This window comes from Entelurus aequoreus, linkage group LG05, assembly GCF_033978785.1.
Source record: "Entelurus aequoreus isolate RoL-2023_Sb linkage group LG05, RoL_Eaeq_v1.1, whole genome shotgun sequence".
Classification (NCBI taxonomy): Eukaryota; Metazoa; Chordata; class Actinopteri; order Syngnathiformes; family Syngnathidae; genus Entelurus; species Entelurus aequoreus.
In genome coordinates, this window is record NC_084735.1 from 66,635,200 (window position 1) to 66,695,818 (window position 60,619).

The following is a 60,619-nucleotide window of genomic DNA, read 5'->3' on the forward strand; positions in this document are numbered from 1 at the left end:
TGAATTGTAAAAAAAATAAAAATAATATTCTGGGGTTGAATTTAATATCCAAGTATTTTACTGGTGTTTTTGTAACTTAACACTTTGATGTAATACATGTATAATAGTAATAATAATAGTAGGGATGCAAATCTTATGCAAAACAGATTAAAGGTTACGACGTACACGCAGTGCAGCAAAGGTCTAAAAAAAACTTCTTTTTTTTAATAGAATTTTTTTATTACAAAAAAATAACAAAAATAAAATCGATTCTTAAAAATTATAAATACATTTAGAATCTTTAGAATTTAGATGTGAATCTGGGTTTTTTTAGCACCCCAAAATAATAGAATTTATTACTGTGGAATTTATAAACAAAACATAAGCATAAGTAGGATTTATGCTGTTAACAGTCGAATGTAATATTTGTTTTATTGATGTATCTTAAATTATTAAAAAGTACAGTAATACAAAGTAATAAGTACATGTTAATGCATTGACTCTATGGTACAAGTACCACCGGTGGTACGTCGGCTCTATGTAGTGGTATATTATTTCCGCTTCTTTTTTAACACCTTTGGACGCGTCGTCGTCCTGCACATAAAACATGTGGGATAAAAGAATGACTCAAATAATATCCGTCCAATTGCAATTTATTCTCCCTTATGCATGAGGTACAGTTGCAGTCAGACATAATAGCAAGATACCACATCATCCGGGCTGGATATTTACGATATGAAATGAAAATAATCTTTAAAGATGAAGTCTTGGACCGGCATGTGTCACATTTATGTCTTCACACTCCTAAATATTAGGAAAATATCTTTATATAACCGTGATTAGACACTGCATGGTGAACCCCACTTTCAGAGTGTAAAATGATTCATTTCAATGGTTAGTTTTAAATCTAATAAAGCACCTGATCAGTTTGGTTCTTGGTTCTTACCACCTTCAAAATAAAATAAAATATGACGTACAAACCTTTTTGGTCTCAGAGGAACTCCCATTCCAAAGATGATCAGCTAATAAAAATAAACAGAATAAATAAAGGCTGTGCATTAAAAGAAGGTCTCCCTGCACAGTGGACAAGTGGACTTGTTGCTGGATGTGAACCATTTGTACTGGAGAGAGGATAGAAAGAATAGAAGCAACAATATTATTAAAACAGGATACAAAGTGTGTGTCGTGTGTACTCAAACATCAATACATCTTCCGTTTAAACACAAATATATGTCATGTTTGAATACCTGCAACTAAATTGAGTTTTCCTCAACTCCAACACCCAACCACAGCACACACAGACAACTTACCAAGCATGCCGAGTGGAACTTCTTCTTGCAAGTGCGACAAGCCTTCTTGGGCAGCGAGTAGTTGGAGCCGTGGATTACCGAGAAGCAGATCATACAGTCCTCGATTCCCTCGAAACGCTTGTCCACGTTGTTCTTCCACAGCGCGAGGCCCTCCATTATGCTCCCGTTCTGAACACATTGAATGAATAAACATGCCTTCAAAGTGACTCTTGAGAAACCATGGATGTGTAGAATGTGTTACGAGAGTGTGTGTGTACCTGATGTGTGAGGTATGTGCTGAGCTGCAGCATCCAGTTCCTCCACTGCTGCACAGAGACGCCCACCCGTCTACCACTTTCCACCACGATGGAGCCCAGAGGGTAGCTCTGCGGCAGCTGAATCACCAGCTCGATGAAAATATCGTCCACAGAGTAGGTGGCAATCACCTCCCTGGCAGCAGAGCGGGCTTTTACCTGAAGCGAGGGGAGTATACAGATTGTTACCTGGGGTAAAAACCCACATAATCCACAATCAGTCTCCTATCGAGCACAACATTACACTGTTTCCCATGCGTTCCATTATTTAAAGCAGCCCGCCATGAATTGTTCATATGTCTCTGATGAGCACTTTGCTCAGTCTGAGGAGTAAAAGTTGGCACTTTTTTATGTGAACTGTTACCCAGCATCACTTATGTGTGTCACTAAAGTATCCACAGCCTGTAGAAATGTGGGTACGACAGCAATGAGCAAGCTTTGAGTTACTGCACATTTCCACGTCAACGTCAGTCTTGATACATCTCTACTTTGCCGTGAAAAGGGGCGTACGACAGGTTTTTGTGCGTACAAATCTTGTTACTGGCCCTGGTCTGCCAGAGGGATAAGTGATGCCAACTAGGTACTTTGTCGCCATAGTTTGCGAGTATTCAGACACCATAACTTTGCAGCCATTGATACATTTCCACGTCCGTTTGTGTTTGTTTTCTTTATCTCTCACTTTCAATCAGGGTGCAAGACGGTTCACTCTGTGTGCGCATCGCTCCCAGCACCTGAGTGTGTTTATTCAATAGTAGAATCAAAGGAACGGAGTGAATCCTCTTGGCAGGCATCCACAATATTTGTTTTGGTGGGATGCAAAATACAACAAAACAATTCAAACGACTTAGATTTCCAACTGAGAAAACCTGCGCTTGAAGTTCAATATTTATTGAATACAAAGATTGAGAGTCCATTTTATGTTTATGTTTGTTTACTTATTTAAGACAGTTAAAAGTTATTGACCTTCCAATTACAATGCTTAAAAAAACCAATCGAAAACTCAAAGTTTATTTCATTTGAAAGGAATATTTTCATTATTGTTATAATATGTTACAATTACATTAAAGGCCTACTGAAACCCACTACTACCGACCATGCACTCTGTTAGTTTATATATCAATGATGAAATCTTAACATTATAACACATGCCAATACGGCCGGGTTAACTTATAAAGTGACATTTTAAATTTGCCGCTAAACTTCCGGTTCGAAACGCCTCTGAGGATGACGTATGCGCGTGACGTAGACAGGCGAACACGGGTATGCCTTCCACATTGAAGCCAATACGAAAAAGCTCTGTTTTCATTTCATAATTCCACAGTATTCTGGACATCTGTGTTCGTGAATTGTTCGTGAATCTGTTTCAATCATGTTCATTGCATTATGGAGAAGGAAGCCGAGCAAGCAAAGAAGAAAGTTGTCGGTGCGAAATGGACGTATTTTTCGAACGTAGTCAGCCACAACAGTACACAGCCGGCGCTTCTTTGTTTACATTCCCGAAAGATGCAGTCAAGATGGAAGAACTCGGATAACAGAGACTCTAACCAGGAGGACTTTTGACTTGGATACACAGACGCCTGTAGAGAACTGGGACAACACAGACTCTTACCAGGATTACTTTGATTTGGATGACAAAGACGCAGACGTGCTACTGTGAGTATGCAGCTTTGGCTTTTTTTTGCGTATGTACGTAACTTTTTTAAAATATATAAGCTTTATGAACCTTGGGTTAGGTGAACGGTCTTTTGGGCTGAGTGATTGTGTGTGTTGATCATGTGTTTGAATTGTATTGGCGTGTTCTATGGAGCTAGGAGCTAGCAGAGGAGCTAGGAGCTAGCATAACACGTACCGTACCGTACGTGCGCGTCACGTACGTAACTTTTTAAAAATATATAAGCTTTATGAACCTTGGGTTAGGTGAACGGTCTTTTGGGCTGAGTGATTGTGTGTGTTGATCAGGTGTTTGAATTGTATTGGCGTGTTCTATGGAGCTAGGAGCTAGCAGAGGAGCTAGGAGCTAGCATAACAAACACGCAGGTGTTATTATGCAGGATTAATTTGTGGCATATTAAATATAAGCCTGGTTGTGTTGTGGCTAATAGAGTATATATATGTCTTGTGTTTATTTACTGTTGTAGTCATTCCCAGCTGAATATCAGGTACCGTGAGTATGCAGCCTTGGCTGCTAAACATTCGATAACTTGACCGTATGTGCGCGTCACGTACGTAACTTTTTAAAAATATATAAGCTTTATGAACCTTGGGTTAGGTAAACGGTCTTTTGGGCTGAGTGATTGTGTGTGTTGATCAGGTGTTTGAATTGTATTGGCGTGTTCTATGGAGCTAGGAGCTAGCAGAGGAGCTAGGAGCTAGCATAACAAACACGCATGTGTTTTTATGCAGGATTAATTTGTGGCATATAAGCCTGGTTGTGTTGTGGCTAATAGAGTATATATATGTCTTGTGTTTATTTACTGTTGTAGTCATTCCCAGCTGAATATCAGGTCACCCCCGGCTCTCACAGCATCTTCCCTATCTGAATAGCTTCAACTCCCCACTAGTCCTTCACTTGCACTTTACTCATCCACAAATATTTCATCCTCGCTCAAATTAATGGGGAAATTGTCGCTTTCTCGGTCCGAATCTCTCTCACTTCATGCGGCCATCATTGTAAACAATAGGGAACTTTGCGTATATGTTCAACTGACTACGTCACGCTACTTCCGGTAGGTGCAAGCCTTTTTTTTATCAGATACCAAAAGTTGCAATCTTTATCGTCGTTGTTCTATACTAAATCCTTTCAGCAAAAATATGGCAATATCGCGAAATGATCAAGTATGACACATAGAATAGATCTGCTATCCCCGTTTAAATAAAAAAAATTCATTTTAGTAGGCCTTTAATGTAATTTGGTATCAAAAGTTCTGGCAATTATAATGTTTATCAGCAATAATTTGTAGCAAAATATATCGCCCTGCAAAATGTATTTAGACTTGTTTAGATTCTCAAAAAAGCAACAAGCGACAATTCTAGCGACTTTTTCAGATCTTATTGGACACTTTTAGAGACTAACATTAAAGTGTGTATCGCTCTTCTCAATAAAAAAAAAAAAAAAAAAAGCAAAAGTTTTTCTCAAACATATTAATTTTGCTTTTTTAATGTTTTTTGCTCATTTTTTGTCTCCCGCAGCTTCCATAAAAAATACACGCCCATGTGACAACATGGTCATTTATTAAAGAATGACGTCAACTCAGCACCACAAATACATTGCAGTCCTGTGGGAAACACTGCATTAGGCACATCATCATAAGCGACAAAACTATTTAATCACACCTCAAATTAAAGAACTTGATGTGAGGTTGTTGGATATGTAATTACTTAGCCAATATTCCCATATACGTGATGACCAAAAGATGTGTTTTTGGCTTAAAAAGATAAACTAATCCTTTCGCTCTTTTAAAACTCACCAGATGTTTGCTTTTTTGCAATCACACTTTTTGATAGGATGAGATTTTTACTCATTAATAATTAATGTATTTTAATTTTGCAATAACGCTGCAGACTAAGAATGGCTCCTGAGCCGACTTTGAACACCCCTTAAAGAGACCAATGGTCAAAGTTCGCCTATAACAAAAAAACAAAACAACAACAAACTATATCGAGTCACACCTCAAACTTGATAAAACAGACTTGATAAAATCTTGTTGGATATGTAATTATTTTATCAATATTTCCATTGTTGATGATGTGACTCAAAACATGGCTTTTTGGTTGAAAATGTACAAAAATATGATAGCATCTTTTGACGAATCACAGATATCTTTCCACAACCTTAAAATCGAAACCACAACTCTTCTTAATCCTGCAGCAGTTTTTATCTGATTGTCTCAGTAATTATTCAACAGGTGAGATAAGCACAAACGTACCGTCATGCTGTCAAACATTTGTGTGCTGCCGTGGACAGACGAGATCTCCTCCGCTGAAAGAATTGGGCTCACGTACTTGGTGGTAAACTTCTCCACAGCTCCGCTCACACGCTTTTCCTGACTGTTCCACCACAGTCGCACCATGGCGGGCAAGTCCTGCACCGTGCTGTAGTACACACTGCACGCTAGGTGGGGGAGCTCCCACTCAATATTATCCCTTCCTGATGGGTTGAAATTATGGGTTATTGCTAACTATTTCTGATGCCTCGCAGAGGTATTTATTGTGCTTTTTTGTTATTACTGTCAACTGCCAGGGTGAGAGTCTCTGTAAAGAAGGTTTTGGAGTCTCGCGGTTCTGGTGCTTGGCCCAAGTAGATGGGGTTCTCAGGCATCAATTTGAAGAGGTGGAGGAGGAGCTTGTTGAGGGAGCAGGTTTTCTTGAGATACTGGGCGTAATGGGCACGCAGCTGGAGGTGAATCAGAAGAGTCAACAGTAAATAAAAGCTTATTTACCAGACAAAATCATCACTGACATCCAGGGCCGGCCCCTGGCATAAACACTCTACGCGGTTGCTTAGTGCCAAAACCACTATGAGGAATCATGATTGTGGCGACCGGTCACTTTAGTAACTGATCATCAATGTGGTTGTTGTGCCCTGCAGGTGTTTGCCTGTTGAACTTTGATGGACCGAATTACCTCATGCATAGAATTATACTTTGTTTCTGCTAAACTTCTATTCAGCAGTGAGTCAACATGTCCTTTGTACCGTATTTTTCTGACTATAAGTCGCAGTTTTTTTCATAGTTTGGCCGGGGGTGCGGCTTATACTCAGGAGCGACTTTTGTGTGAAATTATTAACACATTACCGTAAAATATCAAATAATATTATTTAGCTCATTCACGTAAGAGACTAGACGTATAAGATTTCATCGGATTTAGCGATTAGGAGTGACAGATTGTTTGGTAAACGTATAGCATGTTCTATATGTTATAGTTATTTGAATGACTCTTACCATTATATGTTACGTTAACATACCAGGCACGTTCTCAGTAGGTTATTTATGCGTCATATAACATACACTTATTCAGTCTGTTGTTCACTATTCTTTATTTATTTTAAATTGCCTTTCAAATGTCTATTCTTGGTGTTGGGTTTTATCAAATAAATTTCCCCAAAAAATGTGACTTATACTCCAGTGCGACTTACAGTATATACAGTATGTTTTTTCCCTTCTTTATTATGCATTTTCTGCCAGTGCGACTTATACTCCGGAGTGACTTATAAACCGAAAAATACGGTAATAGTTTTAGTTGGGTTTAGCAGTATCACATTTGTGTTTATTCAAAAGCCCATAGAGAAAGTTGCTAATTTAGCATTGCTTCAAAAGCTGTCATCGTGATAGATTTAATGCCGAACTTCTAAAACGACCGTCCTATTTAGGTTAATATTGTAGCCAAACCTTTTCCCCAAAGATATAATGTCTAAAGAACATTAGTTTTTTATATTTTTTGCCCAATTATTGTGTTGATTTTTTTTTTTTATTAATGTCAAGGCGGCATAGCAGTTTTAAAGTGGATTCACTGTGGTAAGAGATATCGAACACTTTTTTCCCTTGGACCTATCAACCTATATTTTACTTTTTCATATAAACTTAATATTTAATTATAAACATACTTGAACTGTATTCTTGTTGGTTGTGTCTTTTATGCATATAGTCCAAATCTACTTCTGGTCGCCTGGCCGTGGTAAAGTAGGAAGTAGGAATTATTAATCATAAATAGAATATTTTTATAGCTAAAGCATAAGAAAACTTTACAACTTTCTACATATGGTTACAAGCCATAAACTTCGAAGCGTGGGATGACTGTATTACAATACTCACATATGGAGTCAGTGCTGCAGTCAGCACTAGCCACTAGTGTGTTACATGAGGAATATTAAAGACTGAAATGGGGCCACAAACAAAATCCTAGGGACGGCCTTGCTGACATCACTCACGTGTGACGGCGAGGACTTAAAAAAGGTGAGAAGCAGCTTCCAAGCTAGCAGGTAGCCCAGGATGCAGGAGTACTCCACACTGTGAGGCGACACCACCGCAAACTCTCCTACTTGAAGTCCTGCCAGGATGCTGTCGCACAACTCTTCGCAAGTTGACAACATAGCCATCAGAGCGGCCGGAGGAGAGCTGAAGGACAAGAAGAAAACTAACATCTCAGCGTTTCTTCCTAGACGGCAAACTTGATGTGACAACTTTTGACTTACAGGCTTGTCTCATCTCCCTCATCTTCTGACTTGTTACTGTCTCCTTCGCCATCACATTCAGGAAGCTGAGGCATGACCCTATGTTGCGGAGATGGGAGAATCACAATATCTTTTAAAATCCATTTTCCGCAACAAGATGTTTATACACTGACTTACTTGGCCAATAAATGGTAGACAGTGACTTGCAGAGGCCTGGCCTTGAACAGCAGCAGAGGACAGAAGGTGTTGAGGAGCGTCTGAAGAGGCTGCGGGAGGTTCGTCTTCTGGTCTGCAACGAATTTAGCTGGCAGGTTGTTTTGGTTCAGCTGCTGCACGGGCACGTAGGTCAGCGCCACACCAAGCGACTGCAGCACAGCCAGAGGAAAGACAGCGTCGTCTGGTTCTTTGAAGGCCTCTGAACACAGACATAAGAAGGTATTGAATCAATTGTGTTAGATTTGCTCCACTATGTGGTGTTACGATATTCAATACGGTCATGATTTAAAACACTTTCTTGTGGTCTAAATAACATTTAATGGTGGTTCTTTGGTGAAACATTTGCAAAGTTTTGTTTTACAGACCTATTTACAAGCCATTTTTTTCTCCCTTTTAAAACGGTTCCTTTTGAGAGGCGGAGTTGTTCGACGTTAGTTGTTGGACGTGTACATGTGTATACAGTATTGACAATTAAAAGGATTTTAATTATTACTTTATGTAAATAACTCCGCTGCTTGGCTGCTTCAAGCTGTAAACAAATAGAGGCTTAATGCTACAAGGTATACTACGAGCACTTGTACACTACGAGTGATTTTGCAAACGTAATAACGGATTACATAACTTACTCGTCCACTGGCAGAGGAGTAGACACTGAGCCAAATAAAAGCAGGTGTCAGAAATATCCTTCTTTATTTTACCAGAGGACAGTGATGCTATTGTCTTCCAGAAGGCTAAGTGAGCCACACAACAAATCGAGCTAACATTGCTAACATATCATTCACACATTTCCAACCTACTGCTACTACTTACCGTTTCATTGTCTCCTCCGTTGCCATAAATAGTAGTCACCGAGCCCGCCATTTAAAGTAGTTTTTTTCGGAAAATCCATCTTTTTGTGAAGGTCTGTGGTTAAAGTACTGCTAATCTTTGCACACCTTCGAAGCGATTTCGTCACAGATTAAAGCACTTTTTACTTCAGATTAGGCTAAAAGTTTGTGAAGTGACCTGTGCTGGTTCAAACAAACAAACAGAGCATTTTCCTTCATTGGGTTTTATCGTCGACATGATTTTGTAACGCAGCCGGTTTTACATCAATTTAAATTGACTGACTAACAAAAGGAGGTTTGGGTAAATGTCTACCATACTGTATGGATAATCCCCTGACGTCACACTTGAACAAAATTGTTTAATAAATATCTCTGCAATGCCTTCACTGTGTGATTTCAAATTTTCGGGATTTATGCACATCCCAAATACACATAAGCAGGTATCATCTGGTAAAAAATTTTGATTTTGCATAACAGCGCCCCTATAATGTAAAGGGATAAGAAGTGGGAAACAACAATAAGTCAATTTAAGAGTGCCCAAACTTTTTTCTTGTTTTAAGATAAAAGCTGTCTCTTAACTAATAGTTAACGCTTTAACTTGCAAGCAAAATATTTAATTACAATTAAATTATTGAATACCCACCATTAGTTAGCATAACAAATGTCACATTCAACCCTGTAAAATCCAACCAAAACATCTGGTCTTACTAGCTAGCATTAGCTTATAGCTGTGGTCAATACTTTTGTTTTTCCAAGCATGGAAGGACAGTGCTGAGAAAGAGTGGGTGATATTCATTGAATTAAAGAAATAATTTATAAAAAACATGACTGAGTGTGTCTCCAATTTGGTGAAGCAATTCGAGCATGTCATTGCTTGTCTGCACCATACTGAAGCAGAATGTTAGAATAATATCTGAACATTGGACATTTATCCATGAAACTATGGAGAATTTGCTGATGATGTGTTTGACGGAGAAGAAGCTGGAAGGAGATACCGTAAAAGTCCACTCTCTGTGTCCAATTACATTACTTCATAAAACTACTGTAATTGTTAGTGGTACATTCTATTGTATTGTTTTTATACAATATGTCTTATTTAAAAGTTAGTTTTTCTTTTCAAAGGCATGTTACATGGTAAAATTGTGCTGTTTGAAGGATGCCAAGCACCAATTGACCATTGATTTCAATTAATTTCAATGGTAGACGTTGATTTGAGGTACAAGTGTTTTGAGTTAAGAGATGCGTTACAGAACCTGTTAGCCTGTAAATTGAGGTACTACTGTATAGTTAATTCATTTTACAATAACTGTTAAGTGTAAAATAAAGTATGTTCATGTCAATCATGTAAAATGTCATCAATCTTACTTTCAGCAGGTAAAGACAAATGATTTCACTACTTGCATCAACCAACAGTGGGAAGTCGCAAAGAGTTTGCTGCCTTAATGGGCCGCAGAAGCAGTCAAAAGAAATACAATTGCAATCCAAATTTTTTAACTCCTAATATGAATGTCATTTATTTGAAGGGATGGGTACCTTCCATGTATGAATCGATATCGGTACTAAATGATATCAATTTTTGGTACTACTGTATGTGTTCATGTGTTAATAAATGTTAATTTGTGTAAAAATGTTGATAAGTTAAAAAAAACACCAAAAAACTATATATTCATTTAATAAGGAGCTGATTATGATAACTGTGCTGTCCAGTTGTTATATCTTAATTTCTTATATTTCTGAGTCTCATTTGCAATAATTGTATAGTAGACTTTGCATGCAGTTGCAGTTGCAATTCCAAGACATTAGATAGCAGTAGTGCATAAACCACAGAGTTGCCTAGTCAGGGAGTAGATTTTGTCATTAAGTTGAATCCAGTCTTTCAGTTCGCTCTAAAAAGTGTTTGTACTGTAAGTATTGTACTTATTACACACTAGTGTTTGATTGTAACTTGCATCCTATTAGTAATTTTGATTACCAAATGTTGAGGTGTTGAAATGACAAAATTACCATACCAAATCATTTACCTTGAACCGGTTTGACTGAGTCCTCTTTGAGCGCTGCTTAAGTGATTGTTTGCTCGCCAAGTGTTTGAGCCAGCCGAAATGTCAGGCGCAACATAGGTATCAAAATATTACACCGTTTCATTTGACATTAATTGATATTGGGTAGTACTTTTATAGACACAGACTGAATTCTGTCGGTACTCCTCCAGATGCCAGGAAGAGTACCAACAGAATTCAGTCTGTGTCTATAAAAGTGCCAAATTCAGTACCCATCCCTCTTTCTAATACTAAAAGTGATCATTAATTGCTAATATGAATAGTGGCTTCTACATAACATTCTGGAATATTGTTTGTAGTCATTTGAAACAGATTTGTATATAAAATATTTGAAACAGATTTGTATATAAAATAAAAACATATAAATTAAATAAATACATATAATATGTATTCTCTGTCATCTCAAGTCAATTGAAATAAATTAAAATAACAAAAACAAATGATTGACATAATTTACAAATATCTTAATTCTAATGATTAAGCTAATTAAGTTTTTAATATTCACAATTATTAAATCAAATAAATGTGTTCAAAATGTCTAAGCTTAAAACGTACCTGTGATTCTGACAGGCATGGGTAGCATAAGGTTGTAAATTCCGTCCAGAAAGAAGTCTCTCCATTCCCCTTCCAGTTCCGATGGCAGCTTCTTAAGGACATCAGGCGGGGATGATGCGAAGAACTGACTCAAGTTCAGGATCAGGTAGATGCTCTCGCACGCAAACAGTTGCACCCACGGATTCCACAAGCCGCTTATATTCTCGCTGGCGGTCTTGATTCAATTTGGAAACAAGCACACAGATCAATGTGCAGTGGAGGAAACAGCAGAAGACCAACTCACCTCCAACCAGGCCAACATAGCGCAGAGTAAGAAATCCCACTGGCTACTGCAGAGTACTGTCAGACTGTGTTTCACCAGCCAGGACAGAAAACGAATCAGCTCCAACGTCAGGTTTAACTGTTGTGTAGTTGCTTTAGATAAGTCACTGAGACACAAAGAGAAAAAAAGCATCTGTGACAAACTGGACACTTTATTAAGTTGTCATGGACTTACCTGCCAAAGAGGAACCAGTCTTCCTTGCGGTTCCTCCACTCCATCATGGTGGCCAGAACAGCCTGCACTAGCTCCTCTTCCACTTGTGTGTCAGCTTCCAGACAACACAGAAGCACTGCCACACTCCCGTACACATCTGGGATGCAACATTATTTAATTGTACTGCCTTGTTGATTAATGAATACATCTGTGTTACATGCATTCTTACTGTCGTCCTCTTCCCAGTTGATGATTCCCGCGGTGGCAAGGGTGACCAGAGTCTCTCGGTCTTTCTGGCTCATAGTGGGACAAAGCACCTGGAGCGTGCTCAGTGTGCTCGGCGTCACTGGCAACAAACTGACCAAACACTCAATGTAAACCTCAAATCAAGCCACCATGTTTTTTAAAGGAAATAATGCACAAACCTATCAACAGTGCTGTACAGTTTCCTCAGGCTCACACTGTGAGTGGATGCCAGGTTGTTGGCATGGATGTAGTTTTTTAGTGTCAGAGACCACAGACCGCCCTCCTCGACACATCTATGGGGTTAAGCGCATGAGAAAATATTGTTACATGCAATTGGAGCTTGTTTAAATCAGCTGTAAGGAATAGTGTGGGAGACAGAGTTGGGGTGTTTGAGGAGCAATGTGTGTGTGGGTTTGTCTGCAGGATTGAGGGAGGTGCTGGTCACTTGGGCAAGGGGGTGGCTATATGATGATGTAATCACAAGGTATTTAAGCAGTGTGCATTCACCTGTTCAGTTTTATTTGACCGCTATGTTATATGCTACGCTACGCTAAATGCTACACTACAACAATCATTATTAGCCGCAATATCATTATTTTATGTGCACTTGCTGCATGATTGCTGTGACCAAGCATTTAAGTCTTGTTTACACCGAGGGCCCAAAACGGGCATGCCTTCCTTATGTGATGTGATTGTTCAGTTTGAAGGTTCGCAGGCTGAAATTTCACCATGCAAATTAATGCAACTTTATATCAATATACAGACTTGAAGTTGTTACTTTATTGCTGACTCATGACAATTTCAGGAGTGGATCCCTTTTGGATCCTGAGAATAATAGTACAAACTTCAGAGGTTTTTTTTTATCAATGAATCGCATCAGAAAATTTGGAAACCATTACCACCTCTCAGCGACCAGCAAGAAATGGGTTTGCAACAAATTGTTAGGTTACAGCATGTACACAAAAAAAAATTTTTAAGAAAAAACAAGGGGAAATTGGTTGTCTTATATTATGGGGCTAGAGATCCCATGCAAAACTTCTCCCTAAGCGAGTCTGAGCTTTTGTCCCAGTTACTCACAGATAGGGCTAAAAAAATTAATCCAATTAGAAAAAAGTTTTGATTAATCGCCATTTAATGAGTGTACCTAATAAGAAATGCGCACATGAGAGCCATGGTGTGTGGGTGCCATGATCTATACAGCACTCTTTTTAATTATGTTAATGCACACATGTTAAAAATGCATTTTTAATGTTGATGATGTGCATTAATTAGAAATAAAGAACGAAGGTTATGGCAAGCAGAAAAATTTTTAAAAATTAAATTATTTTCCCTAAAATACACATTGAGGGCTATAAAGTGTTTTTTATCCGATTACTCGATTAATCAAACAAACTAAGCGACAGATTACTCGATTACTAAAATAATCGATAGCTGCAGCAGACTCACTGGAAAAAAGTGTCTTAAAGGAGTGGAAGGTCTTATAACCACATCTCCCTCTACTGGTTTAAATGAGATTTACACGTAGTACCAACGTATGTAAGCAGTAGTCGATGTTAGCACTAACACAAGTGGTAAGCAGGCTGCTCCACAATGACTAAAGTAGCTAATCTAGTGTTGCCATAGTAGATAATGGAGGTATGATTTTCCTTACTACTAGACATCATTATAAAGCTACTTTAAAAAAGTTATTTTGACTTAAAACAAAAGTTATTTTGCTTTAAGTGTATTTAGTGCTTGTCACAAACTACTCTGACCTTGAGTAGAGTGTCTCCAGCAGCTCGTTGTTTGCCAAAAGGACCTGCAGACCCTCCAATAGCCCCCACTCAGTGAGAAGGCTGTGATAGGTGGAAACAATAGCCGGGGTGTACTCCACCTCCTTGCACCACTGCAGCGCATACAGCAACTCTGCAACTGACAAAAAGTATCACCCGCATTAAAACGTATAAATAACCAGGAAAAATGTGTGTGTTGCATGCGTACCTGTGTGCACTAGATTTGGCAAAAGCGGTTGGCAATCATCGCTCTTTGGGTTAGGAAGAGTCACCTTTCCGAGCAGCGCACTTACACACAAATGGGCTGGCAATGCATTTAGCGTTTTGAATTTCCACGTGTCGACAGAGGGGGTGTCGCAATCTCCCCTGTAACGGCTAGTCAGCAAGGGGGTCTTGATCCACTGCAAATAAGTACAATGTGTAAACATCCACACAAATAAAACGGCTTAACAATCAAACAGTCTAAATACCATTTAAAGCTTACGTGAGAAGGCAGGGCCTGTCTGAGTTTTGTCCATCCCGTAACGCTTGGCATCAAGTAGGTAAAGAATTGGGCCAGGATGGTGGATTCTTGATCGCAGACAGAGGTGATGGTCTCGACTACACTTTGTATCGCCACAACTAAATACTGCAAACTAAATAAGACAGAGGGACAACAACTTTGATAGAACCACAACAAAAACATTTTTTGCAGGATACTTCTTCCAGTCAACAGTTATTAACCTAAATTTTTTTTAACCACTTAAATATTTAGCTAACATATATTTCATTTAGTTTTGGCACTTCATTCTATTTGCTTATATTTATTAACCTTATTAAATTTACATTTTAGCTTTTGTAGTTTACATTTTAACAGCATGTATTACTATTATTTCAGTTATTCCATGGTTAAAATTTAGATTTAGTTTATTTTAAAAAAGAACAATACATATTAATGAACATTTGACATGTAAGTATGTGATATTACATACTATTCAGATCATCCTTTGAATAAATATAAGCATTTAGTTTGAAGGTGATCTAAGTTTAAAAATGGCAGAAAAATTGTGGTTTGGTGTTTAAAACAAGATCAGAGTGGGATGTGTGTTACCTTTTAATATCCAGAGTCGCAGTGAGTAGCCTGCTTTTCACCCAGTGGGCGGCACTGTGCAGGAAGCCACCTTCCGTCACCTCAGACTCTGAGTGTTGGACCAGCGACTGAACCCCAGTGACGCACAACTTTCTCATGTTATCCATGAGTGAGTCTATCACAGAAATATCAACACACGTTAGCTATGACGCAAAGATCCAACAACAAAGTAGGATGTGTTCAAACATACCTGATAGGTAAGTGTGTGTTTGGTCTACAGCAACAAGCTGGAAGACAGTGAGCAGGAGTTCCTCGGCAGATGGTAAAAGCAGGCAGTCTTGTACTGACGAGAAGAAGGTAGAGGCCACATCGCAGATGAAGGACACGAGCGGCTCCATGTTGCCTGCGTCTGATAGGCTCTTGGTTTCCGACAGCGTGGCGTGCAGCTTCTCCAATATCTTCTCCATGTATACCGCCCCGATCAGAGGTTCTAATGTGTCAAAAACAAATCCAGTGTAATCACAACCTTGAACTATAACCCTAGCGAAATAAATTGAGTTGTTACCTTTGTTGTGGTGCTGCGAGAGCACCAGGCTGATGAGGGTCCAGCTGGGCCGGCTGGAAGCAGGGTCAGAACGACCGGGTCCGACCTTGCAGAGCTCCTGAGTTAGGCAGAGTAGATGCTCGCCCAGAACTGAACCTTTGAGCCAGTCTCTACAACTGGCAAGGGTGTCGTCGTCGATGCACGCCTGGTAAGAGGATAGCAGTGATGCGCTCATGTGATGCGACAATGTACAATTAATGTTGATATGAGCAAAATGACACAAACCCGTTGGATGATTTGCAGAGTGATTCCACAATGTAGTCCCATCTGAAACACACAATGACAAACGATGAAACAAATCTATTGATTTTGAAGGCCTCAGTGTCCGATGTAACTAAAAACAACTTGCACCTATTACTGTGTGTACAAATCACGCACAGTAGTGCAAGACGAGAGAAGTGGGGTTAAAATTCCCACCTTATGCACCCTAACAGAAAGGCGACAACCTGCTTCTGATAATCCCACGAATACAGCTGAAAAAATAGCCAGTGGCTGCCAAAAGGGCGCTAACTTATGTACCGCAATCATTATTGCCCACCGTTTTCCGCTTACTGCATGTAAACTACGCCCACATAACAAACATACACGCATATAGGGATGTGTATTAAATTCGGCACAGACCAAAGTCCGACGGTACTACCGGATACTGATTCTCATAAGGTAATATTCAAATTTTCCATGCCAAGCAAGAAGTCAGTGATCAAAAGTACAGTAAGGCTTCCCTTTTCAAAATGGGTTAGCTCAATGCTAATGTACATTGGATTTGCTATAGCCATGCTACTGATTAGCATTAAGGATTTTACAGGGCAATTTCAACACCTCCAAATTTGATAATGAAAACTACTACAAAAATATGCACGGTATCATCAAACAGCTGGTGTTTAATAAGTATAAACACTTTTTAAGGCGCAACAAAGGACTACATTCAACTTTATGGCAGAAACTAAGTCCTGGCTATGGCAACACAATGTAGTCTATACATTACTGCGATCTAACGTCTTGTAATTGCAACTGCATGCAAGTGTACCATATAATACAGTACTGTACAGTCCTAGCAAATGAGACACAAAAGTGAAAGAAAACAAGATCACAGCTAGGACGCACATCTCAGGCTTATATATATATATATATATATATATATATATATATATATATATATATATATATATATATATATATATATATATATATTTGTAGATGTTTTTATACAATTAACATTTAATAACACATTTGAAAACAGACAAAAATACCAAAAATTGGTACTATTGAGTACTGGTATCGATTCCAGGGTACCAGGATTTGCTACCGTATCGATTCAAATGTGAAAGGTACACATCCCTACATGCTTACTAGTTGTGTTAGTTGTCATAATGATTTGGTAAAGTTTAAGGATAGCTACTATCATACATGTCAGTGTTTCCCATAAACTGCCAAGATACCTGTGGTGGTGGGGGCGTGGCTATGGGCGGGGCTATGGGCGTGGTCACCATGACATCATCGAGTAATTTGCATAATTTACTACAATGATATGATTTTCTCTAAAAAGGCTCAAAAAATGTATACTTACTAATTAATAATAACAGTTTTGTTTTAAACGTCCATCCATCCATCCATTTTACAATATAATTACAACACTTTATGTACATATTTATATACAGATTTGAACAATAAGTTATTCACTGAAATATATTTATTAATTGTGGTTCTTACAAAAAATATATCTTATAAAATATAAAAGCTAAAATGTCTCTTAAAGCTTTGCCCCTTTAACTAGTGCATACTAAATAATTTAACTTTAGCCTACTACTACAACCATATTATTTACCAGCAACATAAAGTGAAACAGAGGCAGAAGTGTCCTGCCACAGTCAGTAACAAATAAACAGAAAACAGTAGTGGTCAAATACAAATAAGGCAACAAGAGAAGTATCCAACACTTCTCTTTTGTAAAGTCAATCTCAACAGCCTATATGGGCATCTACATCAACTATATGATTTGCCTGAGAAGCTGGACAGGACAAAAAAATAAAAAATAAATAAATATTTTTTTTAATTATTTTTACATTTTTTTTAAATTTGTGGCGGACGTAGTTCTTTCGTTGCGGGCCGCCACAAATAAATGAATGTGTGGGAAACACTGCATGTGCACCAGACAGCTATGAGCCACAGCTATGACCGAAAGTCATCTTATTCTGCCTGAATGACAATTCAGGACTATTTTCATACAGATAATTTTTTTTTAACCCTTGTGTGGTGTTCATATTGTTGTTACTCAGCCAGTGTTTGTGGGTCTGATGGACCCGTTGCATTTTGTGGCTTTTAATGCCTCACAATCAAACATTATTATGTTAAAATACTGACTTATCCCAAAAAACATCTGTAAAGAAGTGCTTTGAGAGGCTGGTAAAGGAATACATTGTCTCCAGACTTCCCCCCACATTCGACCATACCAGTTTGCTTATCGCCCTAACCGCTCCACAGAGGACGCCATCTCCTCTGCACTCCACCTGAGCTTAGCACATCTGGAAGGAAAGGACACACACGTGCGGATGTTGTTTCTGGACTTCAACTCGGCATTCAACACCATCATCCCACAGCACTTGGTGAGCAAACTGGCCCCCCTTGGATTCAGTACCCCTCTATGCAACTGGCTGCTTGACTTCCTCACAGACAGACCCCAAGTCTGTGAGAGTGGGCAACAACACCTCCAGTGCCATCTCCCTGAGCACCTGCTCCCCCCAGGGCTGCGTCCTGAGTCCGCTGCTGTTCACGTTGAAGACCCATGACTGCTGCGCCAGGTCCACTACTAACCACATTGTGAAGTACACGACAGTAGTGGGCCTCATCCGTGACAACAACAACATGGACTACAGGGAAGAGGTGAAACATCTGGTTGACTGGTGCAGAACCAACAACCTGGTCCTGAACGTCGACAAGACCAAGGAGATCATTGTCGACTTCAGGAAGCACCAGTTTAGCCACGCTCCACTCTTCATCAACGGCACAGCGGTGGAGATGGTAAGCAGCACCAAGTTCCTGGGGGTGCAGATAACTGACAATATGACCTGGTCCCTACACACCGGAGCTCTTGTAAAAAGAGCTCAGCAGCGTATGCACTTTTTGCGTCGGATGAAAAGAGCACAGATCCCTCCCCCCATTCTCATCACATTATACAGAGGCACTATAGAGAGCCTGCTGACCAACAGCATCTCTGTCTGGACTGGAGCCTGCAGTGCCTCAGACTGGAAGTCTCTCCAGAGAGTGGTGAGGACGGCGGAAAAGATCATCAGGACTCCTCTTCCTCCTATCCAGGAGATCGCAAAAAGCCGCTGCCTGACCAGGGCTCAGAAAATCTGCAGAAACTCCTCCCAACCCCACCAAGGACTGTTTTCACTGCTGGACTCTAGAAAGATGTCCGCAGCCTCCAGGTTCTGTAACATCTTCTTCCCTCAGGCCGTAAGACTCTTGAACGCATCATAATAATCCCGTCAATTCTCCCCAAAAATGGATGAACTCGCTGGAATATAAAGACAATATAACATACATCCATAAACGTAGATGCATATGCAAAAGTGCAATATATTTATCTTTACAGTAATCTATTTATTTATACCTGCACCTTATTGCTTTTTTATCCTGCACTACCATGAGCTAATGCAACGAAATTTCGTTCTTATCTGTACTGTAAAGTTCAAATTTGAACGACAATAAAAAGTAAGTCTAAGTCTAAGACCCACAAACACTGGCTGAGTAACAACAGTATGAACGTTGCATGGAAATTTCTCTGCCAGTTTCTGCATCCCACAGGGATTCTTCTTTTGTGTTTCTGCACCTGCGCTTCCCACACAAGGTTGCAACATTGTTTGTCAACACTGTCTGTGCTCATTTTGTCGCACATTTGACCCTCTGATGTTCTGTGTACCCACACTCTGTCCTCCCCGTCTAGGCCTGCTGTGTGTGTGTGTGTGTGTGTGTGTGTGTGTGTGTGTGTGTGTGTGTGTGTGTGTGTGTGTGTGTGTGTGTGTGTGTGTGTGTGTGTGTGTGTGTGTGTGGTACACAGAACATCAATTTCCACACTTCTATTAGCCCCGGGTCCAGTGGACCCCGGACATCTTATATGTAATATAAATGTGTAGGGGGGGGTGTATGGTGTGTGTTCATTAAATATGTATTCTGATATATGTTCTTCACAGAAAATGAGCCAAAGCCAGTGAGTCTCAGTTTAAAAAATTAATTAATTGTATCATTTTTCTTTTAATAAACATCGAAAACGGGTCCCACAGACCCGAACACCACACAAGGGTTAAAGAATCTTTTCTTTTAACCCATTGTTGGTGACATATGGTGTTTTTTATATTTGAAATGTTTTTTTCTTATATTGAGCCAGTGACGTAATGCAGCTTTAATCATCCCCATTCTGTTTATACAGAACAGCCGCATAGAAAAATATGGTAAAAGAACGAAGGGTAGTGTGTGAGGGACAAATGTTATGTTACCATGGTGATGTGGTTGAGGATGCGGGTGGTCTCTTGTCGGCTACAGCATGACAGCGAGCTAAAGACCATCTCCACCAGGTGCTCCGTCTCCTTCCGCTCCTTGTCGGCCAGCCACGGCACTATTCGCTCTAGCAGGAAACGCGCGGCCGGATTGCTCGCGCTCCCTTCACCCTTGTCATCCAGTTCCACCAACATCTGAGATAAAGTTGAAGCAAAGTTACCTTGGCAAATGTATCGTCCAAAAAAACTGGTGACATGCAGTGATGAACGTACACTGAAGATCTTGGAGGTGTGAAAAGACTGCAACAGAAGCGAGAGGAACACGAGATGTCTCTCCGAGCATCTCTCGTTCACATGCACCAGGCACAGTTGCACCAGCTGGCACACTACTTCCTCAAAATGGCGGGTCTGCGGGGAGCCGCACGGACTAGCTGCCAAAAGCGCCGTCTGTTTCACCTCTGCGCCCTCGGCGTCTCCCGACTCAGATAAACAGATCTTGACAGACTTTTTCTTCTGTGCATGCCTTCTGTTTGCTCTCTCAGGGTAGCGCATCACCTGCAGAAATGAAAGCAGTCACTCAGCCCTTGGCTGAACTGGCAGGAATTGATCAAACTGACCTGCAGCAAGGCTGATATCCCCTCTAAGGCTTGTGGATCTGCTTCCTCGTTGTCTGCAAGGCGCGTGAACACAAGGCCAAGCTCCTCCCAGAAGTCTGCCACAAGTCCTTGAAAGACATCTTTGCAGTCTTTGAATTCGCTGCCCGCCCTCTTTTCCCATGAAACGAGCATTTCGGTTACCAGGAGGAATAGGGGACCATTCTGTAGGGTGGGGTTCTCCAGAGACCTTTCTAGAAGCGGCAGGAGCTAAAAGAGGAAAAGACAATTTTGTAGTGTTTGATTTAAGGAAAAACACTGTATTGAGAAAAAAAAGTCTAAACAAATGGTTTATCTAATGTTTTGTCTTAGAGATTTATGCTGTGTTCCATTCAACTCAGAAGTTGGAAGTCAGAGCTGGGTATGACCAGAGGTGGGTAGTAACGCGCTACATTTACTCCGTTTCATCTACTTGAGTAACTTTTGGGATAAATTGTACTTCTAAGAGTAGTTTTAATGCAACATACTTTTACTTGAGTATATTTATAGAGAAGAAACGCTACTTTTACTCCGCAACATTTATCTACATTCAGCTCGCTACTCACTACTGATTTTTATCGATCTGTTAATGCACGCTTTGTTTGTTTTGGTTTGTCATACAGACCTTCAAAGTAGGATCTATCACAAGCCTGTGTTTCACCAATCAAATACAGTCACTGGTGACGTTTGACTCCGTTTCACCAATCAAATGGAGTCACTGGTGACGTTTGACTCCATTTCACTAATCAAACATAGCCAGGCGGTCACATGATTAACAAGCTTAAGCTTACATGAACTTAACATCAAATTTGAGGAAGCACATCGCGGTAAGTAACCTTAGTAGATATTTTGGCTGTCACCGTAGGCTGATGTTAGCTTCCCTGCTATGAATCACGGTCAAATGTACATCGTGTGGGGACATTTATTAATGCACTCCAGCCTCATAGACACACACACATACACACACACACACGCACAGTCGCACTCACACACACACGCATGCATAGAAACACCAATCAGTGTGTTCCTAGGTGCAGCCCACACCTATCAGTTTATGGTTTGCGTAAAGGCTAACTTTTTATTTTCCTTTGTAATCTCTGCCTACTGAGCCTATGGTGCTGTTAAGTTATTGTGGCTCAATTTGACTTAATTTTTTTTATGTTAATGTATTATTATTTAATATATATTGTTGTTTTAGTTGCTTAAGAGATATTCCTGGTTCTGAATTTGCTCATTGCTATTTTTATGTTTTTGTGCATTATTTGTTGCCGTCATCATTAAACGAACAGGTTACTCATCAGTTACTCAGTACTTTAGTAGTTTTTTTCACAACATACTTTTTACTTTTACTCAAGTAAATATTTGGGTGACTACTCCTTACTTTTACTTGAGTAATACATCTCTAAAGTAACAGTACTCTTACTTGAGTACAATTTATGGCTACTCTACCCACTTCTGGGTATGACGTAACAGCCGACTTGTGAGCGTTTCAGTTACGAGATCGGAAATCAAGATGCCCAAATCCACGAAAAGCAATTTTTGTACGGGCTTTATCTGAATATAAACTTATGGGAAAATAAAGACTCTTTCTGCAACCCTCAAACACAGATGAAGAGAAAACACAGACGCTATTGCTAGCGAAGTTCAGCGTTTAAACCACATTAAATAAATGTAGTTTACACTACAGTAACATTACCACATAAAAATGTCCAACAATACATTGTATATGGCTGATTTACTGCAAAAAAAACAGATGAAAAGTGTTACTAACAGATATTATAGAAGCGGACATAATTGTTTGCTTCCAGAGAAACCATCTTTGAAACAAACTCGGGTGTGGTGAGAATGTTCCGACATTCAAAGTCAGAAATCTGACCTCGAGGGGCGTTCCAGTTGAAATTCCGATTAGGTACTCAGAAATTCCAACTTCCCAGTACAAATGGAATGCACCGTTATATATAAAACACAGCTTTTTTTCCCAGGCACTCTCACATACCACCTGACCATGCAGCCATGACATAAAGACGGTTAAGCAGCTAAGAGATATCCGACAAGATATTTTATGAACTGAGATTTAAAAACATATGAAAAAGGGGTTCTCTTATAGTCGGGGTGTTCCTAATATAATACATGCGACTATTTGATGTTAACCTGCTGTGAAATAAGCATGGTGCGTATTTTGCGCTGATGATCCTCCGCGTCCTCATCGTCAGCTGCATGGCAAAGGATGCAGAACCTCAGGCACTCTATGGTGGAAGTCACAATGACGGCGCTCTCTGAGGAGCTACTGGCGGCACGCTCACTGGAAAAACTAAACAACAAACACACAATTAATCAACTAATATTTTACATGCCCATTCCTCCATTGTAGTTTGAGCTTTGTCACTAGAAACTCCTCAGAGGAGCAACATGTGACTTTGTCCACTTTTATTTATATACAGTTAGGTCCATAAATATTTGGACATTGACACAATTTTCAGTATTCCAGCTCTGTATAACACCACAATGGATTTGAAATGAAACAATCAAGATGTGCTTTAAGTGCAGACTTTGAGCTTTAAATTTGAGGGTATTTACATCCAAATCAGGTGAACGGTGTAGGAATTATAACACATTTTATATGTACCTTCCACTTTTTAAGGGACCAAAAGTAATTGGACAATTGGCTACTCAGCTGTTCCATGGCCAGGTGTGTGTTATTCTCTTGTTTTTTTTTTCATTTATTTCATTTACAAAGAGCAGATAAAAGGCCTAGATGTCATTTCAAGTGTGGTATATTAGTTTGGAATCTGGGGAGGTCATCTCTCAATATGAAGTCCAAAGAGCTGTCACTATCAGTGAAGCAAGCCATTATTAGGCTGAAAAATCAAAACAAAGCCATCAGAGAGATAGCAAAAACATGACGTGTGGCCAAATCAACTGTTTGGTACAAAAAAAGAAAAATTATCTTTACAGAAGACATTTAAAGCACAGAACCAAAGAAACTGAACACAAATATAAAACGTATAAAAATAAGTTAACACAAATAATAAAGCACAGCAAAAGAACATATTACTGTAACCTATTAGAACAACATAAAAATAGCATCCAGGGTACGTGGAAAGTTTTCAATGGTATCATTAAAAAAAACATGACAAATAAGGAACATCCAAGCTATTTCATAGAAAATAATCAAACTCTAAATGACCCTAAGGAAATAACGGATGCTTTTAACACCTTCTTTGTGAATGTTGGACCTAATTTAGCAAATGAAATTGTACAACCCGAAAACAGTGTCAAATTTAATAAACATACCATTCAAAGCAACTTAGAATCGTTTTTTATTTCCCCCGTCCATGAAAGTGAAATCATAGAAATTGTAAATTCTCAAGAAAATAAGAAGTCAACAGACTGCTGTGACTTGGACTTTTCTCTGATCGGGGAAATTGTTGATTTTATAGCTGTTCCCTTCACTTATGTATGTAATATTTCTTTTATAAAAGGTGTCTTCCCAAAGAAAATGAAAACGGCAAAAGTTATTCCCATCTTCAAAAGTGGAGATAAGCATCAGTTCACCAACTATAGGCCTATTTCTATACTCTCACAATTTTCAAAAATCCTTGAAAAATTATTTGTGTCAAGATTAGACAGTTTTATTGACAAGCAACACTTGCTAAGTGAACACCAATACGGCTTTCGACCAAACAGGTCCTCTTCCATGGCAGTGATGGAACTAGTTGAGGAGGTAACCACTGCAATTGATAAGAGGGAGTTTGTTGTTGGCGTTTTTATTGACCTGAGCAAGGCCTTTGACACCATCGATCATACATTGCTTTTAAACAAAATGCAGAGGTATGGTTTTAGAGGTCTTGCTCATGATTGGTTGAAAAGTTATCTTGGTGGCAGAGAACAGTACGTGCATATGAATAATGTAGATTCAGATAAAAAGATTATAACACATGGAGTACCCCAAGGTTCTGTATTGGGACCAAAATTGTTTTTATTGTACATTAATGATATCTGTAAAATCTTTAAAAAACTCAACTGTATTCTCTTTGCTGATGATACAAGTCTGTACTGTTCTGGGCAAGACCTTGGCCATCTCTTAGGGACTGTAGAGAGTGAACTCCACATACTAAAGCAATGGTTTGATGCCAATAAACTATCAATCAACCTAAATAAAACAAAATATATAATTTTTGGAAATAGGAAAAATAACAAACAGTGTCATATAAGAATTGATGATATGGAGATAGAAAGGGTGTATTCAACAACATTTTTGGGAATCCATATAGATGATAAATTAAATTGGAAACTGCACATAAATATACTTAAGACAAAGATGGCAAGAAATATTGCTATGTTACATAAAATAAAAAACTCCGTAAATCAAAAGGCTCTTATCATGTTATATAATTCTTTTGTACTCCCTTATCTTAATTATTGTGTCGAAATCTGGGGTAACAATTACAAAACAAACATTAAATCTATATTCTTACTTCAAAAGAAAGCGATTAGAATTGTAAATTATGCAGATTATCATGACCATACCAATGCTCTGTTTATTAAATTAAAAACATTAAAACTGCACGATCTTGTTGACCTCAACACTGCTATTGTGACGTACAAAGCTCATAACCACATGCTGCCTGGGTGTCTACAGGAGAGGTTTAAACCCAGAGAGAATCCCTATGACCTCAGAGGTTCAGCTGTCTTCCAGAAAGCTAAGATAAGAACAAGCTTAAAAAGTAGATGTGTTTCTGTCAGGGGGGTTCAACTGTGGAACAGCTTGGATTATTCCTTAAAATGTTCCAGTTCTATTCACACATTTAAAAAACACTTTAAGACCAATGTCTTGAAAAAATATATCACTCTAGAATCAACACAGTAGTTAATACTATGATCAATGTTAATTCAAATACTAAATGTGGGTTATAAATAATAATGGAAGTACAATTGTTTGTATATAGTATATAAATTGGTACAAAGGTTTAACATGTCTACAAGGATATTTCACATGCCTTTACTGTGTATATAATTGAACTGTGTTTATGTTATGTATAATGTGTATTTATAATATGTTGTACAATGGACATTCAATAATTTTCGGAAGTTTATTTTGTACTTGACATTGTTTATAGGGTTAGGCGCAATAAGTGTTCAACTTCAGCCTAAACCCTTTCGGTCTGCAACATTTTCATTTTCATTTTCAATTTAAGAATGTACAACTGTTTGTTTATTTTGTTGACGATTGACCGAAGAATAATAAACTTGAAACTTGAATTCTTAAAAAGAGAGAACGCACTGCTAAGCTCAGCAACACCAAACGACCCGGAAGACCACGGAAAACAAATGTGGTGGATGACAGACAAATACCTTCCATTGTCAAGAAAAAGCCCTTCACAACAGTTGGCCAGATGAAGAAAACTCTCCAGGAGGTAGATGTATCTGTGTCCAAGTCAACAATTAAGAGAATACTTCACCAGAGGAAATACAGAGGCTTCATCACAAGGCGTAAACCATTGGTGAGCCTCAAAAACAGGAAGGCCAGATTAGAGTTAGCCAAGAAACATGTAAAAGAGCCTGTGCAGTTCTGGAACAACATCTTATGGACAGCTGAGACAAAGACCAACTTGTACCAAAATTATGGAAAGAAAAGAGTATGGAGAAGGCAAGGAACTGCTCAAGATCCAAAGCATAGCACCTCATCAGTGAAGCATGGTGGTGGTAGTGGCATGCATGGCTGCCAGTGGAACTGGATCTCTTATATTTATTGATGATGTGACAGCTGACAAAAGCAGCAGAATGAATTCTGAGGTGTTTCGGGCAATATCATCTGCTCATATTCAGCCAAATGCTTCAAAACTCATTGGACGGTGCTTCACAGTGCAGATGGACAATGACCCGAAGCATACTGCGAAAGCAACCAAAGAGTTTTTTAAGGCAAAGAAATGGAATGTTCTGCAATGGCCAAGTCAATCACCTGACCTGAATTTGATTGAGCATGAATTTCACTTGCTGAAGACAAAACTGAAGGGAAAATGCCCAAAGAACAAGCAGGAAGTGAAGACCGCTGCAACAGAGGCCTGGCAGAGCATCACCATGGGCCAAACCCAGCGTCTGGTGATGTCTATGTGTTCCACACTTCAGGCTGTCATTGACTGCAAAGGATTTGCAACAAAGTATTAAAAAGTGACAATTTGATTTATGATTATGTTAGTTTGTCCAATTACTTTTGGTCCCTTAAAAAGTGGAAGGCACATATAAAATGTGTTGTAATTCCTACACCGTTCACCTGATTTGGATGTAAATACCCTCAAATTAAAGCGCAGAGTGTACACTTAAAGCACATCTTGATTGTTTCATTTCAAATCCATTGCGGTGTTGTACAGAGCTGGAATACTGACAATTGTGTCAATGTCCAAATATTTATGGACCTAACTGTATATACAGTACAGGCCAAATGTTTGGACACAGCTTCTCATTCAATGCGTTTTCTTTATTTTCATGACTATTTACATTGTAGATTGTCACTGAAGGCATCAAAATTATGAATGAACATATGTGGAGTTATGTACTGGTACTTAAAAAAAGGTGAAATAACTGAAAACATGTTTTATATTCTAGTTTCTTCAAAATTGGCATATAGCAGCCGAGGCAGAGCAGCGCAGCTGGCGTGCCCGAGTGCCTCCAGTTGAAGTCGGGTGCAGAGGCTTCGTTGCTACGTCCACAACCAAGCTCCTCAACGGATTGGGATTGAGAGGTCAGGCCTTCCGGCGGGCTGTCAAATCGCTGTCGGATGCTGCTAAACAAAGTAGCATATGGATATGGTTCAAGAGAAAGGACCCAAACTGGGCTGCTAAATGACATCTAGGGGTAAAGGCAGAGGGGGGCACACCTGGGACGCCAGATATCGCCGTTGAGCCCTCCGGAGGTGTCGTGGGCCTATCAACGAAACACCAGTGAAGGAGGGTGCCCACCTGAAGACCCCAGCGAAGCTTTTGCCCCTAACCCCCCACCCCCCACTCAACACTAACTGCTGATTAATCTGAGGGATTGTACTATCTAGTCCTATGAGCTCAACTGCTTGATACTTTGCACACTCTTGGCATGCTCTCAATGAGCTTCAAGTGGTACTCACCTGAAATGGTTTTCACTTCACAGGTGTCATAGTTTTGATGCCTTCAGTGACAAGCTACAATATAAATAGTCATGAAAATTAAAAAAACGCACTGAAATGAGGTGTGTCCAAACTTTTGGCCTGTACTGTATATATACTTACAGTATGTGTTTTTAATAGGGATTGCTAATTGATCGGACCCTTATCAATATCGGCCGATTTTTGTGAAAAAGAATGTGATCACCATTGCTGATTAATGTCTTTTAATGCCGGTCATAATCGCTCCGCCCCTAAGGTTGACACTGCATTCATTTTTCTTCCCCTCAGCTGACAAACGGCCAGTAGCTAATTATGTGTCTCCATACACAGTTTGGAGCCGATCCCCTAAACTAACAATAATTACTTGAATTACAGCAAATAAACTGCATTTCTTTGTAGCCTAAGCATCATTATCAATAATTTCTACTATTTGAGTAAAAGGTTAAACATGTTACACAACAAGTGTAAGGAGCAGGCATGCTAAATAGCTTAGCTATCCTCTAAGATAGCTTTAAACAACACGAAGAAATAAGTGCTTAGTAAAAACTTTGAGAAGTGTAGCTGGAACAACGTTACAGCAGGAAGTAAGCAATTATTAACAGGACATTAACAAGTAGATTAATACTGTAAGAGTCTAGAGAGAGGATAATATAAGAACAAATGTTGTGTAAGCATTGTCGCAGCAAAACACAACATTAATAGGAGGGTGGCTTGATGCATAAGTTGGTGGTGTTGATACCAAGGGCAGTATCAGAATATGATCGATACTAGAGTGATAAGGTCAATTTGATTTTATAAAAAAACATATTTTGGTAGTTTTTGTTTATGTTTACAAACTAAGGGAATAATTCCAGGAGGACTTTGAGGACAAAAAAAACAAAGGATTTAAATGATTAGGGGATAGTAGCTTTAGTTTTTGTTTAGTTATTGTGTACCATTGCTTAAACAATTGTATGTAATAAAAGAGAATAAGGAACTAGTTAAAATATTTAAATGTGTTGATATTGTTAAACGGCCAGTAGCACTCAGCCTAAAAATATTTTAAGCATAATACTTGTGCTTGATATTAGTATTGGTGTCGGATGATCTCATTCAAGGAAGATCTTTATCGTAATCAGCAGTATAAAACCCTGATCGGAACATCCCTACTTTTTAGCATATTTTTTCACTGTATTGCATTCAGAATCAATTAAAACGTGCATTTAATCTTCTGTTAAATTGGTAATAAGTTTGATATGAAACAGATCCTGCAAGAATTACCCGTCTATGAGTGAGGTAAAGAAGGTGGTGTAGAAGTCCAAGGCTGGATCTGTGACCTCTTGTGGCAGTTTGCTGAGGAATGGCATTAAATTAGGATGGAGGGCTTTCGCCATGCCTTTGCCCCCTTCTTTTAACAGAGCCCACAGTTTCGGCAAGAAGCCCTTTTTGGCATTCACGTGTGTCCAACAGTCCTACAAAAGCAGAGACAGCCTTAAAAACATGTGTAAGCCCGCCAAAAGAGTTCCTCAGAGAAAAAATGTGCTTACAGGTATGGAGGACGTGACATGAAGAACGGCCTCCCACACGGCGGGCAGCACCAGAGGATCTGTGTCATCTATGCTGAGGAGGACAGCCGGGCATAGGCGTGCTGCTTCAGCCTGAGCGAGCTCTGGCGTTAGCTCGCACAAGGTGCACAGCATCTCGAAGAATGCCCCTCTGACCTGTAAAAAAACAAATGTCATCAGACTCATACCAAATGAGTTAAGCTTTTGCTTTTTTAAAGTTAAGATAAGCAACAATTGAAATGTTTTCCCCTCCACGGTTTCCCCTAGTTGTGAAGTGTATATTTCAGTCCCTCCAGAATTTCGTGGCCTGTGTTTGTTAAGGCTTTGTTAAGGCTTAAAATGCCTGAATTTTCAGCAAGCTTTTTCACAAAGTTGCGGCAAAAGTTGCAATGTTTTAAGGCTTATTTTTTTCAATAATAAGATATAGTTAAGATTATATAAATTTGTCACCAATTTTTTTAAGTGCAACTTGTAACCTTAACCTCTTACTTACTGCGTGCGGAATTCAAAAAGTCTGCTGGAACAAAAGCTATGGATGATGAAGAGGAAGACGAGGAATAATGAATGTCATTTCTTATTGTTCCGCAGAAGATTCACTTCCTCTCATGGAAATTTACAGTGCATTCTACAGGGGCCACTTTCGGTCTGTGCGGGATTATCTGGACACTCGAACCTCAAAACTCGAAATGAATTATAATCAGATTTAAACTGAGCCATCACGTGGACATAAATGATGACATGGAAAAATTGGTTCGTGAATCTGCACAAAATAACACAAGAAGAAACATGAATCGGACATCATTTGGACTAAGAAAAAAATAAAATAATCAATGAATCAAACAAAATATATCCATATTGGTGTATGTATACCGACTTGTCATTATCATATGTTATACTTGTTCTGAAATTGTCATGTATCCATCAAATCTGCTGTTGAAACTTGGACTATATAACCAACATATATATCCAACATATAAATTGATTGTAAATTAGGGGCAGGACATGGATAAGCATTCTTGCTTTTTTCCCGTATCCCTTTTCAGTGGGTGCCGTCAAATTACAAAGAGTGATGAAGTGTTGCTATATATGTCTGTCTGCCGGAATAAATAAATTCATTCATCCATCCAACCTTAAAATGCACAGGATTTTTTTTTTAACAAAAATTTTTAAAAAATTATGTATTGTTGTTTTGCTCGTTTCTATACCACAGACTTAAAAGTAGACACTAGGTGGCAGTAAAAGCACATACCCAGAGCTCATTGTCAAATGACTGTACTGTTTTAACAAATCATAACTAACTATTTGCATCCTTTTCGATTTACGAACGTTTACATAGGGCCAAATATGCCTCTGTGTGCGGACCATGTTTTGGTGTACGAATGCTTCATTCATTTATTCATTCATTTATTTTGTCTGCCGCTGGAAGCTCTATGGGGGCTGCCATTTTGATGACATCACTTCCTGTACACACAGGAACAGCCATTTTAAAGAGGTGGGCCCCCTACGTCACATCCTGTTTACATCTTATACACACAGGCGCAGCCATTTCGAAAAGCCCAGAGGCTAACGGCACTTCTGACGAGTTTATTTCCACAATTGCCTTAAATTCCGCGGGTCAGAGCTGTGTGAGCCTGTCTTAGAGGTCACTTTGTGTGATCAGAAACACTTGAAAGGTGTTCAAACGCTCACAGTCTTGCTGTAAAGCTTCGGGTTGCTAGACAACCACTGAGCTAGCATTTTAGCTAGTTAGCCTCCGGCTTGTGGCACCTTCAGGATTTTATCAGCGAAGGGGGGGATTTCTTCCAGAGCAATTCTTTAATTGTGATGAGACCGAAAAAGATGCCACAGCGGACCTTTATTACAGCGAAGGAGAAAGCACTACCAGGACACAAACCCATGAAGGATCACCTCACACTGGTAGTTTGTGCTAATGTTAGAGGTGACTATGTGAAGCCACTGCTTGTTTATCACTCCGAAACTCCCAGAGTGTTCAACATGGCACAAATATTTCCAGACTTAAAGTACAAATATTTTCCTTTTTTTGTTTTTTGGTGTGTGTGTGTTCAATGTTGACATTTAAGTAATATCTCAAGCTGTATTTAAAAGTCGATGGCTAAATGAGCCACTGAATACTATTCATAACCCAATTAGTTGACTAATCTTGAAATTAATTGGTAACTAGTCCATCCATCCATCCATTTTCTACCGCTTGTCCCTTTGACTGTCAAAAATAGTTGCAGCACTAGTAACTAGCAAAAAAACAGCAGACTAGACGAGCGCTGTTCCAACCATCTGTGCATCTGCTCAGCACAGATTCCATCACTTGTACAAAATGTTAGTTTAGCCGCTATCAAAACAACTAGCCGGTCACCACGGATTTCATTTCAACAAATACAAACGTCATCGTAAATAAACCCATGTTTCAAGTGCCCGATGCAGTACTCATTTGTGTCGATGGTGTTTTAACGTTTAGGTCACGTGCTGTACTGAAATTTTAAAAATACACTGCAGTGGCGGGTAGGAGAAATACTTGGAATAATACGTGCCAATGTGTTATGCTCACACGGCGTCTGCAAAAATGTTAAATGTTTCTTGTTATGCATTAATTATAACCAACGCCATATCATACTACCCATCAATCAAAAAGGAGTTTTACGCTAAGAAAATATTGTTTTTAATATTTATCGGGGACCCATTAAATTGCCAAGGGACCCACTCAAATCACTACCTGTGAGTCCCAGGACTCACTACATTGAAAAACTAACATCACTGATATTGTATTGCTTTGTTACACATATTCACACCAAACCTCGTCATGACAATCATCCTATTCAATACAACCAGTACCTGCGGTGCTTTGTGCCTGCTGTACTTCCAGAACTTTGCAGGGCTTACAAGGACAGCCAGTCCTTGCTCCATGGCTGCCATGTCGTTTTGGGGCAACAGGGAGAGCAGTCTCTTCACCCCCAGCAGAGAGCTGGTCAGCATGCGCATATATTTGGCTTCTCGTTCATCCTCTGTCAGACTTCTGGCAAATTAAAAAAATTGTATTTAACACCATGACACAGCAACATCATCACTGGGATCACTGTTGACTTACTGAGGATCGCTGAGAGTGTCTGCAGTATCTTTTAATAAAACATCTTGAAGTACCTGAAGTGTGGTAAAAAAAAACATAACATTATGTTTTGATGAAAAAAAAATGGACTTCACCTTCTTCCAACTCACATTAAGGATCTCATCTTTGCAAAAGCTGAGGGCTTCCGGCTGTTTGGCGGCCGAGAAGGCGGCCTGGAAGGCTCGGCGTGCGGCGGATGCTGCAGGAGTGTACATATCGCACTGGGACAGAATCCAGTGGCCCATTAGGCTCTTCAGAAAGGGAGCTAAACTGCGACGCACTTTAAGCACCAGCTGCTCAAAAGCTAGCTGAGTGCCCTCCCTGATGCGCCGATCGTGGTCCTAAAACATATCATGATGATTGAGTTGCATTATAAAAGATGCCTTCATAAAAAGGAAAATGATCAGTTTTGATTGCAACTATCACTAAATATAGGATAGTATTTTCCCTGAAAAAGTCTCAAAAAGACAATGTGTCCTATTTTATCTGTTTTATATAAGAGCAAATGCATCAGAAGCATTGTTTCTCTGCTCCTCTCTGGCTCTCCACTCTGTGTGCGAGAGTACTCCTGAAAAGCATATTTTAGACATTTTTAATGAAATCCGAGCAGGTAAAAATAGCAGAATATAAAATAACCACTGAACTCAACCCAGCAGACGGCATTTTCTTTAGGAATATTTGAGTTTTGTCAAAAAAGCTGCCATGTCTTTACTCTATGCCAGGGGTCTAAAACACACGGTCCATATTTTGTGGTCAATACTTACGGTAACTTCATAGTTTAGAGCAGTGGTTCTCAAAGTTTTTTTGTCATCCCCCACTTTGGACAAGGGGGAGTTTTCACATCCCACCTGCCCCCATCGCCCCAACAGAACGCTAATGCCAAGCTTAACATTTTCAAATTTATCGAACATCAAGTAACATCAAGTTTTATACATTCAAAGTAAATAACATAAAATAAAATCAAGTTCAATTATAAATAAAATAACTGTGCAGCTGTGGTATAACTTGCATCAAGTTCAATATCAAATAAAATAACTTGCATCAATTCAATAATAAATAAAACAAAAGTGTTATAACTTGCATCAAGTTCAATAATAAATCAAAAAAAGTGTTATAACTTGCATCAAGTTCAATAATAAATCAAAAAAAGTGTTATAACTTGCATCAAGTTCAATAATAAATCAAATAAAAGTGTTATAACTTGCATCAAGTTCAATAATAAATCAAATAACTTGCATCAAGTTCAATAATAAATAAAACTAAAGTGTTATAACTTGCATCAAGTTCAATAATAAATAAAACAAAAGTGTTATAACTTGCATCAAGTTCAATAATAAATCAAAAAAAGTGTTATAACTTGCATCAAGTTCAATAATAAATCAAATAAAAGTGTTATAACTTGCATCAAGTTCAATAATAAATAAAACAAAAGTGTTATAACTTGCATCAAGTTCAATAATAAATCAAAAAAAGTGTTATAACTTGCATCAAGTTCAATAATAAATCAAATAAAAGTGTTATAACTTGCATCAAGTTCAATAATAAATCAAATAACTTGCATCAAGTTCAATAATAAATGAAAATAAAAGTGCCACTTTGCAATCTTTGCCAAAAAAAGGAGGACAGGGCAAGTGAACATGAGTTTTACAGTACTCCAGCATTAGTGGCTGCAATGAGCCTGTTTTGCACTGCACAGCTTTTCAAATCGGGGTTGCAGGCTTGACACTGCCACTGTTAAAACCTCATTGAATTCGGGGCTGAGCTGCCTTGACGCGAGTGTTTCCCGGTGAATGACACATTGTGTCCAATGCGCATTTGGCGCAACCCTCTTTATTAGAGCCTGCAGCCCGTTTCTTGACTTTGCCATGCGCGCCATCAGAGCAAAAGCCCACACAGTTTTCCCATTTAAGGTCGTGTTCTTTGAGGAAACTGTCCATTATCTTGAACAGCTCATCAGCAGTGGCTCTATTTTTTATGTATTTGCAAAACAGCAAATCCTCGCACAGTGACTCGCCATTCACAAAGCTTCCGCTTAGCCCCGCCCCCATTAGTTACTGTTGCTGTCTGTCAAACTTTCGCTCCTACCTAGAAATGTAAAGCATACAGGAAAAATAAGTAATTTACATTTATCTATATAGCGGATTTCACAGACAGAATCACAAAGTGATTTCCAGTGTGTATAGAAAATGAAAGCATAGTAAAAAAAAAAATCAAAGAATATAATAATAAAAAAATTTAAAAAATCAAAGTGAAATTTCCTCCCGTTCCTCGCGCCCCACCTGTCATGTCTCTATTCCCCACCAGTGGGGCGCGCCCCACACTTTGAGAAACGCTGGTTTAGAGTAACTGCGGCCCGCACACTGTGGGCGGCTAATAGTTAAATATACTATAGCTGTTTGGACCCTCCCTTCTACAGGGAAGAGTCCTCCCAGACTCTTTTATTCAGTCTGAATAAAGCGAGGTGACTAGAAATTGAAGATTAACAATTTAATCTACAAAATGGAAAAAGTACAAACAGTAATAATAACAGCGCTGAAGAAAAGAAAGACCAAGCTGTCTAAAGTTTGGCATATTTTCTGAAGATGGTCACTTTACACACATGCCTTTGTACATCTTCCTGTCCCGCCTTGACGGCGATGTCAAACCGAAAGTAAACTTAGCATGTGTGCCAGACACACACACACACACACTCTTGTCCACGCTCTCTCTCCAACATCAATAAAACTAAAGAGAGAAATACGTGTGTGCGTACAGATAAGAAAGGGTGAGAGCATTTTGTTTAACATCTTCGGAAAAAACGAAGAGCAAAGTAACTTATAAGACATTACATTTTGCCCGAAAGTGGAAAAATATTTTCTTAACATGGCAATCTTGAATGCCATTAGAAACTGAAGAACATGAACTACAATAATGGTGCAAACACAAAAATTAACAAAACAAAGAGCAACTTCCTGTAAGCAAGCGCAAGTATCTGACTATCTTCTGGAGAACTGAACTGTGTCAAAATATAAAATTTTAACATTACATTTTACATGACTTAGGGTCTTCCATAGCTCAGGGTATCTACAGTATATCAGCTGGTAGAAGTAGTTAACAAATTTAGTCACATGGTTAAAACTCGATTCTGAAGTGAATACTTAGTGCAGCCCTGTCTCGCCAGTTAAATTGAGTTTGAGTCCTCTGCTCTATGCCATACTTATATTTTTTGTGTTTTCTATTGGGTGGATGAGAATGCAGCTTTAAAGGTTGGGAAGGTTATCATAACAACAGAGGAAGAGTTATGAATGATAGTAATTTTAGGATAGTGGTGATGAATGAAGTCAGGTTGTTAAAGAACTGTTGAGCTGCTAAGAAATATGATATATATTTTTTACTGCAATATATCAATTGTGTTTTCACTGATATTGAAACATTTAATGTTTGTCCCTAAAAATAGGCCTTGGAAAATCATATATAAAATGTATATTATATATTCGGGTCAATTGGGTCATTTCACCTATTACATCAAGGTAGACGTTTGCAGCTGTGTAGACCTAAAATGCAGAACGAGCAGCTCACCACTGAAATCTTGCAGTAAATCCGAGGCCAGTACGGAAGGACCCCTTTGACATCTTCAGCATCCCGCTCTTGACACATGGATCCAAAATCCTGCACAGCCTGATAAAGACACACTCTCCAAATCAATTGCATGTTTACATTAGTGGAAAACTTAGTAGGGATTGTTTTTAAATATGTAGTATATACCGGTATGTGCACAGATAGGACCTCTGGTGGTGTTCAAGCACCCGCCCTTTCTGCTGGAGCCCATTTTGTCCTCATTCATTTAAGATTCAAATGTACTCTGTCTTATCAATTCCACCCAAATATGTTTTGACATCTGGCGGGACATTTTATTGTACTTTTTGAGAGAATTTTCCCCAAACTGCTCGACAGCACTCACAGGCCCCTTCTAATATAGCGCTGACTACTTTAACTGACACGTTTGTGCAATCTTCTGACTAGACGTGGAGGAAATAATAGCTTTTTAGATGCATCGCAATTCGGACAAGGACGATTATAAAATTGATTAGTAAACGTCAATAATCGATAATCGATTTATTTATTGTAAATAAAGTAATTCAGACAGTTCTAAAATGTATAATAATAATATACATAATCAATAATCTAAAATTTGGCTGACTGCAGCGAGCCACCTTAAAGAGAGATCCGAACAGGGGCGGCGTGGCGAAGTTGGTAGAGTGGCTGTGGCAGCAATCGGAGGGTTGCTGGTTACTGGGGTTCAATCCCCACCTTCTACCATCCTAGTCACGTCCGTTGTGTCCTTGGGCAAGACACTTCACCCTTGCTCCTGATGGCTGCTGGTTAGCGCCTTGCATGGCAGCTCCCGCCATCAGTGTGTCAATGTGTGTGTGAATGGGTGAATGTGGAAATAGTGTCAAAGCGCTTTGAGTACCTTGAAGGTAGAAAAGCGCTATACAAGTATAACCCATTTACCATTTATTTCAAGGAATAGTTTTGCACATATTTATATTAATTTAATTAATACAATGGGAATTAATTTAACTGTTTCTTATTACAAAAGCACTGTTTTAAAACTTGCAAGTGATAAATGCTTATTTAGTGAAACAGAAAGAAATGTAAAACTGCAATAATATACATACATTAAAGATGCATCAATAATCGAGTTTCAATCGAATAGTAGCTCCTGAATTGTAATCGTAATCGAATTGTGAGGTGCCCAATGATTTCAACCTCTACTCCTGACGTTGTTTGGTGTAATATTAACAACCACATTAGTGCCACTGAAAAAATTATGTCGCTATAATTTAACAACAGTTTTACTGTTTTACAATTTAGACAAGTACAATGGTTTAGCTTCATTTAAAATTATTGCTGTCAAATGATAGATTTTTAAAATCAGATTATTCGCACTTGAATTTGGATTAATGATGATTAATGATAGGTTATTACTCATTTACATAACTTTAATCTAAACAGCAAAGCTCCTTAGGGAGGTTGGAGTCAGGGGGCAGGCTCACAGACAGGCCATTAAAGAGCTGGCCAACACAGCAGAGAGGACGAGCCATTGGTTGTGGTTGAGGAGGAGTGACACCAGCTGGGCTGCTAAGGCTAACACCTAATGGGACACACACACCCAGGGATTTGATCACCCTGGGGTGGGCCCTTCCTCAGCAGAGGGTGTCTTGTGGTAAGCCGGGCCGAAACACCCCGTGACGCTGGGGCACACAACTGAAGATGTGTCCCAATGGTGGAAAAGCCTCCCAGCAGTGTCACCTAGCCTCACTTAGGTATGCGGTCAGGTGCAAGCCTGGCTCAGGGAGGAGGACGCCCCTGCCATGCAGAGTCCCCAGGGATTGTACCAACTAGTCCTTTCAAGAAATTAAGAAAAAAAAAGAAATTAATGAACTGAACTTAAAGTCTGCGGGCTTTTGAGCGTTTTCTATTCGGGCTCCAGTACTCTTTAGTTAGTTAGAGATGCTACGTCAAAAGAAGCATTTGAATCCCATCTTAAAACTCATTTGTATACTCTAGCCTTTAAATAGACCCCTTTTTAGACCAGTTGATCTGCTGTCTGTCTTTTCTGCTCTGCCCCCCTCTCAGGTGACCACGGATCAGCCTCCACGGATGATGCGCTAACTGTTCCAAGTAGGGATCCAGGATGGACCACTCCTCTTTGCATCAGTTGGGGACGTCTCTTGATACCCTGCTGGCCTCCCAGACCATGGTGTGAATAATTTACATACATACATATAAATTACATAAATGGAACTAATCTGTCACTGTGACTGTACTAACTCATATTCACGTCCTAATCATTTTTGCTTTGCTCTATCAACCATTGCACTGTTATTCATTAGCTTTGCACATAGTTATTTAAGAACTTGTTTGTATTGTTAATTAATTGTTAATATTTATTCTTTACGTTAAACAAGAGAGAACAGTCTACCGAGTCAAATTCTTTGTGTGTTTAACATACTTGGCCAACACAGGGTATTTTTGGACAGCCCTATTTAAAATCCTAATTATTGAGATGAGCTGTGACAGAGTGCTAAAGTACATTGTGGTATATTATTAGTGTGATGCTGCTTACGCTTCAACTCTGTGAGAGACACATTTCTTTTTTTTCTTATTAAAATTAATCATTGGAGTTTATATTGTATTGTTTACTATCATGTAGTGATTTGATTATAATAATTTTATGATTAATTTTTGTGATGGGTGCCCTTTTTTGGGGCAGCACGGTGGAACAGGTGTTAATGCATGTGCCTCACAATACAAAGGTCCTGAGTAGTCCTGAGTTCAATCCCGGGCTCGGGATCTTTCTGTGTGGAGTTTGGGGGTACTCCGGCTTCCTCCCACCTCCAAAGACATGCACCTGGGGATAGGTTGATTGGCAACACTAAATGGTCCCTAGTGTGTGAATGTGAGTGTGAATGTTGTCTGTCTATCTGTGTTGGCCCTGTGATGAGGTGGCGACTTGTCCAGGGTGTACCCCGCCTTCCGCCCGATTGTAGCTGAGATAGGCTCCAGCAACGCCCGCGACCCCAAAAGGGACAAGCGGTAGAAAATGGATGGATGGATGGTGCCCTTTTTCCCGGCTTGAGCACCTGTCCCCCAAATGTCTCTGCACATGCCTGAATCCATCCATCCATCCATTTTCTACCGCTTGTCCCTTTACCAAATGGTGCAGATCCTTCACCGGACAGTCAGATAATATGCATGCATGAATATGCTTACTTTAAGCCTGGTGACAACATCTCTCTTGGAAAGTTTCCTGAGCACTAATCTGAAGTCTGCATCGACCAGGTTGTCAATCTCCTCTGCGCCATGCAAAGCAGGAACGTAGCTCAGCTCCGACGTGAGCGTCGTGTCGAAACCAACAAAGCCGGGGATTGCCCCACCTTCCCGGGTCAGTACCTCAGCAGCCCGGCCGCTACTTGACGGCTATAGTTTGGACAAGAAAATTGACAGCATCAGTAAAGCGTCGGCCATGATGGATCTAAACTCAGGCACACGTAAACAACAGAAAGTGGCCACAAGTGGACACACCACTAGGCTACATTCAGCTAGCATTAGCTGCCATGGTGAAGTTTGGCTGATGGAAAACGCTGCGGTTAGTAATTGTTACTCACCCGAACGTTGCCTTTAGTTCTCTGTTTATTTTTGCCTCCCATTAGAACTGATAAGTGTTAATGTTTGTGACGGTGACGTAAAGTTAAGAGAGCCATACGATGCACAACATACACGTGAGCAGGAAAAGGAAATTACATTAGCTTTTGAAATATTTTCACAATAAAATAAAAGCCCTTCAGACTATTAGAATTCAGGCTGTCCCTGATGTTTTACGTATTATTTGAAGAATACTATATTATACTAAAGTTATTAATCACCAATTCGTGCTACAGGGGTCTTTACAAATTAGGTTTTGCGTACGTATCGCTTTTAGTTTGAAACACACGTTCTTCTTCAGAGTAACCACTTACTTCCTTTTTATGCAACGCAACATACTAGGGGTGTGGGGGGAAATCGATTCGAATTCGAATCGCGATTCTCACGTTGTGCGATTCAGAATCGATTCTCATTTTTTAAAAATCGATATTTTTTTTTTAAATTTGTTTCATTTTTATTTTTTTAAATTAATCAATCCAACAAAACAATACACAGCAATACCATAACAATGCAATCCAATTCCAAAACCAAACCCGACCCAGCAACACTCAGAACTGCAATAAACAGAGCAATTGAGGAGACACAAACACGACACAGAACAAACCAAAAGTAGTGAAACAAAAATGAATATTATCAACAACAGTAATATAAATAAATGACAAATGGGTTATACTTGTATAGCGCTTTTCTACCTTCAAGGTACTCAAAGCGCTTTGACAGTATTTCCACATTCACCCATTCACACACACATTCACACACTGATGGCGGGAGCTGCCATGCAAGGCAGTATCAATATTAGTTACAATTTCAACATAGCAGTGATTAAAAATCCCTCATTGACATTATCGTTAGACATTTATAAAAAATTAAAAAAATTAACAATAGTGTCACAGTGGCTTACACTTGCATCGCATCTCATAAGCTTGACAACACACTGTGTCCAATATTTTTACAAAGATAAAATAAGTCATATTTTTGGTTCATTTAATAGTTAAAATAAATTTACATTATTGCAATCAGTTGATAAAACATTGTCATTTACAATTATAAAAGCTTTTTACAAAAATCTACTACTCTGCTTGCATGTCAGCAGACTGGGGTAGATCCTGCTGAAATCCTATGTATTGAATGAATAGAGAATCGTTTTGAATCGGGAAAAAAATCGTTTTTGAATCGAGAATCGTGTTGAATTGAAAAAAAAAAATCGATTTTGAATAGAATCGTGACCCCAAGAATCGATATTGAATCGAATCGTGGGACACCCAAAGATTCACAGCCCTACAACATACCATTTATGTCCTTCATTGCCAAGTCAACAAATGATTACAGAGTAAACCTGAAAAAAAAATAAGTAACTTGAGATGATGTATATATGGATGGACGTCCAAGGAAAATTCCACCAGGCTCCGCCGTTAAATCCAAAAACATTTTATTTCAACATAAAAACGTTTTCAGGCAATCGCATCGGTGTAATATGCAACATAAATTGTATTAACTTTCTGTACTGTATACATATATGTTTTATAACATCTGTGTAAAGTGAATTCTCTAACAGAGGTCATGTGTGTATTTGAGTACTGAATGCAAAATGCTCTGAAATCAAATCTGAACCTTTTACTGCCTATTGATACACAAATAATTATGGTCCACTGAAGAGCAAATACAACTGTTGTGTTAGGAAACTCACGCAAAATAGATGATTTTTGTTTTGGCAAAAGCTGTTAACTGAGAAAAAAACAAAACAGGAAAATATGCTAAACATTTGAGACAACATATTGCACTTTGTGCTTGATCTTAATGTTAACAGAAAAAATATAAACAAAAACATTTTGTTTTAGTCTTGTGAATCAGAATCACTCTTATTACTGTTTAATGTATATTGTGGGGACAAGCGGTAGAAAATGGATGGATGTTGCTCACTGTTCAGCTGTTAAGACAATTTACAAATACAAGTTCTGTGACTCTGCAGTTAAATCATTTCCATGTTATCAAATGCAATTTAAACTTAACAATGAAACTAATTAGCTGGTTAAAACAGAAAACCTGCACATTTGTGTCACACGCAGTTAAACACATGCTGTCTGCATAGTAGATTATCTAAAACATAGTATTGTAACTTTACCACAAATATTAGTCTCACAGTCAAAACAGGCATCCAAAACAACCAAACATACTTCTGTTGGGAACCTGAGAAAAAAAATGTGATGGAATGCTACAACCTAGATAAAGTCATTTGGTGATATAATTAGAACATTGCGAAAACAAACAAAAGGCTAAAACTGACAAATGCGTGAAGTTCACTGCAGATGCTCTGTTGCTCACAGAGTAGCAGAAGGCCGTCATAGGCATTACATCTATTTTGCCACAACCCGGACAGCTGCTTAAGATAACCTCCAAATAAAATATCGCTTAGCTGAAGAGCATCATTTCATCCCACATCATAGAAGTGGGACGTCACCGCTTGGTGGAAGTGTCATTTGGCTGGGTGCTGTGACGTAGCGCGGGTCTAGTTTGGGCACAAAACCGTGAAAGTCCCTGGAGGCCTGAGTGCCAAAAACATCCAGCAACTGTCGGTTCATCACAGCAAACCTGCGGGGCAAAAACTCCTGGTTACATTTGAAAGGATATAACTTTACAGCAATGATCAATCTGACGATGAATGAACAAATCAGTACTACCTGCCCTGAGTGAGACGCAAAAGGAACTTCCAGTATGTAGGCCGAAGGTTCTGAACCTCCATCACAGCCTACAATGAGCGCGATATATTCTCACAACTGCTAGATACACTTATGTCTGTTTTTGTGTTTCTGACTCACAGCTTGAAAACAGATGGCGGTGGAGATGGCGTAGAGGACTGTGTCCGCATGTGGATAGTACGGGAAGTGGCCTGCCTCGATGCCCTTGAAGTACAAGGTCTGAGGAGAGAGGAGAGGTTATCGCGTGTGTTGTTAATGATAAACTCCGTGCAACAGATAAGCCCACACACACTGAGTGCAGTGGCATGTTCACATGAATGTCGCTGGAACATGCGTGACACTTTTTATTACTGCACACTGTAAAGAGACATCTGGATGTAACTGTGATACCTCTGATGTACCATCTGATCACCAAAACCTAGTTAAAGGATTAACTAAGTACAAGTAAATATATGGGCCATTTGCTTGTTGTAACTCTCTCAAATTTCACTAAATTTCTGCCTTTTTCCAACTCCAAGTCAGATAATAATACACATATTGAATTACTAAAAATGTGTATTGGCTCATCTCAGGCATTTTTGACAATGTTCTTAAGCCATTTATTTGAGTAACATAAATGAAAGTAATGAGCAGTGCCACCCACACTGGCATGGGGGATACATTTTGAAATGAGCAACTGTGCTGTAATCTTGCTCATTTACAGCAGATTGTTCATTAATGTGAGCTGTCCTGAAGAAATACATTTAAAAAACTAAGCACAATAAAGTGATTCAAATAATGTAGGTGACAGGACTGTGCTGAGATTTAAATCCCTTCCAGTCATAGTTAAAAATAATCAAATATACAAAAAAATAAATGAGTGAACTTCGTTTTGGCCTTCTCATGGCCTGCAGAGGATTTGAAATTATTGGTTTGATTAGCTTATTTTAATAAAGTTTTCTGTACCTTTTGTGATTTTTATTCTTTTTTTTCCACTTTTGTTTTTAATTTGTACAGCACTTTGGCTGTTTTAAAATTGTGCTATATAAATAAATAAACATTGACCCGAAATATGTAAATAAAAAAACATTTTCAAGGATTGTATTTCATGGTAAAGTCAAATTTTAGGAAGTGGGGACAGACAACAAGTGCCATTTTTTAAGGGTTCAAAGTGGTTTGAATTATTGTTTTAAAGTGCATTCATTAAATATATATCGGTAACCAGATTAATGTGCAGAACAGTTTACTTGATAGAAAAAAATGTACAGTTAACTTTATCGTGCATTGAAAATGGCACCAATTCCCTTATATTCAAAGACATCCTTTACCTCCACCAGCTTAGAGAAGAGATACATGGATATCGACGTGCTCTTGTAGAAAAACATTGATAAGCCAGCGAGGAAGCCTTGCACGACAAGAGGAGAAACATGAGTCATAGTAAAATGAGGACACAATTTTTGTAATGCGATTGTGTGTCCGGTGTCGACTTACCAGCAACCAGAGCATGCAGTTCACTGTCAATATCCCGCAACCAACGAAGCAAGCAGCTTACTCCCTGTGTGGGAAAATAAATTGAAACATCTAAATAAGTTCTGTCCCACAACAAAGATCAATTAATAAAAAATACCTTGTAGATGCTGACAAAAGAGCCCAAAAAGGCCCCAAGCTGGAAGTTGTCTTTGTTGTAGAAGAGGGAGGGAAGTCGCGACGGTTTGGAGAAGACTTGCCGGAACGCTGATGGCACTCTAAGGCAACACTGAATCAAGTAGCCAACGCTGAACATTCTCACGAAACCCTGAGCGGAAATCATTGTCATTTACAGCAGATGTTCTTAACCTTTTAGACTTCGGGCACAACTTTTAAACGACAGAGGGGCCGGGAGCCCACTCAAATGTTAACACTAAATTAGTCATCTTACTTTTGATTTTCACTGTATTCAATGATTATATCTAATGTACTTACAGTTCCCAACCTTGTCAAATGATATACAACTTGTGTGTTAATCACAAATTATTATTTTTCAACACATAAACCTTAGGGTTAGGTCAGGCTGATTAGAAAAATAAGTACTAACCAAATATATCGCATAAAAAGGCACTCATAAAAAACTGACAAAAAATACATTCACCTGGTACATACAATTATGTAGTGCTAAAATAAACCAAAATTAATAAGGAATAGGTTTATTAACTAAACTGTCAATCAAATTTAAGTGCAAATGAAAATACAGCTTCACCACATAAGTCATAATTTTTGTGCTTAAGAAACTTCTCTATGACTTCAGCTCCATACTTTTTCTGTTTGCTTGAGATTGTCATCACTGCCACAAGTTGTGGAAAACTGTATTACAACTGAGTACCACTGCGGCCCATAGGAACTGTCACTACTCGATCGGTACCGGAAGACACGATCGGTCCATGCATGCACGAAGACTACATCACTTCCTGGACTTACAATATTTCACGGCGGAGCTTCTGCTACGTCATGTTCTGTGATATTTAAATGTTTTATTAATGTGTTGTATAAAAATAGCTTACCTATGAGTAAAATGGAACTAGAATGTAAAAATTAACAAAGAGTAGATTTTAAAAAATTATCACCACATTTTCAACCACTTTTACTCTTCTGTCAATGCAATGAACTCCCATTGCGTAATTAATTTTTTTAAATGTTGATTTTTTGTTAAAAAAGGTACTTACTGTAACTTAAATCCATATATGTGGTCTGACAAAAACTAGACTTTTAAACTGATCACTATTGTGAATTCCATCCATCCATCCATTTTCTACCACTTGTCCCTTTCGGGGAATTGATGTATTTAATGTAAATAAAGTAGTGAAAAAAAGATTGATTTCTTTGCCATTCAAGGCTGCTGAGATCATCATTCAGGTTTCTGTACAGTTTCAAAATAAATACTGTATTCTTAAGTAATGTTTGTTTTATTTTGTATGTAATCTTTTATATGATATTGTTACTCAAATAAAGATTACAAAAGAGAAAACCATGGTAACTGGAATGGTGGGCATAATCATAACTGCCGTAAAACAATTTGACGGAAGTGACGTAGGCTGTGCACATGCGTGGACCGATTTGATTTGATTTTTGATTTTTATTAAGGATCCTCATTAGCTGGTTGCCTCAACAACCCACTAGTCTTCCTGGGGTCCACAATTCAATACAATTACAAGTAAAAGCATATAATTATAACTACACAATACAGAAAAAAATAAAAGCATCAATAAAAAACAAGCAAACAATTTACAGTCACAGAATAATAATTACCATATAAATATAACTACACAATATAAAACCAAACAAATCATCAATGAGCAAACTAATTTAAAAACTCAGATAAAATATTACTCTCTTTTTAAAAACCTGTTTACTTTCAATGCTGGTGAGAATTCGAGGCAGGTTATTCCAGAGCGATAAAGATCTATAAATAAAAGATTTCCGCGAAGCATTCTTCCTGGGACGAGGGAGTACAAAATGCCCCTCACTGGATGCCCTGGTATTGTGATTATGTATAGTGCTACTGTGAACTATTTGGGCCATGAGAAAAGCAGGAGTTTTACTACCGGTTACTGATTTGAACAATATAAGAGTATTAGCCAACAACCTGTTCTGCACTGTTAGCCAGGAAAGAGAAGCATGCATTTGGTTCACATTGGTTCTTAGTGAACAACCAATTATAATATTCATGTCTTCCGGTACCGATCGAGTACTGACACAGACCACAGCTGAGAAACATATTTTTTGGCGGCTCTCTAGGGGGCGCTTGCGGCCCTACAATGGTCCCTAAGATTAAGAAACACTGATATACAGAGTTGTTAATGGAATATGCAAAGTGTAGTCATGTGAAAAATTACTTACTTTAATGCAGTAGGAAATGCAGTTGTCCTGGTGATGTTTGCAACATCTGTGTCTTGGACCTCGTTTACATCTGTGTTGTAGAAAAAGATAAATAAATGCATAAATTAGATAGAAATGCATGGCCGTCTATAACTGTAATGTATGAGCCAGTGTTTCCCACACAATATTGTACTGGTGGCAACCCGTAACAACTAAATTTGGACCGCCACAAATTGGCGCTACCTGATCGCCCTCCCTCACAAACATTATTTACAACACACTACCGTAAGATTGTATTCTGCTTTTTTTCTTGGTGTGCAAAATATATGCTCAGAGTGCAATATGATTGTAACGATAGTGTTTTTATTATTTGTACACAGTGCAATCATTTAGTGTGCAATAGTGTGCAAAGGTGGTACTGGTGGTATTATTTCTCGCCACATCGCGCTTCAAATATTTCGGCATCACCACATTGCAGATTTTTTAAGCATATTCTACAATGTTTTAGTCCTAAATTAAGCACTTTTAAGAATAACAATGGCTAAATAACCAAAAAAATCAATACTACAATTGTATTGGTCATGAGAGAAAACAAAACAAATCAGATCACGCTGTTCAGTATTGTGGCCACTGATTGGCTCAGCCTAAAACAGCATTACTATATTGGATTAAAAGAGTGTAAAGGAGACTTAAGACTGTCACTTTCGTCTGGAGGGCTCCAATGATGTTGAAAAACGTATTTAAAATGTCGTAGACAGGTTTTTTTTTACTATACCTAAGAAAATAATTGATAATATAATATAATAATATATACGTACCGGTATATAATAATCAATTATAATTGCCAAGAATAATTACATTCCTACATCACGGAAATGTATTAATTGCGGTCATGTCCGCAATCAATTAACAGCGATAAACGAGGGGCGGCTTTATTACTATTACTCGTTTTATTTTTTATCACATTTTACTTTTATTACTGGGTATAAAATCTACACTGCAACCACAATTTTCCCCGTTGTTGTATGAATTAAGTCTATCCCATACTATTCCAATTGGACTGTAAGAAACTATACTTCTAAATATATTAGTTTTAATGTTTTTTACTCACTTTTTGTCTCTAGAAGCATTTATAAAAATCCCATGCGCATGCGTCATGACCAATTATGCTAATTAGACCCTACCACACCACAAATAGATTGCAGTCCTGTGGGAAACGCTGGTATGCCATTGAACATTGTCTCATGTATTTAAATAGTCGATTAAATTAAAAAAAGAACAATAGGAATAGTTATTTATTCTGGAAAACTATAGAAGAATGTTGTTTGGTTAATTATTCACCCAGCTATGGCATTTACGGTATGTTATGTAAGCATTAGGGATGGGCATGAAAAGTCAGTATTTTCTCAGAAATGTGCCAATCCTACAAACACAAAGCAGAGACAGAGAGAATAGTCTGTTTGCACATGCCAGTGAGAGTAATCATATTCCCTCACATTGACTCCAGCAGTTGCTTGGTGTAGGACAACATAGATTTGCTCCTCCCGGAATCACGCTGCATCATCGCTGAAACATGTGAAGCATCAGACTGTACAGCGGCTTGCTCCTCTCGAAGCCTTTTGCTATCAGGCTCAGCCGTAACAGAGTGAGATGGAATCTCTTCCTTGCCAATGATGAACCTACAGAAAAAGACATAAACTGTTTGACTGTCGTGAGTAGTCCGTATATCAAGCGCGAAGCTGAGTAACTTACTTCAATGCAGAGAATGCAAAGCCTTTAAGACCATCTTTACTCCTGTAGGATGAGACAACGTTTCACCTAAATAATCATATTGATCTGTATGAAGATGTTTCATACAATCACTGAGATGAGCTGACCTGAAGAGGAACATGTAGAGGGAGGCTGTAATGCAGAACAGAAGCACCTAACGGGAACAAAAAGGGGAAAGCAGATGGTCAGAATAAAATAATGTAAAAAACAAAACAAATTATCTTACCTCGCCATGTTTGATAGGTTGGATTATTCCTCGTGTCACTGCCATGCGGAACAAAGTCTCAGTGGCCTGCCAACAAACTGCAGCATTAGTTTTGTATAACAAAATCATATGGAGTTAAATTATGAAATATAATCACACACAAAAAGAAACTGTGGGGCAGTTACACAATCACAGGCAATTGTACAAATAGTCCTCCTCTCAATTAAAAGCCTGGTACTCTCAGCAGTTGAGTCACTGAGCATTGTTTTACTAAACAGCAGCAACACTTACAATGTTTGTCATGTATATTGTGAGGAGTCCTCTCCTGTACAGGGAGGATATGTCAACACACACAATTAGGACACAGCCAAGAGATCCACAGCACAAATTAAGTATTATTGGGAAGATATTGTGGTAAATGTAGGAAAAAAAAAATCATAAATTTCACCTGCTCTTACGCTCCAGGAGGATTGCGATATAGGAGGCGGGCAGTGCTGAGCCAAACCCAATGGACCATGAATAAAACCCTCCCAGTAGTTTCCTACAATGGAAATACATATAGTATAATTAACTGCACTTTATTGCATTGCTGTTTGTCAGTGGTCCCTGTGTTATGCTTCGTGATTACTCCCATCAAATATTAATACCCCACAAAAAGAATTAGAACTCGTTAAGAGCGTGTGGCGAAAAAATACAGACACAGAGTTAGGCCTCTGCCGATAACAGTTTTTGCTGGATGATATATTGTTCCACAAATTAATGGTATTATTATTAGCACTAAAGTCATCAAAATATATAATGATAATATTGCAAGTAACCCTTTCAAAGACAATACACTTATTTCTCATTAGTATGTTTACCATTGCAATTAGAAAGTCAAGAACTTTTGATTGTACTATGTAAGTAGACAAACATAAAAATAAATTGGATTTTTTGATTGATTGATTGAGACTTTTACTAGTAGGTTGCACAGTGAAGTACATATTCCGTACAATTGACCACTAAATGGTAACACCCGAATAAGTTTTTCAACTTGTTTAAGTCGGGGTCCACTTAAATTGATTCATGATACAGATATATACTATCAGATATATACTATCATCATAAGGAGAGGGCGAGAGAGAGAGAGAAAAAAGAGAGAGAGAGAGAGAGAGAGAGAGAGAGAGAGAGAGAGAGAGAGAGAGAGAGAGAGAGAGAGAGAGAGAGAGAGAGAGAGAGAGATATCAGAGGGCATAAGAAAAAGTATCTGCATTTGATTGTTTACATTTGATTATTAACAATCTGGGGAGGGTGTTAGTTTAGGGTTGTAGCTGCCTGGAGGTGAACTTTTATTGCGGTTTTGAAGGAGGATAGAGATGCCCTTTCTTTTATACCTGTTGGGAGCGCATTCCACATTGATGTGGCATAGAAAGAGAATGAGTTAAGACCTTTGTTAATTCGGGATCACTTTCAAATTTATGCTGGCAAACATTGCACTTAAAAAAATATTGAACATTTTGAAGTTCCCCTGAGCCGAGTACGTCGTTGTGGCTTGTGCAACCCTTTGAGAGACTCGTGATTTAGGGCTACATAAATAAACTTTAATTCATTGATTGATTGATATACTATTCATGTTTAGCTTCATTTTACTGCAGATAAATATCGGCTAAAAATGATGGTTATCCATCTCCCTGACTATTAGTAATCGGTTTCGGGCTTGGAAAAAACATGGCTTTAATGTTCTAAGCATTTTAGTTGCTGTTTAGTACAGCTGCAGTGAGGTTTCACTTTCTGTCAATAGAGAGAAATATGGGCTAAACTTCCAGCACTTGTGAAATAGATTTGGATATAGTCTCATTGTACTGGTTTATTTACTTTGCAGATTTTGCTTTTGAATAAGGAAACTTGAATCAGTGTGTTGACAGAGGAAACATGCAATTATCAGGTGATAAGAGAAAAAAAATCTATCAAGCAGGAAATAACTCACCTGAGAATGCAGAAGAAGAATATGTAGAGGGCTGCATTGGCAGTGAGGAAAGAGGTAGACTGTAATATCTCAGGTAGAAGCCTTTTTAGGTAGTAATCCTTATTCCTTCTCCTGAGAATGGCTGCTATCTGTGTGTTAGAGGGTAAAGTCAGTACAAAGTCAGTGGTTCGACAAGAGTAGAGAAAGCTTTATTAAATGTTTATCTACGCACACAACCCATGACTGTGATCGTGGTCTGTAAATAACTAATTCTACAGTACAGTTACAAATTGACATCGACCAGCTTGAACTGGATTTGCCAGGCAACTTGCAACTTCGAATTTACTATGTAACTCAGCACACTCCTTGTAACACAATATCATTTTAATCACTTTTAAGGAGCATCTCCGCGTCTCGAAGAGTTCAGAACAATTCCCACAAGTAGTTTAGCCGGGCTAGCATTAGCTTCGAGGTCAACACGTATCAAACAGGCGGAACCCACCACGTAAAGAGGGGCGTAAATTTTGAAGGAGACCTCCAGCGCCCCCCTGGTTATGTCCGCCGCGGACTGCATACACGACGGGCTCCATGTGTGGCCGACTTCATAGCAGTTGCGCGTTAGCTTGCTGAGGGCAGCCATGGCTGTCTGCTAGTCAACTGAGTGACAGCCGAGTCCAGTGGGGCGCGCACGCGGGGACGCGCGCGCTCACACGGCGTTTGGATGACGTCATGGCAGGACGAGTAAACAGTACAAGTCCAAAAAAACATGAAAAAAGATGTGAAAACTATGATGCTGTGCTCCAAATTTGGATTATTTACGGAACTTGTGTGAGCCTATAGCTTTACACATTGCTACACATATTCATTTTGCATTCTACTTTAGTTGCTTTATTGAGTTTACAACCCCATGGCGCTGTTTTGTTCTGTTGTTTTGTTTATTATTATTTATTTGCTTGTATGTAAATGTTGCATATTATAAATAAAGGTTTATAAAAAAAAAATTTAAAAGTCAAAAAACATGAAAAAAAGCTGTGAAAACTATGATGCTGTGCTCCAAATTTGGATTATTTACAGAACTTGTGTGAGCCTATATGGCTTTACATTTTGTTACATATATTTATTTTGCATTCTACTTTAGTTGCTTTATTGAGTTTACAACCCCCTGGCGCTGTTTTGTACTGTTTTTGCACTGTTTCCGTACTTGTTTTGGTTGTTATTATTTCTTTGCTTGTATATGTAAATGTTGCATATTAGAAATAAAGGTTTATTAAATAAAAAAAAGTAAAATAACATGAAAAAAGCTGTGAAAACCATGATGCTGTGCTCCAAATTTGGATTATTTACAGAACTTGTGAGCCTATGGCTTTACATTTTGTTACATATATTTATTTTGCATTCTACTTTAGTTGCTTTATTGAGTTTACAACCCCCTGTCGCTGTTTTGTACTGTTTTTGCAGTATTTCTGTACGTGTTTTGTTTATTATTATTTCTTTGCTTGTATGTAAATGTTGCATATTATAAATAAATGTTTATTTAAGAAAAAAAAAGTCAAATAACATGAAAAAAGCTGTGAAAACTATAATGCTGTGCTTCAAATTTGGACTATTTACGGAATTTGTGTGAGCCTATGGCTTTACATGTTGTTACATATTTTGCAGTGACGTGCAGTCAGGGAGGTGAGGCGGGGCCTCGCGTGCCATCATGGAAAGAAAACATTTTTAAAAAGAAAAAAAATGTATTAAATTGTTATATGTATCCAGTGATTATACTATAGCGTTATTTTCCATTTAACTTCACCAGTTTTAGATTATTTTTATTCAAAATCGCTGAATTTTAACATTTGCCGTTCAAATACTGAGAAGAGACTTAATTGCTGTGATCAGCAGCCAGTTGAGCAATGACTCGGCTAACTGCTAGCCTGCTGTGCAGTGAGACCGTATTGCTATATGAATTATATTATAGATTTCCATAGTTTAGTTAGCTGAGGTATATAATGTACAGTGTATTTTGTCAACAACTGTATGTGTAACGTATTTCTTGTGCTGAGCAATCATAAAACGGCTGCGAAGACGCACTGGCTGAGGCTCGCAGTAATCCCGGATTGCTAATAATCAAATGTAAACAATCAAATGCAGATACTTTTTCTTATGCCTTCTGATCTCTCTCTCTCTCTCTCTCTCTCTCTCTCTCTCTCTCTCTCTCTCTCTCTCTCTCTCTCTCTCTCTCTATGTCCACTACTTGCTGTCCATATCCTACCCCCCCCCGCCCCTCCACACCCCTGATTGTAAATAATGTAAATAATTCAATGTGATTATCTTGTGTGATGACTGTATTATGATGATAGTATATATGATAGTATATATCTGTATCACGAATCAATTTAAGTGGACCCCGACTTAAACAAGTTGAAAAACTTATTCGGGTGTTACCATTTAGTGGTCAATTGTACGGAATATGTACTTCACTGTGCAACCTACGAATAAAAGTCTCAATCAATCAATCAATCAATCCCGCGTCCTTTGCTGGATAATGCACTCCCGCCGTAGAATGCACCCCCTGTTATATCAACTGAAGCCCACACTTAAACTTTCCACGTGCAAGATTGAATCTATTTAAAAAAGTTATTTAATAAGAAGCCAAAAAGTGCAAAAACAATTATGTTCGTGTTGGAGGAGTTGTGAATGACTGCTGGGCCACAACATTAGGTACAGCCAGTGCCGGCCCAAGCCTCCATGGGGCTTTAAGCAAAATTTGATTTTGGGGCCCTCTATTTCTGCCAATAATATTGATTGTTGATCATTCACACACCTACTATAAACTCGTTGCGGCTCTGGCAGTGTTGTTTACATTATCCTATTGTCAGCCTGGCATGTCTTTACAAATGACATGTTATTTATAAAGATATGGCGGTGGCCCAGTTAAGAACATAAATAATACCAATGAATGAACGAATGATGTCCAGAGTGCCACATATGGTTCCTAATCTTAAAATGTGGAAAACATTCAGCTACAAGAGTTGCCTGGGGTTGAACAGTCCAAGTGATAAAGCTTTGTATTTACAGTAAAAGTGTCATCTTGTCTCATCAGTCCTGTACATATTAGTCTTTAATTACTAGTTTATATTTTTAGTTAATTGTTCATATTTAATGTTTACTTTGTACAAAGATAGCGCAGTCTACTGAAGTTAAATTCCATGTGTGTTAAACATAACTGGACAATAAAGCTGATTCTGATTCACTTTTTTATTTTTGGTAACAAAAACCTGAAACAGCAATGTGCAAAAATAATTCGTAGTGCAAGAAAAACAATAAAGTGCAACAATAAAATCACTTAAATACATATAAAAAGGAACAAATTCAATTGTACAAAAAACAACATAATTAAATTAAATATCAAGCAAATACTTAAATAATATTAATGAACATAGTTACTAGAAACAAGGTAACATAACGGTTTATAAACAAATATAAAGTTACTAGTACATATTAAAACTATGTAAATGTACATAACTGTGGTAACTTGTGCTCTTTTTCAAGGACCACTGGAAAAGGTTCTTAGCCGAAATACACTTTATTAAAGTACTGCAGAGTTACTATTAATACAGACACGGAGCCGACGTAACATTGCTGTCTATCGGAGGATCACGTACACAACCCAGAAGTCCTAGGGACATCACATAGTAAACAGCACATGCGAAAATCATCCATTCCTTATCCTACAGCGACACCAAGTGGGCACTTGGCTATATTGCCGTTGTTCTAATGAGTGCAACTTAATAATGCTTTCATGAATGTTCACATTATAACACTTCTCCCCCTTTAGATTCCAACATTCCCAAAAATATAAATGGACTTTGAGAAAACCCAAAACGGTGGTTATCATTAGCTGGCGTACGCATAAACTTAAAGTACTGTCTCAGCAACTGTTTAGCAATATAAACCTGAAAACATGAAAACATGGCAGATTTAAACTTTCAGTCACACATTCAGTCTGTCTGGAGGTTTGCGAGTGCGATGCGACCTTCGCACTACCTCTGGTGACCCAGCAGACACCGCTGGTGTGGGTGACTTCGGTGGATCTGGTGTAGGGAGACTGGGAGAGGTCTGGATGTCAGTGTGAGAGTGTCCATCCTCTCCAGAGGAAACAGAAGCCTCTGTCCTTGTCTCAGACTCTGGCGAACCCACCCCTACTGCTGTTGGTCCAGCCCCTGGAAACTCAGTGGAACTGTCTGTGTCTGAGCCTGTATCCTGCCGCAGGCGCACATGGTCCTGATGTCTGCGGAAGATACGTCCATCAGTCAGCTTAACAACGTAGGAAACTGGCCCACTCCTCTTGAGAATAATCCCAGGTAGCCACTGCTGGTTGTTGTTGCTGCTGAAGTTTCTCACATAGACACAGTCATCTGGTTTCAACTGTCTCTCACGTACATGTTGATCATGTCTTTCTTTCTGTTTTTCCTGCTTTCCCTGCACTTTTGCCTTCATGTCCGGACGCAGCAGGTCCAGTCTTGACTTGGGCCGACGCCCCATCAGCATCTCTGCTGGCGTGCGCCCCGTTGTAGTCTGTGGCGTGAGGCGGTATTTAAACAGGAATCGTGAAAGCTGAGTGCTGAGTGAGTCACCTGTCATTCGCTTCAGGCCCTCCTTCACTGTCTGAACAGCCCGCTCCGCCAGTCCATTTGAGGCTGGGTGGAAAGGAGCTGTTCTTATGTGATGAATGCCGTTCTGTTGCATGAACTCACTGAACAACTCGCTGGTGAAAGTCGGACCATTATCAGTGACTAGTGTGTCAGGCAAGCCGTGTACTGCAAACACTTGCCTGAGTTTGTCGATGGTTGTGGGGGCTGTGATGTTGCTCATGATGTGGGCCTCAATCCATTTAGAATGCGCATCCACCATTAGGAGAAACATCTGCCCCTTAAAAGGGCCCGCAAAGTCCATATGTAGCCTAGACCAGGGACGGTCTGGCCACTCCCATGGGTGCAAAGGAGCAGGTGGAGGCATGTTCTGATTAATCTGACACTGCGTGCATCCTTTCACTTTGTCCTCCAGATCCTTATCCAGTCCTGGCCACCAGACATAGGATCTTGCGAGGCTTTTCATCCGCGATGCACCTGGATGAGTCTCATGTATTTCCTCCACAATCTGTGAACGGCCTGGGGGAGGTACAATGACCCTCGCACCCCAAAAGATGCAGCCATCTTGCAGACTCAGTTCAGTTTTACGTTTAGTATAAGGCCTCAACTCCTCTCCTTCTATCACACTGGGCCAGCCTTGTAAAAGGAAAGTTTTTACTTGGGACATGACTGGGTCCCTCTCTGTCCACTGTTTGATCCGGGATGCTTTCACAGGTGTCTCTTCCAGCTTTTCCAGTGAGAAAACAGTCTCTGGAGGCACATAAGTAACAGCAGGCGTGTCAGGTAAAGGCAGCCGACTCAGTGCATCGGCATTTGCGTTATCCTTACCTGCTCTGTACTCTATGGCGTACTGGTAGGCTGACAGTGTGAGCGCCCAACGTTGTATCCTGGCTGAGGCCAGCGGTGGGATACATTTGGTCTCACTGAACAGGCTCATCAGTGGCTTATGGTCTGTGTAGATCTTGAATGCGCGACCATAGAGATACTGATGAAAGCGCTTGACAGCGAACACGATGGCCAGACCTTCTTTGTCTAGCTGTGAGTATCCCTGCTCCGCTTTTGTCAGGGTACGTGAAGCAAAGCCAACCGGCTTCTCTGATCCGTCCTCCATTACATGCGAAAGAACTGCCCCGACTCCATAGGGCGAGGCGTCGCATGAAAGTGTTATCTGTTTATCCGGGTCATAGTGAACCAGGAGCGTTGCTGAATGGAGGAGCTCTTTCACTTCCTTGAAAGCTGCCTCCTGCTCCTCACACCACTGCCATTTCGTGTCATTGTGAAGCAACTTGTACAGTGGGGCCAAAACTTTTGAGAGGTCGGGCAGAAACTTGCCATAATAGTTCACCATGCCTAAGAACGATCTGAGTTCAGTGATGCATTTGGGGTTTGGAGCTTCCTTAATAGCTCTCACTTTGTCTTCCACTGGGCAGAGTCCCTGTGCTGTGATCCTGTGTCCCAGATAGGTCACACTTGGTGCTAGAAACACACATTTGCTGCGCTTTAATCGCAGCCCTGCTTCTGAGAGTCTCTTCAGCACCTCTTCCAAGTTAGCCAGATGCTCCACCTCCGTGGCCCCTGTGACCAAAATATCATCTAAGTACACTGCTACATGCGGAATCCCCTGCAGCAGAGTGTCCATTGTTCTTTGGAAAATGGCAGGACTGGATGCCACTCCAAACACCAGGCGATTGTATTTGAATAAACCTTTGTGTGTGTTGATCGTGACGTACTCTTTTGAATCCTCGTCGAGCAGTAGCTGTTGGTAGGCCTGGCTCATGTCCAGCTTTGTGAACAGCTTACCCCCTGCCAGGGTCGCAAACAGGTCGTCTATGCGTGGCAATGGATACTCCTCCAGCTTAGAGACCTGATTCACTGTGACTTTGTAGTCCCCGCATATCCGTGCAGTTTTGTCCTCCTTTAACACTGGAACAATGGGTGCTGCCCACCTTGAAAACTGGACGGGCTTGATGATGCCCAGCTTCTGTAATCGTTCCAGTTCCTCTTCAACTTTGCCTTTCATGGCATAGGGCACTGCTCTGGGCTTGAAAAACCTAGGTGTGGCTTCAGGGTCAACATGGAGCTTTACTGTCATGCCCTTAAGTGTTCCCAGCTCATCCTTGAACACATCACTGTATCGCTGCAGAGTGACCTCTGTTGTGCTTGCATATTTTATTTCATGCCAGTTGAGTCGGATTTTTCTAAGCACATCGCGGCCCAAAAGACTGGGCCCTCTGCCTTTAGCGATCACCAGCCTGCCTTTAGCTTTTTGACCCTCTGCTAAAATGTCCACATAAACCACTCCCAAATGAGGAATGGGCTGCCCTGTATAGGTCCTAAGTTTGAGCTTTGATGGGCGGATGGGAGGCTGGTTAAACCCCCACGTCCTCCTGTAAGTGTCTTCACTGATAACGGAGGCTGTAGCTCCTGAATCAATCTCAAACTTAATGTCCTGCCCTCCTACAGTGACTGTTGCATAGTAAGGCTCAGGTGGTTCTTCATCCGTTTCCACACCAAACATGTTAAAAGAACACACAGCCTCTTTATCTTCTTCATCTAGGTGATGTGTGGCTGCCTGAGCCTGCTGCATTTTTCCCAGCCCCGGCTTGCCCTTCCCCTTTGAGCTTCTGCACTTTTTGGCTAAATGTCCCTTTTTGTTACAAGCATGACAAACAACGTCTTTAAATTTACAGTCATTTGCATAGTGTCCCCCTCCACAACGAAAACACTCCACTTTTCTTTCATGCTTACCAGTCTCTCTCCTGACATGGTGCACTGCTGCTGTTTGTGCTCCTCCATGTCCTTTCTGGATATCCTTGGCATTATTAGCAGCCATCTCCATGCCTTGGGAGGTTTCCAGAGCTTTCTTGAACGTCAGTGGTGGAGTTTCCCCCAGCAGGCGGCGTTGTGTGGCGTCATTATTAATGCCGCACACTAATCTGTCACGTAGCATATCATCTAACACTGCCCCGAAATCACAATGTTCTGACAGCTGCCGTAACTCGGCTACAAAGTTAGCCACAGACTGACCTTGCCTCCTGAAGTAGCTGTGAAACTTGAATCTTTGGACTATCACAGAAGGTTTTGGATTGTGGTGGTTTCCCACGAGCGTGACAAGATCATCATATGGGATCTCTCCCGGTTTCCGCGGTGTGGCCAAGTTCCTTATCAACTTATAAGTCTTTGCTCCACACGCACTCAGGAGAATAGAGCGCTTTTTATCCTCTTCTGTAATCCCATTAGCAGAGAAAAAGTGTCCCAACCTTTCTTCATACTCCGTCCAGTCCTCGTGTCCCTCCACAAATTCACCGACAGTCCCATATGTAGCCATCCTAGCTTGAGGCTCCCTCTCCACGCAGCTCTTCTGTAGCTCCGGGTGCCTTTTTTATTTCCTCTTCAAGCTGCTCCTCTGCAGCCGCCGACACACACTGCCGTCCTCCGTTCTGCTTCACTGCTGCGAACTGCGTCTCTCCTCTGTGTTTTTCCTCGGCGCCGTCGGTCACGCACGGCCGCCTAGCTTACTTAGCACACTTAGCTTAGCTTACAAAACAACAAACCGGAGACACACGAAAAAAACAAAAACCAGTTCACCTCGTCGCCAAAAATATGTGGTAACTTGTGCTCTTTTTCAAGGACCACTGGAAAAGGTTCTTAGCCGAAATACACTTTATTAAAGTACTGCAGAGTTACTATTAATACAGACACGGAGCCGACGTAACATTGCTGTCTATCGGAGGATCACGTACACAACCCAGAAGTCCTAGGGACATCACATAGTAAACAGCACATGCGAAAATCATCCATTCCTTATCCTACAGCGACACCAAGTGGGCACTTGGCTATATTGCCGTTGTTCTAATGAGTGCAACTTAATAATGCTTTCATGAATGTTCACATTATAACAATAACGATGTGCAAAAACATTTTGGGGAAAAAATCCAAATAAACTACCTTAAATTAAGGTCCTTAATTCACACATTTGACCATCACATCGCAGTTTTGTTCCTCTGTTCTTCACCACCCACACCACTCCACCCACTCCTTAAAACCTGTGCTTCCTGGCTTTTCTGGAGGCAAAGTCATTTATGACATCACTGTAAGAAATCTGATGGCCGACTTTGTTATTAATACTAATCACTGCCATGTACGAGTCCGACTCAGACACGTACATGCAAAAAATTAAAAATAAGAATTTTTTTGTTAATTGCTTTTGGGGGCCCCCTGGTGGCCGCGGGGCCCTAAGCAAGCGCTTAGTACGCTTATGCCTTGGGCCGGCTCTGGGTACACCTGCAGACTGCAGCACGGATTTCATATTTCAGTCAGGCGGGGGTGCATTATCCAGCACAACAGCGGCGCATGGACTTCTTTTATAAGTAAAGGTAAGACCATAATAACGTTTTTTTTTTATTAAATGTGCTTTTTTGTGTGCTACAGTTTGTATGTATAAAGTTAAAGTTAAGTTAAAGTACCAATGATTGTCACACACACACTAGGTGTAATGAAATTTGTCCTCTGCATTTGACCCATCCCCTTGTTCACCCCCTGGGAGGTGAGGGGAGCAGTGGACAGGAGCGGCGCCGCACCCGGGAATCATTTTTGGTGATTTAACCCCCAATTCCAACCCTTGATGCTGAGTGCCAAGCAGGGAAGAATGCTGGTATGAGCTTTTAAACACAACCTGTTAACTGCTGCCACTCAAATGGTGAATAAGATACTCTTTAGGGTTCATACGTTTGTAAATCTGACTGTGATGAAGTCAGTGCCTCACCAGCCATGAACCTCACCGCACGTCACTGATATTTTGCATTCTATTTTAGTTACTTTATTGAGTTTACATTAACCCCCTGGCGCTGTTTTGTACTGTTCATGTACTCTTCCTGTACTTGTTATGATTATTAGTATTTCTTGATTGTATATAAATGTTGCATATTAGAAATAAAGGTTTATAAAAAAATAATAATAATGATTATAAAAAAGTCAAATAACATGAAAAAAGATGTGAAAACTATGATGCTGTGCTCCAAATTTGGATTATTTTCGGAACTTGTGTGAGCCTATGCTTTACACATTCCTACATATATTCATTTTGCATTCTACTTTAGTTGCTTTATTGAGTTTACAAACCCCTGGCGCTGTTTTGTACTGTTTTTGTACAGTTTCTGTACTTGTTTTGTTTATTATTATTAATTTGCTTGTATATAAATGTTGAATACTATAAATAAAGGTTTATAAAAAAAACGTTGCAAAAAATTTAAAATTTAAGAAAGTCCAATAACATGAGTTGGTTAAGGAATATCATCAAATATGCACATTACAGCTGCTAAAAGCAAACTGGGAACAGAAAATATCATTTAAAAAAACAAAACAATCAGAGCAACGAGCAGCACTTTTTGGGGCAATAGGCAAAGTAAATAAGCATTCTCTCAGGATGTGCATGCTATGGTGATGCCAAAAAAACAAAAACAACTTGCGAAGCCAAGGGAGATGATTAGAACATTTCTCAACACAAGACAATTACACGTAATCTATCGCGAACCACTATTATGTTCTACCAAGAGCCCAATCATCCGCAGTTGCAGTACACATATAACGCCAGCAGATGCCAGCATTGCATATTACACCATTGGCCACAACATAAGAGAGTAAGCAATTCTGCCTTTATAATAATAATATAATATTATATATGCACTTTGTCTGTGTTATTATTATTATTGGCTTTTATCTAGTTTGCACTTTGTCTGTGTTATTACTATTATCATTATTATCAACTCATTCTATCTTTTATTTTCCTATTTTAATGATGTTGGATCTGTGTTGTTGTTGTTGTTGGGGACAAGTGTTGTAAAT

At 39.4% G+C, this 60,619-nt stretch overlaps 3 protein-coding genes across 3 annotated transcripts; all 3 read right to left on the bottom strand.

The window, feature by feature from the left end:
• Positions 1 to 614: 614 nt before the first annotated feature.
• Positions 615 to 39,968, bottom strand: ltn1 (listerin E3 ubiquitin protein ligase 1). Its single transcript, XM_062048689.1, has 32 exons — positions 39,655 to 39,968; positions 39,260 to 39,466; positions 36,059 to 36,157; positions 32,611 to 32,841; positions 32,483 to 32,535; positions 32,230 to 32,410; positions 29,365 to 29,538; positions 29,099 to 29,289; positions 22,852 to 23,011; positions 20,686 to 20,931; positions 20,342 to 20,623; positions 20,069 to 20,263; positions 15,798 to 15,839; positions 15,534 to 15,717; positions 15,219 to 15,458; positions 14,990 to 15,143; positions 14,384 to 14,534; positions 14,108 to 14,300; positions 13,882 to 14,038; positions 12,307 to 12,420; positions 12,111 to 12,238; positions 11,903 to 12,038; positions 11,690 to 11,834; positions 11,407 to 11,620; positions 7,929 to 8,166; positions 7,773 to 7,850; positions 7,509 to 7,695; positions 5,810 to 5,975; positions 5,509 to 5,729; positions 1,547 to 1,741; positions 1,290 to 1,457; positions 615 to 1,100 (listed from the first exon to the last, which is right to left on the bottom strand). Exons 1-32 carry the CDS (start codon positions 39,694 to 39,696, stop codon positions 1,038 to 1,040), a joined length of 5,235 nt encoding a protein of 1,744 aa, XP_061904673.1. The 5' UTR covers positions 39,697 to 39,968; the 3' UTR covers positions 615 to 1,037.
• Positions 39,969 to 40,385: 417 nt separating this feature from the next.
• Positions 40,386 to 50,827, bottom strand: tmem135 (transmembrane protein 135). The gene is made up of 15 exons (XM_062048691.1): positions 50,641 to 50,827; positions 50,160 to 50,287; positions 48,642 to 48,734; positions 48,485 to 48,518; positions 48,215 to 48,280; positions 48,096 to 48,142; positions 47,971 to 48,012; positions 47,715 to 47,897; positions 46,240 to 46,309; positions 43,994 to 44,161; positions 43,858 to 43,921; positions 43,695 to 43,771; positions 42,508 to 42,606; positions 42,370 to 42,437; positions 40,386 to 42,280 (listed from the first exon to the last, which is right to left on the bottom strand). Exons 1-15 carry the CDS (start codon positions 50,776 to 50,778, stop codon positions 42,130 to 42,132), a joined length of 1,428 nt encoding a protein of 475 aa, XP_061904675.1. The 5' UTR covers positions 50,779 to 50,827; the 3' UTR covers positions 40,386 to 42,129.
• A 2,874-nt stretch (positions 50,828 to 53,701) lies between these two features.
• LOC133649810 (uncharacterized protein K02A2.6-like) lies at positions 53,702 to 58,645 on the bottom strand. The gene is made up of 2 exons (XM_062046483.1): positions 55,604 to 58,645; positions 53,702 to 55,525 (listed from the first exon to the last, which is right to left on the bottom strand). Exons 1-2 carry the CDS (start codon positions 58,101 to 58,103, stop codon positions 54,117 to 54,119), a joined length of 3,909 nt encoding a protein of 1,302 aa, XP_061902467.1. The 5' UTR covers positions 58,104 to 58,645; the 3' UTR covers positions 53,702 to 54,116.
• Positions 58,646 to 60,619: the final 1,974 nt, after the last annotated feature.

Coding starts and splice junctions, on each gene's coding strand:
- ltn1 (XM_062048689.1), bottom strand. CDS start 39,696: ATGGGAGGCAAAAATAAACAGAGAACTAAAGGCAACGTTCGG. Junction 15,144..15,218: donor AACACACACTTACCTATCAG/GTATGTTTGAAC, acceptor TTTCTGTGATAG/ACTCACTCATGGATAACATG. Junction 5,730..5,809: donor TCTCACCCTGGCAGTTGACA/GTAATAACAAAA, acceptor TCAACCCATCAG/GAAGGGATAATATTGAGTGG.
- tmem135 (XM_062048691.1), bottom strand. CDS start 50,778: ATGGCTGCCCTCAGCAAGCTAACGCGCAACTGCTATGAAGTCGGCCAC. Junction 48,519..48,641: donor CTCCTGGAGCGTAAGAGCAG/GTGAAATTTATG, acceptor CTCCCTGTACAG/GAGAGGACTCCTCACAATAT. Junction 44,162..46,239: donor GCATTTCCTACTGCATTAAA/GTAAGTAATTTT, acceptor ATTTCCGCTCAG/GGTTTCGTGAGAATGTTCAG.
- LOC133649810 (XM_062046483.1), bottom strand. CDS start 58,103: ATGGCTACATATGGGACTGTCGGTGAATTTGTGGAGGGACACGAGGAC. Junction 55,526..55,603: donor CGCCATAGAGTACAGAGCAG/GTAAGGATAACG, acceptor ATGTGCCTCCAG/AGACTGTTTTCTCACTGGAA.